Source organism: Octopus bimaculoides, chromosome 1 (genome assembly GCF_046866305.1).
Source record: "Octopus bimaculoides isolate indiv1 chromosome 1, ASM4686630v1, whole genome shotgun sequence".
Taxonomy (NCBI): domain Eukaryota; kingdom Metazoa; phylum Mollusca; class Cephalopoda; order Octopoda; family Octopodidae; genus Octopus; species Octopus bimaculoides.
Window position 1 is genome coordinate 34,079,374 of NC_142928.1, and position 72,089 is coordinate 34,151,462.

The following is a 72,089-nucleotide window of genomic DNA, read 5'->3' on the forward strand; positions in this document are numbered from 1 at the left end:
TGTGGGCAATAAAGAAATAAGAAGCGTTGGCATGCCGGGTGAAATGTGTAGTGACACCGTGCGCATGCGTAGTCTCACGCATGCGTGGAATTAAACAAGCAAGCTTTCCCGCTTAATTCTATCTCTTTCTCGATAGTCTGGAGTTCAGCGTTCCGTTATATTCATTAACTTTATATAGGAAAGTCAGGTATACATCTAATGATGTATAACCAACTTTCCTATACTGGTGACCCCCGACGTGATTCGAACACGTAGCCCGCTGAGCTGCAATAACCCACTTTCTATAAAGTGGTGACCCCGACGAAGAAAAACGCAGCATGGACTCTGGACTACCAACTTATAACTGGTGAACCCCGACTAAAAAACAAATGCGGCCATGGAGACTGAACTACTAACCAGCATCATCGTCATGACCAACACGATTCTACGATTACTACGCCACCAACATCTCCAACCATAGTCAACACGACTTACTACGTATTACCAACATCAACAAGCGCGGTTTTTTTCTCGCCTCTGTTAGAGTGGATTTTTCCACTCACGATAAACAGACAAGAATTACAGCCTGCGACTTTCCAATTATGTACTCAAAGAACTTGGTATAAAACTCTCACGTGTACTGACTTTCTAACTGCTGTGATATCTCACATACATATAGACGGTCTGTTTTTTATTATGTTCTTATATGTCGCATTCACACTCTCACATACACATACATCTTTTATGCCACACAATAACTCTTGTTATTCATTTCATACGGTTGTCTTTTCTATCGTCTCATTACTGGTATTTACGAAAACTATGTTATCGTAGTATAACATTACTTGTATATCATCTTTGATATATATTTTGGTGTGTGACACGTTTAAATAAAAGGAGTCCTCTGTTTTCCCATTCGTCACCATTTCTCCTTTTTGAGTTCGCACGGTCGTTCTTTCATCTTGGGTTAAGAAAATATTTCTTCGAGGTTTTCGCTAATGGTTGTACAGAGATTTGTCTGTCGATTGTCTGTAAATGCGCACCTCTTCAAACACTCATCACCAAACAGCCTTTTCGCCACCAGCTTCGTTCAACCAAGATTACCACCGTGACGATAACAATTACTACTACTTACCAACTACAAGCATTCTCCACGACGTCGCCAAGTTTCAACAGGACATTCTATCTCCTTGTGGGACTCTTGTACGAACTGGATTTTTTCTCTACAGACACTTTCACTTGTTCTGTGTTTTCACTCACTCACACACTTGTGCACTCATATATTTACTTTCCTTTCAGGGAAAACAAACGATCAGACTTTTACATCGCGTGATTCCAGTTTCCTGGACAGTTGTCATCACGGTTGTTTTGTCATTGTCATTTCATTTGTACATTGCATGCATGTATCACACGAGTGTACATTTCATTTCTTTCATTTTTCTTTGTGTGTGTTTTGTGCTACATCTTGTGGGTGGTTTTCAGTGGCCATCCTGCCTCAGGCGTTCTAACAGATTTCATATTGTCGTGCGTTTTCGCACTGGCAAGGGAGCCCTGTAGTGACGCCGTGCGCATGCGTAGTCTCACGCATGCGTGGAATTAAACAAGCAAGCTTTCCCGCTTAATTCTATCTCTTTCTCGGTCGGCCGGCCATGAGCATGGACGTGTCAAGCAGTGTCTCCAACATTCCAACCTGGAGACAGTCTCTTTACGTGTTTAGCTGTCTCTCTTCATCTTTCGAACTTACGCTCGACAGCTCGCTTACATCTACATAACAACGTCCCAACAACTATGCTCACACACACAGAAGCTGTAACAACAAGAGCTAAAGATGTATATATTTACCACCTGAATAAATGTTGTTTAAGTTGATAGTCTGGAGTTCAGCGTTCCGTTATATTTCTTAATTTTATATAGGAAAGTCAGGTATACATCTAATGATGTATAACCAACTTTCCTATAAATGCTTAGCAGAATTTCGTCTGTTTTTACGTTCTGAGTTCAAATTCCGCCAACGTCGACTTTGCTTTCATCCTTTCGGGGTTGGTAAATTAAGTACCAGTTGCGTACTGAGGTCGATCTAATTGACTGTTCCCCTCCCCAAAAATTTCGGGCCTTGTGCCTAGAGAAGAAAACATTCTAATATCTTCTTTGTGCGTGTGAGTGCGCGCGTGCTTGTGTTCACTTCCTTTTCACAAGGTACATTATGGTGAAACGGAAACGGGATATAAATTTCATATCTTTCAACGGTGAGCCACTTTTCATTCTTTGGAGATTAAAGCAGTTTTCTCACTCTAGATTCTTTTAAATAATTACCAGGTTGTGGAGCATCAAGCAAGTATCCGGATGTGATGAAACAACACTCGCTAGGTCATTGACTAAAGCGCTTCATTTTCACTTTCAAAGTCGTCGACCGCCAAGTCTGCTATCTGCCGCAGTATCTATAGTCTACGTTATAATTATGCGCGGATTTAAATTATCACTCCACCCGAAAAATTGATACTCCTGCCAATTCCACCTGAAGAATCATCTCCCAGCCTACTGTGAATATAACTTGTATAATTAGAACAATAATCCTCAATGCTGTGCATCTTTATTGTGAAAGTTTAAAGGCAAAAACAGCAATATCCAACGTGTTCCAAATTAAACTGAAGCTCCAATGATTATATAGATAATACAACAAAATACACATTGCTAAATACTTAGTTTAAAGGAAATAATATAAAGCGGGTTTCAAAGCTAATAGAAGCTGCAATTACCCAATGCTCCCAAAATACAGTACAGGATACATATTGCAAAGAGTTCTAACCAGCAATTTGTAGGTATAAAATTTCCAGATTATTATCAGAAAACGCATGACATTAGGAAGTTAAATTTTTTTTGTTTGCCACCACGCATGATCTTGCTGTAACTCTTGCGTTTTTACAAATACGATCCGATCGTTTGAGTGTGCACAGCTGTATTCACATCTACAAAATTGATTAAGTGGTTCTGTGCGTATATCCAAGATCCTGAATATTGTGGTATACTTCTCAATCATCACTGCGAATGAATGATTCTTGTTAAATCACTTTGAGTATTAATGAATGCAACCAATTGGAGGACTCCTCCTCGCATCGCTGTGACCGAAAACCCAGTATGGTTACGTCCAGGATCGCGTTTCGGTTTATGAGAGAAGCAAGATTCATAAAATTGTTGATTCTAGTCTTGTCAAGTTTGGTTGGATTTACCTCGAACAGCCTTCTCTTTACTCTCTTTTACTTGTTTCGAGCAAATCGACCCCAGGACTTATTCTTTGTAAGACTAGTACCTCCTTTGCCGAACCGCTAAGTTACGGGGACGTAAACGCACCACCATCGGTTGTCAAGCGATGTTAGGGGGCGGGGACAAACACATAAACATACACACACACACATATATATACATACATATATACGACGGGCTTCTTTCAGTTTCCGTCTACCAAATCCACTCACAAGGCTTTGGTCGGCCCGAGGCTATAGTAGAAGACACTTGCCCAAGGTGTTACGCAGTGGGTATGAACCCGGAACCATGTGGTTGGTAAGCAAGCTACTTATTACACAGCCACTCCAGCGCCTTTAAATTTTTTTTAAAGCTGTAAGCAATCAATCATCGTTTTCTCAGAGGGATTCACCTGAAGGACTGATGCTTCTTCTCTCGCCCCAAATACACATAACATTAACCTACTTCTTAAGTAAAACATTAGAATGGACGGACAAAAAAGACCCTATTCTTATAGAATTGGTGAGTTTAATACTTCAGGTAGACTTTTGTTTATTTTTGCGCAGAAACAAACAAAAAGACTATCTGGAATGTTTTGCTTAATTCATGCAATTGTAACAAGTATCACACTCGCTGCACGTCTTAAAAGTTTTTGTAGTCACCGAATAACTTTACAGGCACCATCATACAACAGTGGGAGGAAGGTACTGCGTGACATGGTCGACTGGTTATTATGAATAAAGATTCCTGAACCGACTTAGTTAAATGTATCATGTTCTGACACATATCTGACCCCACCTGAAAAATTATAACCCTAAGTGTTGCCACCTGAAGAATCATTTCAGGACATCTCATCTGTAGAATCGTTATACACGCATAGGTGCTCGCGCAAGAGACCATCAGATATTTATGGAGCCTCTTTAACTGTTCAAGCTCTGGACCGATGTACCATAGCTGAAAGCATCTCCTTTAGACCCTGCCTGTGACTAAACAATAACAACTACACTTATTTGAAGATCCTTGCAATGGTTTTGAACTCATTTCCTTCTTCCAAAGTTAAAGAATGGTTTTATCACATTGGCATTGGCGGGGAAAATGTAACCCATTTAACTGAATCCGAGGAAATATTGGTTTCAAATTTTGGCATCAGTTCAGCAATTTCGGGGGAAAGAGTAAGTCGATTACATCGACTCCAGTGTTCAACTGGTACTTATTTTATCGACCCAGAAAGGATGAAAGGCTATGTCGATCTCAGCGGCATTTGAACTCAGAATGTAAAATCGGACGAAATGCCGCTAAACATTTTGCCCAGAGTAGATAGATAGATAGATTTCTGCCGATTAAATAATAAATATATATGTGATAAAGTACATTTAGATTTGCTGTTTTACACGAAACTCGAGCCCCTCAGTAACTTTCAAAGTGTTTTCAGCTTCAAAAAATAATATATTTATCACAATTTCCTGTTAGAATTTCCCATGTTTTAGGAAGGTGAAGCTTAGGATTATTTTTCTGTAATATTCGTTTAATTTGCCAATCCAATTCGGTTATTCAGCTGTGTCTCGCTCACAGTGACCCGTCGCCCGTTATTGATACTTATATTAAGCAAATATTAATACCAGCTTGTGGTTTTGTTATGCTCTAGTAAATGCAGATGACTAGCTTCCGAAAATGACTTTAAAAAGGGAGTTACAATATAATGAGGTGGGAGGAAATTTATATTAATCGTTATATACTAAATTATTCCTCCCTCGTCTCTTGCTCTCTCTCTCTCTCTTTCGCTCGGGATATTTATCTACCGCTAAACAATTTTTGAAAGCAACTTACTGTGGCAACAACGCTACTTCAGCATTAACAAACACCGATAAATCGGCTAAGACATGGTATTTTCTTCGTTTATTTAGTAATTCGTTGACACTCATTTGCTTTTCAATTTCTAAAATTATCGTATCACTAGACGAAAACACTGTGCGCACTTTGTGAGGTGGTAAACAGAACAAAAATCTGCTGCTGCCCGACTAATAACAAACAATGCAGTGAGCCATCACATTTGGTGAGACTGTATTCACTTTGGATTATATCCAAAGATTTTTTAGCAAACCAGTAACTTTCAAATGTTGCCACCACTGCTGAATAACAATAACTTATAGTAATTGTCATCTCTAATAGTTCGTCAATTTAGTAAATGATTCCAAACTATGTTGATTACAGATTTCCCGCATGAGGTACTTACGTATCTATTCAAGTTTCTTCCAGGCCCACAATTGGCTCCTTTGCGACTTGTCAACAAAAAAATGTTGTATGTTGTATCTCAAGACGCAGTATGGATGGACAAATGTAATCGAGGTAAATTCTTTTTTCTTTTTCTTTAAATTCCATTACACCAAAGTGTTTATATTTTCATATTTGTCAAAAATGTTTATTTCAGTATACCATACTTTTTTTATGTAAACACTTGTTTATATACGAAGATGATATTTTCCCAGCATTTCTTTCATATATATAAAACATTCCCCAGACATGTTGCTTACAATGTGGAATTTAGTTAATTTTAGAACATTAAATAAGTTTTCCACTTTGCCATTAAGAAACAATAACCTTTCCGTTGTTATCGGTTGGCATTGTTTACTGTCAGGTCAACGCCTGACCGAGCAGAATTATATGATCAAATACCTGCTAGTCGTGAATCCTCCTGTCTTTTTTGTATATTTATGTCTGCATTGTTTTGTGTATCGCTCTTTTAAGAGGCTAGGGTGTGAGTTGAGGAATATTTGGATTTTATTTCTAGCAGATTGATCGTCCGTGGCAATATTTCAAGAATTTCATTATAAAATAAAGCGTATCAAGTGAAACTTTAAATCATAAATTTCGATGTAAACGCAAAAAAAGTTGCGAAGTATCGTTTCTCGTTTTTTTAACGAATCAATTCGATTTAATGTGTAAAGTATTAGCAAGCTAGGAGAAATGTTCTGATAGGGAAACGATTTAATTAAATAAATAGAAAAAAGAAACTACGAGACTAAAAGGAATATTTGTTATTGTTGAAGTAAAACGAATTAAGATCAACCACTACACTGCTGCTGGTTAAGTAGTCTGGATAACACGAGTACTAATTATGACTATTAAAAGCTTTTGTATTGTATATTCTGTAACTACAGTATACTATAATTGCAATATATATTGTCATTACAGTGTATTTATAAACAACAATTACACACTTAATTACAGTCTCCTATATTTAGCAAAATATCAGTACGCACCCATGCTTCTCAATCAACAAGTAGAATTGGGGACCCAAGTCAGCAAAGAAGCCCCTGCGAGATCGCTAGAAATAACAGCTAAATTTCTTCCAATCAAATCCTGCTTCTTAAAAAGAAAATAGGCAACTAATGTTATTTGGCGGATCTAAAGAATACGCACACCACCCGTTTTCGGCGTAACCTTAACCCTAAACACAGGGTGTGCGTATTCTTTACCTTCGCCATGTTATTCTAGATACACCGTACTTGTAAAAAAAAAAGATGGGTTTATCAAGGATGGGACTTCTTCGATCCTAGGGTCAGGTTAGCTTCCATCAGGACTGAGGTTAAACGTCATTCCTTCGTCAAGTGCTTCAAAGGACAACTTTGTTGACAGATATGAAGGAATGCCGGTTAAATGCTAAACGTTCTTGCTTCTTTTTGTTTTTTCTCGAAAACAAAACACTTATATCCAAGTAACGATGAGTTCCTTTCGAAAGGTGCAATACTAATATGGTCGGAAAGCAATTAGTTGATACTGTTTATCCAGTGGTAGTACTGATCTAGTAGAACTAGAGGACGAGGAAGATAGATACGTACCCTCTGGAGGATTGAATAGCTTGACTCGTAAACAATAAATAATTCACATTTAGTTAACACTTCCTTTTAAACAATACAGAATAGACCTACTCTCTTCCCTAAATCATCTCTTAATATGAGAATAAATCTGTAGTACGTGATATAAGTTCAACATGAAACGGTCAGAAAATTTCATTGTCTTAAAAATCCATCAGAGCTGTCACGAAACGCATGAAACCGGTGCTAAATATCTCTGTTCGCCTTGTAAGAGGTTCCCATGTACATTGGTACAGATGGACGTAACACTATCTGCTATGTTAAATTGGGCGGATTCGGTTCCTTCGTTATCACATTTACCTACTTTTAATCAAACTTGAGGATCATCAGTTTTACTTTCCAAAATGCATTTTGAACACGTTTAAAGCTGTTGCACTAGAAATGGAACGTGCAAGAAATGCTAAATGGAAACGTAATATAGCATTTTTTTAAAATTATTTTATTATATTATTGGTAACAAACCTCTACACTTTCGCTCTTGCTAGAAATAACAGTCAGATTTCCTCTAATCACACTAAATCATCTTCAAAATGAAATGATCACGGTTGACATGCCTTTGATCATGAGAATTTGTTCAATCAAGACTAATGTGCGGTTAAACAATAACAACTAGATTATATTTACCAAAGAAAAGGGACTTTGAATAATTCCAATCTCTTTTCGGATGGGGAATGGTTCGCACTAATAGAGCTGTAGCAACCCTCATGCAACAGGTGCCGCTTTTAATCATTCACAAGATTTGTTAGAAAAGGTTACTATTCTATCAGCCATTTTGACTATATAAGCCTGAACTTTCTTTGGTGGACATTGGAATTAGACACTGAGGGAAAATGGCTGTAACTTTTTAATTTTTTAATTTTGGCGATTTTCGTTTTCGATAATGTGTTCTATATGTCACGGTCATGCGATTCCCCATAAATTTTTTTTTACCCTAACCCTAACCCCGTTTGCCAAAGTGCATTTTTTCCTTCATATTTATTTACATATAGTCCATCTGGGCCAATGCAAGATTTGGATTGTCCCCGTTTAGCTGTTATTTCTAGCATATCAAGTTTCGTGGTGGGGACTCCACATATGACCCTTTTTCTGTTTCAATATAAATGTAAGCCTTTCATTTTCACATCTAAGTTGCGAGAAGGCTATTCGTACGACCTGAACATGTAGAACACAATGTCAAAAATGAAAATCGCCCCCCCCCCCCGTTGGGGGGAGGGGAGGGGGTCCAACATTTTTTTTAGGGGGAATCGCATGACTGTGACATATAGAACACATTATCGAAAACAAAAATCGTCAAAATTAAAAAATAAAAAAGTTACACCCATTTTCCCTCAGTGTCTAATTTCAATGTCCACCCTTTCTTTTTGTGTTGCCTCGATAGGACGGTAACAAGAAGACCATGGTGAAAGTTGCGTCATGGAGCAACTTGGTTATTTTTTCAGCCGGTCATGTGTTCAGTTAAACAAAACTATTTATTGCCTCTCTGGCATTTTGATTTTTTACAGAGCACCAAACACTCAGCTGAGGGTTTTGTGTTCAATATCCCAACATTAGGGCTATATTGTGTCCAAGGACAAGACGTCTAGCTTGAAGTGAGTTGTTGGCTTTTATTAAACCCAACTCAGCCATGATCGAGCAGAGCTATGGTGAAAGATATTCCATCTGTGACCATCTCATCTTTTTTCATATTCACATCTAACGTGTTCTTCCTTTCAAACACTGAGATATTGGTTTGAGAGAATCTAACTGTTATTTCTAGCAATTTGAATGCTATCGTGGAGGTTTCCTCTTTGTGGGTGCTTCAGAGTAGTAAGCCGCGGCAGGAATCCAAAACTAAAGCTACCAGTGTCCTATCCAAAGGAGATTTAACTTACATTCACTTAATACAGAAAGTTGAATATGAGGTTGCTTTCTTTACCTCCGAGTTGTTCGGAAAGGATAAGCTTGATTTAGTGTTGGATATTTTGCCTTATGAGCAGAGGACATTGTTACCCTTCAGCTCAATACTCGTCAGCCGCTCAAGGCTGTGGTACATCGACACTTACAGTCTACATCTTTAGTCTGGAACCCGCTTCCTGATCACAATATTGATCTACTGGAAGCTGTTTAGAGACGTGCAACCTGACAAATACCTTCTGTTTGTCACTTATCGTGAACGTATTGCTTCTCTGAGCATCGACATGCTAAAGTTTAGACGTCTAGCAGCTGACTTGGTAGAAGCTCACATGATTATCTACCGTCTTTTCAACAAAAACTTTGACCACATTTTTCTTACGTTCTGAGTTCAAATTCCGCCGAGGTCGACTTTGCCTTTCATCCTTTCGGGGTCGATTAAATAAGTACCACGTACGCACTGAATCGATGTAATCGACTTAATCTCTTTGTCTGTCCTTGTTTGTCCCCTCTGTATTTAGCCCCCTGTGGGAAATAAAGAAATAAATATCTCTAGCACTCATAGACACGCTTATAAATTCGAAAACAGCGCAGCACCCATGACTTTCTCACGGAATCAATTTCTCACTCTCAGAATTGTCGAAGTGTAGAATAAACTATTGCTGTCAGGACACTCGATACTTCAAAAATTCCATGCTTCCCGAATTCTGCCAACGCTACTCCTTTTGTGCCTATGCACCCTTTCCTCTTTATGACCCATTAACTGTTCACTTTTTTTGTATTCGGTGTACTATGCATCGACGGGATACATCGCCGAACTGATACCCATCCACTCCATGACGTTGTCACTGAGCGCCGCAGGCGATTCGCCTGCCATGTCCTCTGATTACCATCATCGCGGCATGCGAAAATCGCCATTCTGTGGAAACCACCGCATAGCAAGAGAAAACAAGGGCGACTAAAAGCGCCTTGGCGCCGCAACTTCATCGATGACTCCAAAGACATTGACATTTCATGGGATGAAGCTGAAATCGTTACGTTGGAGAAGCCTTGCCGTCCAATGCACCACTCGGAGCAGGAGGACCTAAGACTATGGATGCACTTCTAGCTTTCATGGCTGTCTTTCTTTACTGACTTATATGTCTGCTTCCTGTTCCCTCATTTAACCTTTTCCGATTAAATGTACTGCACTTGAGCACTGTATACAATAAGCTCATTAATGCGGCGAGCTGGCAGAATTGTTAGCATGCCGGGCGAAATGCTTAGCAGTATTTCGTCGACTTTGCCTTTCATCCTTTCGGGGTCGATAAATTAAGTACCAGTTACGTACTGGGGTCGATGTAATCGACTTAATCCCTTTGTCTGTCCCCTCTATGTTTAGCCCCTTGTGGGCAATAAAGAAATAAGAATTGTTCCAGCGTCAGAGAAACTGCCTGGCAGTATTTCTTCTGACTCATTACTTTCGGAGTTCAAATTCCGTTGATGTCGACCTTGCTTTTTACATCCTCCGGGGTAGATAAAATAAGTACCAGTCAAAAACTAGGGTCGGTGTAATCGACTAGCTCCTACCCACCCACCCTAAATTTCAGGCCTTGTACTTATAGTAGAAAGGGCAACGTTTCGGTATTAGTACATGTCGTCAGTCATGAGTGTTTGACTCATGTGTGTGTCAGCTCGGTCGAGCAAATGAAACACAATGTCATGCACAGTCATGATGTCATAGGCTTTTACCGAAAGATTGCTGAAAAGGTTATCATTGCTGTTATTATTAAGACAGCGAGCAGGCAGACCCGTTACCACGCCGTTCAAAATGCTTTGCATTCTGGGTTCAAATTCTGCTGAGGTCCACTTTGCCTTTTATCCTTTCGGGGTTGAGCACTGGGGTCGATGTAATCGACTTAGCCCCTTCCTCGAAATTGCTGGCCTTGTGCCAAAATTTGAAACCATTATCATTATGTGTCCTAAATTTGATATTTTCTTTCAAATAATGCATCTCGGCTTTACATTATACTCTCACCTAATCAATGTAATTGATTATTTAATTAGTATTTAATCCAGATATATTGCATTTTGAATGATAGAATTGAACTTTCTCCGAAAGAATATATGTATAGGTATAGTTGCATAGTGAAAAGGTTCACTTCGCAACCGCGTGGTTCCGGGTTCTATCGCTCTACATGTGTGTATTCTGCTATAGATTCTTATTTATCAATACAAATGACCATATGAGAGAGTCACTAGGTGGTCCTTCAACCTGTCAGAAATAGTAGTCAGATAACACCCACCTTGTACAAAGTCAAGATAGATCATCGATACTGTAGTCTTACATATCCCCAAAACGGTATGATCCTGGTTGGAAAAGCCTCAGTTCATAGGTCTGCTCGATCAGGGTTGTCACTGTATTGTTAGACCACAACTTACTACTCCGAGCCAACGAAGTAAACTGTGGCCTTGTATGCACACGCGAAAGAATGTAGAATGCTGTTTTAGGTATACAATAAGACAGGATGATCATGATGGGGACACTTGATCATGCTGCTCGAGTATTGTTTACTCAGGGTTAATGATAAAAAAAAGAACCTACACTGCGTGAAGTGGGAACCTAAAACGTTTGCATTTTGCATAAAACACATTCGTAAGCTTTAAACTACACGGGAAGTAATTTTAATATCAATGATATAACAGATTCGACTGCACATATTTGTTCAACGATAGTTTTTAATTTTCTCAGTAAATTAAAGGGTTACATTGTATTTTAATATAAAATAACCCTTCCATTCACCTGCAACGACATAGCATCTAATTACGTTTTTTTTTTTTTTTTGCAATTAACTCTCATAAAGCAATATAAACAAGGGAGACAAGTAGAATTTTACTACATGTCCCACTATAAGAATGTAAATAACGGGGTTTCACAACCCATTTTTGAAAGATCCCTTCGATGATGTCTCGCATTTGGTTTATGATTCTAAATTATGTATTCTTAATCTTCTGATACCATTGGATTTTTCATGAATTTGGTGGGGAAAGCGATAAATTTGATCATTAAGAGTCTACAGAATTCTTCCTTCCTAGTTCTCTATTAATCTGTGGTTTTCCACAACTTTACTCAACGTTGCGGAATACGGTGTTCCATAACAGTGGGATGATGCTACCAATCTATATAAGGTCCTTTTCACTCGTCCGTACTATACACACCCTTAATTTACTTTTAAATAAGGAATTTCATGTTGAAGACCAAAGTAATAAAAAAAATCTTAACTATTCCGTTTTTTTAATGGCATATTGGACAACATTGTCTTAATGTATTTAGCCCCTTTTAGGGATATTAGGGATTTGTCTGATATTTTTAGCAGAGGTCGCGGCTCCCGCGGGAGATGGGGGTTTGTGTGTGCCTTTTCGTTTTATTTTTCACTAGTTATATAGCCATAGAATTTGCATCCGTCTAAACTTATCTATATATGTGATAGGAAAAATACGGGAAAACAGCAAGTTTTATTCTACTGTCGAACGAACTACATTAATTCGTTAAAATTAAGAATTTGTATAAGCCTTAAAAAAAAAAAAATAGAGTAAAGGCAAACGTGTCAATATTTCTATGCTGATAAATAACATGTATTTTCTTCGCATGACACTAACAGGAAGCAGTTCTTGTATGTATTGTCGACATCGTGATTTGTAATTAGTGTTAATCAGAGAATTTTGCTTGTAAAGTAATCGGTTCTTATGTATCATGTTTCTTCAGATTCGTCTTCTATTATAATACCAATCACATCAAGCAGGATGCATTATAGAAATTGATTCGGCATTTAACTGGTATTTATTTTACCGAGCCTAGAAGAATGAAAAGCAAAGTTAACCTTAACGAGATTTCAATTCACAACAAATAGCTGTAGCTAAATAACGCAGGCATTTTGTCCGACTCTCTAATGTTTCTCCGCCTTCGTCTGTATAGATATTTCACCCATACTTGCATTTTTTTTTATACTTACCCAGTTTGAAGGACGGGATAATGCCCATGGCCTTTGCAGGCCCTCCTAGACTAATGAGATTGATGCTTGTAATGTTCCTCTTGCACTTTTTTAAGTCAACACTTGCTGGAAAGACAAGATGAAAGATTCTAGAGAGCTAAGATCCTGGGAAGAAAGGACTGGATGTAGTGATCAGTGCAGAGCCTAATGGTATCGAACAAAAGGGATGAAAGGAGGAGAGAGTAGTGGGTTGGAAATTTTTGAGTGGGTGACATGAGCCCAGCGTGAAGTAACCTCTAGCTTTGAAAAATAGTACCAGTTATAGGGATGCAGTTCTATGTTAAGGATGTGCAGTTGTGTTTTTGCCAAGTCCTCAGCCGATAGCAAGAAAATTTTTTAAAAAATAGAAATGTGCTGAAATAGTTTTTACAAACAATTATCTTTCCACTATAAAAAGGCTCATATAAAAATCTGTTAATATAATTTACAGTGTCACGGCGTCAAGCTAGCAGAATCATTAGCAATGCTGGACAAAATGCTTAGTAGCATTTCTTCTAGTTTTACATTTTGCATTCATATTCCAACACAATCAGCTTTGCTTTTCATCCTTTCAAGGTTGATAAAGTAAGTACCAATTGAGCACTGGAATCAATGTAATTGACTTATCTTCTCTGATAAACTTGCTAGCTTTCTGCTAAGATTATAATTTTGCAGTGTCTTTATCTCCCTGTTTCTTCATCATTGTCTGAATTTTATGGAAATACTGATTGCTTAGTTAGCTGAGCTATGATACTTGCATTATCTATTTCAAGGAAACATTAACAGGTCATTTAGTTAGCTGAATATTGAGTAGAAATATAAATTATAAGTTTCAAGTTCAATTCCTCCATAGCATCATCATCATTTCGATGTCTGCTTTTCCATGTTTGCATGGGTCAAAAAGAATTTGTTGCAGCAGATTTTACGCAGTTCTATGGCCTTCCTCAAACCCTCACTTGTTTTCAAGCAAGGTAGTATTTCACCATGACCAGACATGTTTTCACAGAAGATAGGAAATGAAAGACATAGCTTGTATGATAGTGACACTCATTTACAATAATATCTTGTCAAAAAGACAAGGAGTCATAAACACATACAAAGGTATCCAAATCATAATCATTCTATCCTTTTACATGAATGTAGAACATGATTTGAGGGATATTTGGCTGCTATTTCTCTCAGGCCTAATGATTACATGTTTTCTTTCCAATATAGTCTATCTTAGATTATATAATCTAATACATCCTTAGTTTTTAATAGGGTTTGAAGTAGGGAGTGTCTGTTGTTTATAGTTGATGAAGTAAATGCATAGAGACTCCTACTATGATTAATAAAACAAGTGACAAACATTTAGTGAAGTTAATTTGAATAATTAAACTCAACTTTTAGAGCAATGGGCAAAATGACTTGCACAATTTGTTTCAGCTGTTTATATTTTAAGTTCAAATCTTGCCTAAAGCACCTTTACTTTACATTCCTTTGAAGTCAGTAAAATAAAGTACTAGTCAAGCACTAAGATCTATATAATTGACTAATCTCCTCCTCCAAAATATTTCTGGTCTTGTGCTTAATTTAGAAACAGTTATTAAGGACATTAGTTTGGCTGAATCATTAGAGCATCGGGAAAAATACCTATTGATATTCCTTCCATCTCTTTATGTTCTGAGTTCAAATCCAACCAAAGTTAAAATTGCCTTTCATCTTTTCGAGATCAATAAAATAAAGTACCAGCCAAGTAGTAGGGTTGATGTAATCAACTAGAGCCCGTCTCTTCAAAATCACTGACTTTGTGCCTAAATTAATAAACACAAGGCAGCAAGCTAATAGACCTGTTAGAGCATTGGAAAAGATCTCTTGTAGTATATTTTCTGTCCCTTTAAGCACTAAATTCAAATCCTGCCAAGGTCAACTTTATCTTTCATTCTTTTGTGAATGAGGAAATACTAGTTAAGTACTAAGACTAATATAATTGACTAACTTCCTCCCCTCAATGTTGCTGGCCTTCTACCTAAATTAGAAACCTTTATTATTATTTTTTTAAAATATTTTATATAAGGCAGCAAGTGGAAAGAATCGTTAGCACATTGAGTGAAATGCTTAGCAGTGTTTCATCTGCTGCTAAGTTCTAAGTTCAAATTCCGCTGTGGTCAACTTTACCTTTCATCCTTTCAGGATCAATAAATTAAGTACCAGTGAAACACTGGGGTCGATGAAATTGACTAATCTCCTTCAAATTTCAGGCCTTGCACCTATTGTAGAAAGGATTATTATTATTATTATTATTATTATTATTATTTTTTTTTTTTTTTTTTTTTTTTTTTTTTTAACTCAGGTTTTGTTCAAACTCTTGGAGTCTTGCATGTGTAGTAGGCTTGATACCTGTAGCCTACGGTACCATGCTATTTGTTCTTTTCAGCTATGTCCTTTCCTGATTATTCTTAGTGTGCCAAGGATGCAAGCCTTTTGTAGCAGCTCTACGGACACTCTATTCTAATTTCCTTTATATTCTTCTTGATACCTTCTGATACTGACCCCAAAGACCCAACAATAATTGGCACTATCTTCACCTTCTTCATTTTCCATAGCCAGGCTATTTTGCATTTAAGAGGACTGTATGTGTCTATTTTTCACCTTCCTTCTTAACTATTCTGTGGGTCATATTTAGTATTTTTATTTTCATTATTATTATTATTATTATTTTTAACACCACACCTTTATTGAGAGCTGTAACAAAGTGTTGGCTGTTCACAACCAGTGAGCTAAGGTAACACTCTTCATTCAGATTCTGAGGGATTTGTGATGTTCCAAGCAATGCTATTTTCTTGCTACACTAAATTTACATTTATTCATCTCTTTTCAATCTGTTTTGTGAGCTTCGAACTTATAGTTCTCAGGGCTTCAACAACAAAAGGTATGATGCTCACCTTCTTCAATGACCAGTCTTTTTATCTCCTACTTCAAATCATCATATCTGGCCTGTTTGTCTTCTCTTTCCAATACTTTGTCATCATCAGGGCATGAAATATTTATGACTAAAGAAGTTTTTCACATTTAAACAGGTTTGTCCTTCTTTATTCACATTTCAACAGGTTTTCCCCCTCCTCTTTATTCACAATTTTTATTCACTAGTGTTGTTGTCAGGGTGGCAAGCTGGCAAAATCATTAGCACACCAGACAAAGTGCTTAGTGGCATTTCATCCATCTATACATTCTGAGTTCAAATTCCATCAAGGTTAGCTTTGCCTTTCATCCTTTTGGGGTCAATAAAATAAGTAGCAGTTGAATACTAGGGTTAATGTAATCAACTTACTCCTTCCCCTAAAATTGCTGGCCTTGTGCCAAAATTTGAAACCATTATTGTTGTTGTTGATGTTGTTCTTGCTGTAAGTGAATTTAATGACAGTAAAATTCATTTAATGAACATATTATTTGTCTAAAAATGTGTTTGTGCTGGCTAATCAAAAATTAATGATCTGCAGATTTATCAACATGTACGATATAACATACATTCAATTTACAACAACACAATTTTAGTAAAGTTACAAAAGACTGCAAAGGAATCAAATTAATAATCAATGCAGATAATGTTAACCAAATGTGGTAGATTGGTAAAATTGCTGATATTTTCATGTGGTATCATTATCATTTAATGTCTGCTTTCCATACTGGTATATGTTGGATAGTTTGACAGGAGCCGGCTGGTCAGAGTACTATGTCAAACTCCAATGTCTGTTTAATATGTTTTTTTACAGTTGGATGCCCTTCCAAATGCTAACTACATTACAGAGTGTACTGGGTGCTTTTTACATGGCACTGATAACATTAAGGTCACTAATTAACTTGCAAAACAAGACCTTTCAACTGAGTGGGATCTAGTATTAAGAGAGATGGCTTTATGTCAGGTGATGAGAGGTTAGTGTATGACAGAGGGACAGGAACAGATGCTTTGTTGTAAAGAAAGATACATGTCTACCCCTGTTTGAAAAGAGAGAAGATAGGTTTATGTTTGAAGTCAGTATATTTTATACATTATTGTATAAGCATGTGAACTTTTAATTCAAATGACAATATCACAAACGATCTGATTAACTATTAATTAACCTAATTAATAATTTCTTATTAAATAAACATGTTTTTGTAATAACTAAAATGTAAACAAAATCAATATATTCAAACAAAATTGTATTCCTTTTTTGTAATTATAACAAAATTAATATCAAATAACTCTTTTCTATTACAGAATATAATATAAAGAGCTTAACTAACTGGGGATTCAATTCCTATTATGAGCTTTATACCCAAGGTAATTAATCTTGTTAATTTAAAATAATTTAATTTAGTATTTTTCTGTGGTCAAATGGTTATCTTACAGATAACATATACTTTTCTTGTCTAGCCTTATATCACACAATTTCACCTCACATTACACAATCTTGCCTCATGTCTTGCAATCTTGCCTTACATCACATAATCTAACCTCACATTACACAATCACACTTTACATCACACAACCTTACCTTGCATTGCGCAATTTCACTTCACATCACACAGTCTGACTGTGTATCATACAATCTAGCTTCATATTACACTGTCTCACTTTACATCACACAATCTAACCTCATTCAATCTAGCCTTACATTACACAATTTCAGCTTATATCACATGATCTCGCCTCATCTCACACAATCTAGTCTCACACTACACAATCTAGCCTCACATTATACAATTAAGCTTCATATTACACAATCTCTCCTTATATCATAGTCTTATCTCACATCACAATAATCCTACCTCACTATACATAATCTCACTTTACATTGTCTAATCTAGCCTCACATTACACAATCTCGCTTCACCATCACACAACCTTACTCCAACACTATATCCCATAATTTCTTTTTGTTTTTATTATCTATTTCACCCAAAATCAATCCTCTGCTCTCTTTGTACGTCTTTACTAAGGCAGCTGCCTCTCCTGCCCACTATGATTTTCCTACAGCTGCTGCATTGGTCTCTGCTACTCAGCGATGGCTGGTTGTATACCACCTCTATCCAAGCTCACCCAACATGCCTCCTCTTCTTGTTAAGGAAACTAGACGACTAGGTGTAGTTGTTTGGACACTGATGGTTTGGCATGGCTGACTGGACATTCAGCCTGCTTTGGTGAGAGTTCCTTTTGACACTGGAGCTCAACACATGCATGTGTGCATACAGACACACACACACACACTCATACACAGAAACATGCACAAACAGATAGGAAGTGCATGGTTTAGTGGTTTGAGTGTTGGACTCATGGTTGTAAGATTGTGGTTTCGATTCCTGGACCGGGTGACACGTAGTGTTCTTGAGCAAAACTCTTCATTTCACATTGCTCCAGTCCACTCAGCTGGCAAAAATGAGTAATCCTGCGACTGACCGGCATCCCGTCCAGATGGAGAATTTATACACCATGGAAACCAGGAAACCAGCCTTTATGAGTCAGCATGACACAAGATACTTTTACTAGATACAGTTAATGAGAGAGATACAGAGGAAAAGAGAGAGACGTTACAGTTTATTAATTGAATATGATTGACATAAACACTTCCACTCTGCTCATACATATAGAGAAATATGCTCACACATAAGCAGAGAGGGGTGGGTTTGAGAGAAAAATTAAAACACCGAATAAGGACATAAGACAGATATTTTGCTTTCCAATCAATCCTTCATGAACTTCTTCAAATACCATTTAGAGAGGAATGTGAGATAGATAGGAAAGCTGCTGTTCTCCAGTGACCTCACCTTAGCCACCATCCTTGTGGCAAAATATTAAAAATATTGCTTTTCTTTTTCATGAACAATAGCCACTTCATTGGATGTATGAGGTCAGAGAGGTATCATTGTATTAATAAAAGGGTTACACAGTTATGAATTTTGGTTAACAAAAATATGAACAAACATTAGAAAATTTTCCTCGTTTAAAAATTGTTCTTCATGCAGAAGACATCTTTTAAATAGATTCTTATTGTCAGACTAGTTCTCTACTTGAATCAAACATTAAGCTTTATGTCATTATCTATCATTTCTTTGTTAGTTTCTATACTATATATTTTCTATCTTTGAAGATATATATTCTTATCTTCCAGTTCTTCACAAGTTTGGATTTTTAATTGGAATTTGGAGAGCTGTGATGTCTCCTTATGGAAGCCTGATTAAATTTGAGGTAAATAAAAAAAAATATAACTACGAGTAACATTTTTACTGGTTAACCTTTTATTCTTTAATCACCTCAAATGAAAACATTATTCATTTGTATCAGTTATTTTGCATAAATCCTAAGAGGGCTTTGAGTGGGCAGACTTGTAAGACAGGTCGCCTATAAGAGATATATATATTGGTAAACTTTGCTTTAGTATAGAACTATGTTGCTTGGAGAAACTACTGTATAGTCAATCAATATGACATCAGTGATTTTCTAGTCTTTATTTTACATTTAAGTTAAAATTACTATACTAAATTCAAAGAGGTCAAGCTAGTCTAGCTGTAAATTGTTCAAATGGGCCAAAACAACTTAAACAATTTAAATTAGTATTCATCATGATTTTTTTTTGTGATGGTCTGTGAGAACTTAAGAGAGTACTTATTTATCTTTTCATAAACAGCACACTCAAAAAGTTTGCGATCTTACACTTGATGAATTAATTGTACCTGTCACACAAATTATGTGAGAGAATTGCAATAGTTTATTTATCATGTTGAGTGGAGGCACAATGGCCCAGTGGTTGGGGCAGCGGACTCGCAGTCATAGGATCACGGTTTCGATTCCCAGACCAGGCATTGTGAGTGTTTATTGAGCAAAAACACCTAATGCTCCTGGCTGGCACCAGTAAAAGAATAACATGACATGCTTTATATTTTATATTTTAATATGAGTATAGTCTATCATTGGTGGAAGGGCTACTACCGTTGTAATTCATTTTAGTGTCCTATTTTTATCATAGTTATCTTAACTAGTTTACACCCTACCCCTTTTTAAAGGTTATAAACCATGTTTTATTACATATCCAATAACAATTTTACATAGTTAATCAGTATCAAAACACATTAGCAGTAACAGTTCTGAGTTCAGACTGAAACAGAAGGGTTGTACACAAGTCTAAATAAACTTTTGAAGTACGGTGGAGTATTATGCCAATCAAAGTATATGTAGAAACATCTAAAATCAAGATAACAGACCCGATAAACTTTCCTGAGGAAAATTTTTTATAGATGTCCATGGTCATTGCTAGTACCCTGTAAATGGCACTCATAAATTGTCATGGTCATTGCCGGTGCCATGTATATGATTCCCATGAATCATAGTCTTGGCACTGCTGGTACCATGTGAATGGCACCCATGAATTGTAATCATGGTCGTTGCCAGTGTCATCTAAATGACACCCATGCCAGTAGCACATAAAATCACCCATTACACTCTTGGAGTGGTTGGTGTTAGAAAGGGCATCCAGCTGTAGAAACCATGCCAAATCAGACTGGAACGAGTAATGACGTATTTAATGCGATACACACCTCACTATAGGAGTAATTCAAATTTAATTTTAATTTCAGAGTTGTCACCCCTTTTACTGTAATCAGATTATTCATTGGACTTGTGTTATTCTTTCCTCATTGCAAAAGTAATTTTTATTATTTGCAAACTTATACTCCCTGCATTAATTATCTTAGCACTCACTCAACTATTGTGTTTCATACAGATGGTGTCCCTTGATAATTTCTCTTAGCCATTAAGTTGAGTTGTCACTTGAACTCAAATATATTTCTGATATATCTCTGTAGCTACTCTCTATGACTACATCTGGTATGCACTTTAAAAGACTATGCTTCACTGAGGAAGCTTAATAAGACTAAAACATACCCTGAGTTACCACCATGATCAGACTTAAATTAATATTAGTCCTCAAGCTAATGTTTTCTATCTTCTCATGTGTAATTCAAACTTTAATTAATTAAAATTTCAGAGTTGTCACTCCTTTGTGTTGACCGAATTTGATTAAGATCCATCATGAAGCCTATTTTGGGTCTCCTCAAGATGCTTTTGCATAATTTTGTATATATATATATATATATATATATATATATATATATATATAAATGAAAGGAAGAGGAAAACAAAACCAAGGCTTACCAAATCATTTAAATTATTTTAATGATGAATCAAATTAAGCAAAAGTAAATTATTTACTTTTACTTACTTTGATCCACCATTAAAATAATTTAAATGATCTGATAAGCTCGTCCTGCTTTTGTTTTGTTTTCCTCTTCCTTTAATATGTACCCACTGACTTGGAAGTTGGCTACAGATCCCCAACTCCAGCTCCTGTTGTAAACTTGGATCCTAGTAGCTTATCAATTGGAGCACTCAGAGAGTGTGCCTATTTAGATCACCAGTGACCTAAACCTTTCCTATTCTGTATATATATATATATATATATATATATATATATACTTGCTCACTACATTTGTTAATAATCACTCAACCTTACTCAGCTTGTTATCTCGTATTATTTTAGCCTAAAGATGGTAAGGTTCTTGGACAAGAACTCTCAGCACCCTGTCCACCAAATATCAATTCACCATTACGCAGAAAATTACTTTTTTCAATTGAAGTAGAAGACTCCGAAGTGAAGACCCTGTGTCATATGGGACCAAACAATATTCCTCATCAGTGCAACATATTTGCTGTTGATGTGAGTACTCATCAAAGAATAAATGATTATTACAACAGATGTTCATCATCATTATCATCCCAATTTTATATCATTTTCCTTTCCTCGTTTGCATGCATCTCATCCTCCTCCTTCACAGTCATTTGTCATCTGGTATACACACACAGCAACAGAAAATTATCAAAATGTATTGCTAAGTATGACTTTTGTGTATGTGTGTGTGGTTTTTATAGTTTGGTGGCTTTTCTATCACCAGCTACTTTGCAACAACTAAGATACGTAGCGCATTGTTGTACTCAAGAAGACCCAACCACAACAGAACTGAGATCTTAAAACCAAGTTGCTGTGTTAAAAGCATTGGTGTTGGTGCTGGTACCATGTAAAAGGCACTTGTGATGGTGCTATGTAAAAAAGCACTCAGTACACTCCGTAGAGTGGTTGGTGTTAGGAAGGGCATCCAACCACAGAAACCAAACCAAAACAGACTAAGGAATCTGGTGTGGCCCCTGGTCTAGCCAGTTCCTGTCGAGCCATTCAGCTCATGCCAGTATGGAAAATGGACGTTAAATGTTGAGGATGATGATCTTGTCTACTGTATATAATCCTGTCTACTTTACATATGACAAATATATGTATTTGTCATATTTAACCTTTTAGTATTTAAACTAGCCATGTCTGGCCCAAATATTCTACCTTTTTTTATGTTCAAACCATCCAGATTCAGACTTTACAATGTCATTTTAAAAATAAACAATCTCCTCATTGAAATCTCAAAGTTATGAGACAGTGCATGATCAATCCAAAACAATATGAATAAATAAACATTACATTTGACTGAGTAATCCAGATGCTAAAGGGTTAAAATAGTGTACTTAGTGATGGTTTTCAATACTGAAGAAAGTCGTTTTACCATTGTAAAGTCCTCTTAAAACTACATTGGATATCATAATGCATATACTTCATCTCACAGTGCTCCAGTCCAGTCAGCTGGTAAAAATGAATAATCCTATGATGGAGTGGTGTCCTGTCCAGGGTGTAATATATGCGCCAGAGAAACCGGGCCTATGTTCCTTATGGAGTAATGTGGATTAATCATATACTCTCTTTTATTCTTTTACTTGTTTCAGTCATTTGACTGCAGCCATGCTGGAGCACCGCCTTTAGTCGAGCATATCGACCCCAGGACTTATTCTTTGTAAGCCTAGTACTTATTATATAAGTCTCTTTTGCCAAACCACTAAGTTACAGGGGACATAAACACACACACACACATATATATATATGACATTTATTGTGGTTTTGGAGTCAGGATTTGACTGCTATTTTTTTCAGCGTGGTGGTATCTCTTGATACCCTGTATTATAATTTTAAATAATTATTACCTTTGATGGTTTTTATTCCCATGCTGACCACTTGATAAGATCAATATTTTAAATACCGATCTTATCCTTATTTATATAAATTAGTTTTGTCAGTGTATTTACTGCGCTGATATCCTGTCCGGGATCGCATGAGAAGTTGTTTAGGCGGGCTATTTAAGCTAGTCGTGTGCATACGTGCATATATATGTATGTATACGTCCGTATATGTAAGTATACTGTTTATATACATGTATTTGTATTTATGTACTTGAGTATATTTCACTGATGAAGGCAGAGCATTTATGCAAAGCCAGAAATCCAGGATTTGAAATTATCTTATTATTTTTACTGGTTTATTTGGTCTTCGTCTTCGCTAATCGTGCCTTGCGGACATTTATTGTGGTTTTGGAGTCAGGATTTGACTGCTATTTTTTTCAGCGTGGTGGTATCTCTTGATACCCTGTATTATAATTTTAAATATATATATATATATATATATATATATATATATATATACACATATATACGACAGGCTTCTTTCAGTTTCCGTCTACCAAATCCACTCACAAGGCTTTGGTCGGCCCGTAGCTATAGCAGAAGACACTTGCCCAAGGTGCCATGCAGTGAGACTGAACCTGGAACCATGTGGTTGGTAAGCAAGCTACTCACCACGCAGCCACTCCTGCGCCTATATATATTCACACACATACACACACAGTCATATGTTTTGAGTGTTGGGCTTCACGGAGGCAATGATGAATGACCAAGACCTTTAGCATTATGCTGTGCTTGAAAAAAATGACTCATCAAGCCAAGTAAAATCACAGTCATGGCAAATATTGGCGTCACATCAATGGCACCCATGGTTGGCGTTAGGAATGACATCCAGCTGTAAAAACCATGCCAGATCATACTGGGGTCTGGTGCAGCCTACCAGCTTGCCAGCCCTGGTCAAACTGTCCAACCCATGCCAGCATGGACAACAGACGTTAAATGGTGATGATGGTGATGCTGGCTTTGATGTTGAAGCAACCACTGTAAATATTCCTATGCCAGGCATGATTGTGTGGTCAAGAAGCTGGCTTTGCAACCATGAGGTTTGGGGTTCAGTCCCACTGGATGGCACCTTGTGAACATGTGACTTCCTCTATAGCTCCAAGCTGACAAATGCCTTGTGAGTGAATTTGGAAGACAGAAACTGTCTGGAAGCCTGTTGTATAGATATGTGTGTGTGTATGCTTTTGTATTTGTTCACCACCACCACCACTTGACAACCAGTGTTGTTTTGTTTACATCCTCACAACATAACAGTTTGGTAAAAAATACTGATAGAGTCAATTTGTCCTTTGAAGGCAGTGTCCCAGCATAGCTGCAGTCCAATAACTGAACCAAGTAAAAGAAGAAGTTAAAGATGTATTTTTTTACCTCTTTTTATTCACACATCATCATCATCATCATCATCGTTTAACATCCGCTTTCCATGCTGGCATGGGTTGGACGGTTTGACTGAGGACTGGCAAGCCAGAAGGCTGCACCAGGCTCCAATCTGATCTGGCAAAAATTTCTACAGCTGGATGCCCTTCCTAATGCCAACCACTCCGAGAGTGTAGTGGGTGCTTTTTACATGACACCAGCACAAGGGCCAGTCAGGCGGTACTGGCATCGACCACACTCGAATGGTACTTTTTACGTGCCAATATATGCACACACACACACATACATATATTAATGTACAATAATCTAGTAGATTAACCCTTTAACATTCAAACCGGCCATATCTGTTTTATGTTCAAACTGGCCAGATCCAGTCTCTCCCACCTACTCTACAATGCTATTCTAAAATTAAATGATTACATCTTCAAAATCTTGAAGCTGCAAGATAATAGATGATTAATTTTTTTAAATATGGATACATAAACATTACATTTGATAAATTAATCTGAATTTTAACACTAAAATGTTAAAATCCTTACTTACCACTATATGAAATTACTTTGTATACAAAAGATAATTAGGCATGGCTATGTGATAGAAAGTTTGTTTCCCAACCACATGGCACCTTGGGCAAGTGCCTTCTACTATAGCCTCACCCTGACCAAAGCCTTGTGAGTGGATTTGGTTGACAGAAAGAGAAAGAAGCTCACTTTATGCATGTGCGTGTGTATGCGTGCACACACTTGTCTGTCTCCCACCACTGCTTGACAACTGGTGTCCATGTGTTTACATCCCCATAACTTAGTAATTCGGTAAAAGGGTCTGACAGAATAAGTACCAGGCTTATAAGAATAATAATCGTGATGGCACCTGTGCCCAGCGTCGCCTTCTTGGTACTTGTGCTGGTAGTATGTTTAAAGATATTCGAGCGAGATCGTTGCCAGTGCCGCCGGACTGGCTCCTGTGCAGGTGGCACGTAAAATACACCATTTTGAGCGTGGCTGTTGCCAGTACCGCCTGACTGGCCTTCGTGCCGGTGGCATGTAAAAGCACTCACTACACTCTCAGAGTGTCTGGCGTTAAGAAGGGCGTCCAGCTGTAGAAACTCTGCCAAATCAGATTGGAGCCTGGTGTAACCATCTGATTCACCAATCCTCAGTCAAATCGTCCAACCCATGCTAGCATGGAAAGCAGATGTTAAACGATGATGATGAGGTAAGGTCTGGGGCTGATTCAATACAAAATAAAATCATCAGTAATTATACTGCATTCTTATTACTAAATGGCAGAGACTGTAGTGCTAGACTAAAGATATTAAATTTAGTTTTATTTCTTAATTCATATCTCATCAGTATTAACTCTGCTTTTTACACCTTCTGTGACAATGAGACAAAATACCTATCATGTTCTAGCATAATTCAGTTTACAGTATTTTTCCTCCTTAGAAATTTTCAATTTTAAATTATTGTAAAAATGTGCTTATTAACTTGAAACAAAATCTATTCACTAAGGTTTGCATTTCTTTGAAAATATAATTTTATGTTTATTTCAGGGAGATAAGTCTCTGGTGAAATTTGAATGCTGTGTAGAAGCAGCTCACCGTAATCCTGGTGGCATGAGACGGGTAAATCACCTTTCTTACTATTGTCTTTACTTTGGCATAACATGACTTAACAAACGGTATGCCTTGTTAAAAACATTGTTTTCCTGGTCTTGTATTAATTTTATATAAAAGACAGCAACAACATAGCCAAAGAGCTCAATCTTTTTTAAAATAAGTATTGATACTAATGTTCAATATGTGTATGGATGCATTTTCTTTGCTTTCTTTGAAGTTCCATGTACCAGTCTCTTTGGAGGCATGGGTTCAAATCCCACAGCTGCCAATTAATTTTAATAGCAATACCCCAGCATGGCCACAGCAAGTATAATTAGATTCTCTAAAATTAAGATTGAAACTCTTTTCTTTTTTGTCTTTTTTGATCTTTTCAAGGAATTTGAACAATTTCTGATGGATGAAAGCAGTGAAATTACAGAAATAATATTTACTGGTAAAATTGAACTGCTGCAAAAGTTTTGGGTGTTAAAAAGATTTGAGTAAGAATATTTTGTTTCCTTTTTACATTGAAAAAAAACTGTTTCCATTTAGGCAGCATTAGTTTATCTTTCTCTCTTTTACTCTTTTCTCTTTTACTTGTTTCAGTCATTTGACTGTGGCCATGCTGGGGCATGGTCAAGCAAATCAACCCCAGGACTTATTCTTTGGAAGCCTAGTACTTATTCTATCGGTCTCTCTTTTGCAAAACCGCTAAGTGACGGGGACGTAAACACACAACCATCGGTTGTCAAGTGATGCTGGGGGGGACAAACACAGACACGCAAACATATACACACACATACATACATATATATATATATATATATCAATTTAAATGAGAGCCATAACACAATCCTATAATAAAACTTGTTTAATATCCTATGCACATTTCAATGCAAGATCCCAACTCACTCTTGCCTGAGATAAGAAAATGGGTCCTTGCATCTCTTCAGGGCCAAGTTACATTAATTCACAGCAGACAGCAAACAGACAACATTATTAGTTGTACTTAAATTACATGTGTATAAGAAAATTATAATCAAATTATAATATTTGGTAGAGATTTAAATATATATATACTTGGAAGGACTGGAAGAACGGTGGTAGCAGGGAATTGTACCAATGTGCCAGAAGGGAGGCTAGGCGACAGGTTTATTTAGCCAGAGGGGAAGCAGATAAGGAAAGATTTGCCAATGTTCTGCGCCGTGAGGACCAAAGACTCGAGGTATTTCGTGTTGCAAGACAGTGTAGGAGAGAGAATAGTGATGTTGTAGGAGAGAAATGTGTTCGCATGGATGATGGTACGCTTGCACTAAATGAGGATGCAAAGAAAGAGGTCTGGAGATGCCACTACGATAGATTGCTTAATAAAGAGAATGAATGGGAGAAAGAGAGCCTGCCGTATGTCGACCCAATAGAGGGACCAGCTATCCGAGTTGATAGTACCAGGGTAGATAAAGCAATTAAGAGTATGAAGACCGGGAAAGCCCCCGGCCCATCAGGAATCACTGCAGAGATGCTCAAAATATCTGGCAGTGTTGGCTATAGCCTAGTCACCCGTATTACGAACCAGGTGATACACGAAGGAGTCATACCCAATGACTGGCGTAGCAGCATCATAGTCAACTGCTACAAAGGTAAAGGTGACGCTTTAGATACAAATAATTACAGAGGCATCAAGCTGTTAGATCAGGTTAAGAAAGTTACAGAGAGGGTCATAGCCCAACTAATTAGGGAGCGAATCAATTTAGATGAGATACAGTTTGGGTTCGTGCCAGGTAAAAGCACTACTGATGCCTTATTTCTAGTGAGACAGTTGCAGGAGAAATACCTAGCTAAGGATAAACCTCTGTACCTGGCTTTCGTTGACATGGAGAAAGCCTTTGACAGGGTCCCCCGATCCCTTATCTGGTGGTCAATGAGGAAACTTGGGATAGAAGAATGGTTAGTGAGAGCTGTGCGAGCCATGTACAGAGATGCTGCCAGTAAGGTGAGGGTTGGAAATGAGTACAGCAATGAATTCCAGGTAGAGGTAGGGGTCCACCAAGGTTCCGTCCTCAGCCCCCTCTTATTTACCATAGTCCTCCAGGCAATCACAGAGGAGTTCAAGACAGGTTGCCCCTGGGAGCTCCTCTATGCTGATGACCTTGCCCTAATTGCGGAGTCACTATCAGAACTAGAGGAGAAGTTTCAGGTGTGGAAGCAAGGTCTAGAATTGAAGGGCCTTAGAGTCAACCTAGCTAAAACAAAAATCCTAATAAGTAGGAAGGTAGATAAAACACAAACCCCTTCAGGTAGATGGCCCTGCTCAGTATGTAGAAAAGGAGTAGGTAGTAACTTTATAAGATGTACCCGGTGCAAGCTATGGACACATAAGAGGTGCAGCAATATCAAAGGTAGGTTAACTAGGACGTTAGTTTTTGTATGTGGCAGATGTTCAGGTGCAATAAAGACTGTAAACAAACAGGAAACAACTCCTATCTCATTTCAGAGTGAAAAACTAGAGGTAGTCGATAGCTTCCGCTATCTGGGTGACCAAGTTAGTAGTGGGGGTGGGTGCGCTGAAAGTGTAGCTGCTAGAATAAGAATAGCCTGGGCAAAGTTTAGAGAGCTCTTACCCCTGCTGGCGACAAAGGGACTCTCACTCAGAGTAAAAGGCAGACTGTATGACGCATGCGTACGAACAACCATGCTACATGGCAGTGAAACATGGGCTGTAACTGCTGAGGACATACGTAAGCTCGCAAGGAATGAAGCCAGTATGCTCCGTTGGATGTGTAATGTCAATGTGAATACCCGTCAGAGTGTAAGTATCTTGAGAGAAAAGCTGAACATTAGAAGCATCAGTTGTGGCATGCAAGAGAGACGATTGCGCTGGTATGGACATGTGGTGAGAATGGAGGAGGATAGCTGCGTGAAAAAGTGCCACACCCTAACAGTTGAGGGAACCCGTGGAAGGGGTAGGCCCAGGAAGACCTGGGCTGAGGTGGTGAGGCAAGACCTTCGTACATTGGGCCTCACCGAGGCGATGACTACTGACCGAGACCTTTGGAAATGTGCTGTGCGTGAGAAGACCCGGCAAGCCAAGTAAGATCGTTGCCAGTGCCCCTGGACTGGTTCTTGTGCGGGTGGCACATGAGATGCACCATTTTGAGCGTGGCCGTTGCCAGTACCGCCTGACTGGCTCCTGTAGGATTTTCGAGCGAGATCGTTGCTAGTGCCCCTGGACTGGCTTGTGCAGGTGGCACATAAAAGACACCATTTCGAGCGTGGCCGTTTTCGTGCGGGTGACACGTAAAAGCACCCACTACACTCTCTGAGTGGTTGGCATTAGGAAGGGCATCCAGCTGTAGAAACTCTGCCAAATCAGACTGGAGCCTGGTGTTGCCATCCGGTTTCACCAGTCCTCAGTCAAATCGTCCAACCCATGCTAGCATGGAAAGCGGACGTTAAACGATGATGATGATGATGATGATATATGTGTGTGTGTGTGTAGCGTACTTTTCTCTCTCTCTCTCTCTGTTATATATACATGGATGCGGACGTAGCGGATAACAGCTAGCCTTCGGCCGCGTCTTTGGACCCTGTTGTGTCCACCACTCTGATTGGTTGGTGTTGGCGTATTTTTGTCTCTTGTTCTATTTCGTGCTAGGGTGCAACCTAACCAATCGCAGCCTTCAGATAAGGTCACGTGAGACAGCCTTTTCTGAACCCCAGTTGAGCCGATGGTATGGTATAAAATATAGCTTTCCATCGTCACGATTGCCAGTCCGGCTCCAGACCTTCTGAGGTCTAGCCGCTGACCACAGAGCACACAGCCAGTTCCAGCGATGACATGACTTACAAACTCATGTCCTACACACCCACAATAGTGAACTGAGTTAACCTATTATTAGAAATTTTAAATATATGTAACTCTCATTAAATATATGGAGTGCCACTTACTTTTGTTTGCCCACTCACTCATATGTGTGTGGGTGTGGGTGTATGTATATATATATATCCATTTTTTTTCTCCGTGTTTTTCTCCTTGTTTTCTCCGTATTCTTTCTGTTGAAGAGCGTAGCTCGAAACGTTAAAGACTTTCTGTATTCCCGAGCGTCAAACTAATACATCCTTTTGTTGTTTACACCACCTGTCCTCGTCTGTTGTTGTTTTTTTTCGTACATTCTCCCATATATATATCATCATCATCATCATCGTTTAACGTCCGCTTTCCATGCTAGCATGGGTTGGACGATTTGACTGAGGACTGGTGCAACCGGATGGCTACACCAGATATATATATATATATATATATATATATATATATATATATATATATATATAGGTTAATTGAATTGGAGGTTAAAATAACCGTCTAAGGGATAGAAGTATTCATTGCACTAGTGGTATATTACCTATATTTAACCATGGGCATACATATGCAAACATATTATTTTCCTAAGTTATAGGTAAAGATAAGAATAAACATGGGTTTGGAAATTGCTGTTTTTAAATCTCACAATTATTCAGTGCTGATGAAGGGAAATAACCTGGAAATCGCGATACACAAATATTGTTTTGAGCTGTGTTGGGGTGCTAGATTGCCTTGTTGGAAAATATAAGGACACAGATCGTGTCATATAGCCAGCTGGAGACGATGTCTCCTGGGGCTAAATTACAACAATATTCATCCTAAACCAGGACTGCCATGTTATGTTGGCAAACAATTTTTGAATGTGGGTTTATCAAGAATCAAAATTTAAAGAAAACAGAAAATGGAGAAGTACTGAATTAATAAATAATAATTGATGTAACTCAATTGTTGTTAATCAGTACTACTCCATTTTCTATTTTCTTTATATATATATATATATATATATATATATACATACATACATACACATTTATAGATACATATATATATATACATGTATATCATAATGAAAGGCTTGTAAAATATCTACACATATTTTACATGATACAAACATTATCAGATATAGAATTAAATACGCTTATATTTTTAAAAATTATTAGTTTACTCAAGTTTTTCTGGATAACTTGCTGATGGCTAACTGGTCATGGCTGTAACTATTATAGAAGAACTAGTAATATTTATTATATTACAATAAGGCAACCAGCTGATAGAATCATTGGCACTCCGGTCAAAATACTTTGCAACATTTTGTCCAAATTTATGTTCTGAGTTCAAATTCTCTCAAGGTTGATTTTGCCTTTCATTTTCCAGAATCAATAAAATAAGTACCAGTTGAGCATTTGAGTCAATGTAATCAATCTAAACCCTCTGCTGAACTTGTTGGTCTTGTGCCAAAATTTGAAATCAATATATAATGAATATATAGTCTTTATCTTTTATTAGTTTCAGTCATTAGATTGCCGCCATGCTGGGGCACTGCCTTGAAGAATTTTTTTTTAATCGAATCAATCAACTCTAGTACTTTTTTTTTTTTTTTTCTAAGTCTGGTACTTATGCTATTGGTCTCTTTTGCCAAACTGCTAAGTTCCTGAGATGTGAACACACCAGCACCGATTGTCAAGTGGTGGTGAGGGACAAACACAGACACTAAATACACACACACACACACTTTGATATATATACAATAGGCTTCTAAATACACTCACGAGGCTTTAGTCAGCCCAAAGTGCCATGCAGTGGGAGTGAACCTAGAACCATGTGGTTGGGAAGCAAATTTCTTACCACACAGCCATACCTACACCTTTATTATATTACAAAGACAAGAGAAGGTTCTGGTTCTGTAGTGGAGTGAACAGATAGTGATTGTTAACTGAATTTCAGAATTCAAGTGTAACCAACTGAGACTATTTATATTACCCAACCATCTCATTCTTGGTCTAAATATATTAAATTTTGCTTTTTGTTCAGTTTGTCTTTTGATAGATACATTTAGAACCTACTGGGCACACAATATATATATATATAATGCATTAAATACTACAAAAGATTTTGAAGAATTTGTCTGTAGGACAGACAAACAGGATCTTAATTCTTCATCAGTTATCAACTAAAAATACTAATGCCTAATTTCATGCCTTTAACGATAAGACTAGGAACTTCATATATCAGCGGGACCCATGAGATTTGTGAAGAATTAGGGCTCGAGCAAACAAAATAATACAAAAGTAAACAACAGTAATTTGAAACGATAGATGAAGACAATAAATAAATAAATAAAGCTTTAGGGCCAAACATGAGAATAATGGATTAACACCTGGAAGAAATCCTCAAATGGATATAAAGAACAGAACTGAGAAGAGAAGAGAAAAGAGCTGACCAGCATGTTTGGTGTCCAGTGGCGAAAAGGCAGAATATAGAAAATCAATCACCAGTCACATGTGGGTAGCAGATAGAGAAAGAACAGGGGAAACACTCCTACTGAACAAATAATAAATGAGTATATGCATATATACATACAGGTATGTGCATACCTACGTCTACCTGTATATATAGGTGCATATCTGGGTACAGGACATTGCAAACAAAATGTAGACAAAAAAATAATAATAACCAGAGTACAGAACACACACAGGCCACATAGAGAACATTTTCCTTCATCAGCTACCCCCATTCTAACACAGGCGTTTCGATGAGTAGGGCAGGACGCATCGTTAAAATGGCTCTTCCCACGGACCACAAATTAAATTTGTATACACAAATTAAACTTGTACTATGGAGGAATGTAGTGGCGGACAGAAAACAAGACAGGAAAACAAACGGAAAAGGCTATATGGCCAGACATGAAAAATTATGTGTGTATTGAACGCTGTGAAGCAACGAACTGGAAGCGGGACGAAGTAAGTTCGCGTGTTTGCTCGGCGATAGCCAAGGAAGAAAAGAATTAGTAAGTGGACACATGTGACCAGCGAGGGCTAAGGAAGAGAGAGTGGTAGAGGGAGAAAATAGGTGTGTGTATATATATATATATATATATATATATATATATATATATATAGTTACACCATGTAGTTATATTAGCCATTTTAACCCTTTAGCATTTAAACTGGCCATATCCAGCAAAAATATTTGACCCGCTTTAAGTTCAAACCAGCCTGATCTGGCCTCTCACACATACCCTACAATGTCATTTTAAATGTAAACAATCACATTGTTTGGAATGTTGAAGCTACAAGATAATGCAAGATTAATTCAAAACAATGTGAATAAATAAGCATAACATTTAATGAAGTAATCTGAATGCTAATGGGTTAAACATATGCATTTAATTAAGTCAATTTTTGTTCTGTCACTTTTAATTGTGCGTTACATAAAATCTTTCAAGACCAGCTGTGGATATATTTTACTTCATTTTCTAAATATTCTTCCCAGACTTATTATATTTTATTCTTCACACACACACACACACATTCTCTCTCTCTCTCTCTCTCTCTCATATACACATACATACACACATACATATCATCTTTCCATTTGTAGTGACCTTGTATAGCCAATTATAAAAATAACTTTTTAAACTTTATTTTAAATTTTAGATCTGGCTTTGATATGGTTAAGGTCCATATTCCAACAGCCTCTCCACTCACCATTCTTGATGCTGGTATGTACAAAGGGGATTATAATACGTTTGGTTATGAACTGGTTCTAGTTTCATTTTCTGAAGACGGTGATGCTATTCTAGCTTCAAAAGTCACGGTAAGAAATACCAACTGTTTTTTTTTTTCTTTATTATTCTGTATTGTAATATTCTTTATTTAAGAAGTTCAAATACACTTTATTAGCAAAAACTGACAATAAGGCAAGGTCTGTGTGGTTGCTCAATCTGCAAGAGATAGCAGCCAAATCACTCTCAACATCTTAAAAGGAAAGAACACATTGAATAATACAGTTCTAGATATAGCGTCTGAAAACAAAGACAGGATGGTCAAAACTGGAATGCCTTTAACCATTGGTTTGCTTGATCCTGGATGACCTGGATTTAAATAGCAACACCTACAGCACCTCATTAGTTATGGCACTACCACTTTGTCAAGCTGAGAGTTTTGATCGCCAACTTAAATTAATACAAAATGTTCGGATCCTGAGTTATAAATTAGTTTCCATCATCATCATCATCATCATTAGCAGCAGCATCCTTGTTGTTTTAATGACCACTTTTCCATGCTTGCATTGATCGGATGTAATTCACCGAGACACATTTTGTACAACTGGATGCCCTTCCTGTTGCCAACACTCACCTGTTTCCAAGTGAGGTAATATTTCTCCATATCTTCACCGAAGGCTGGAAACAAAGGAGAGGCCCAGTTGGAATTTTCTGTAAGTCAAATAGCCCATTCTGCTCAAAAGGTCCCTGAATAAGGTTCATTTAAGGATGATGAACGAAACACCCATGTTTCCGGAGATGAATTATTCAAACCCCAAAGAATTCCTCTCAACACATGGCTATGATGCTCCTCCACTACTTCTGCTCATGATCAGAGATGCACATATCGTCAGCCACTAAGGGACATGTTCAACTGGTTAAGGTCAAGCAACTGACAAGCAAATCTGTGGTATTGAGCAGAATATTTGCTGTAGCTCATGTTTTACACCAAGACAAAACATGTACATGATAACACTTCCAATCAGTTAAAATGAGAAGCCATGAGAGCCAGTACCTGGTATATTGTGAATTGTATTTCAAGTTTAGTGACTTATGTGGGTGTTCCCTGTATTTTGTGCTTCCCACCTACTTCAATTTGTTAAATTAAGCCTTAGGGAAGTGAGTCAAACAGACCATACATTAAACTAAAACTCATTACTCTTATTGGAAAAGAAGTTAACCATTTGATTCTGTTTCAAACATCATAGTTTTGTTTACTAAGAAAACAAGAGTATATATGATAGCTACTTAAGCTTGAATATAGAATAAGACAGAAAAAAGGAAACTCATCCAAAGCTTAACTGCCAAGTGTGGTGTTGATCGACACCAGATCTCTTATCCACAACACCTATAGAGATATCAAAGATAATCATCACATTGTTGCAAAAAGAAATTCTCCTGAAGAACAGTATTACTAAACAACTTAATTTTTTATTAATTTTTTTTCTTAATTACAGGGTGACCCCCATGTGTCAGGGGGTGAAAAAGCATTTGAGATAAATTTAACTGCACCAATACTTCTTCGGGAAGATCAACAAACAACAATGAGTATTGTTCAACAGCATCAATGGACAGTAGTACAAAGCTATGAGAAATTACCTGAACAAGCATTTATTATCCCTCAAGATTGTCTATATGAAGGCCCTAATTTTCCAACTACCTGCAGTGCCAGGTAATGTATTGTGGGTTTTCTTTTTCTTGGATTTGTTTGAGGTCTTTTGTAGGTGGGAAAGGTTATGTTAACACAATTATTATATGTAGGTATAGAATATTGATTTCTAATATTGCAAAAAGCCACATATCTGTGGAGAGAAGACAATCAGTTAAATTTACCCAGGTGTTTGACTAATACTTGAAATCAAGATGTAAGGACCATAACTAAAATGGATTTTACCCTAATCAGTTCTGCAAATCCACAGCCCTTAGATATATAGAACATTAACAACAAATGTTATAAGCTGGATATTTAGTGTTATCAGAGAAGTATAAAGTAAAAAAAAGTCTCTTACCTCAATTTGGCAAATGATTCCAAAATGGAAGTTCTCAACCACTGACTGGAACTTGCTGTGTGACCCAGAAACACTCTCTACTCTATCAGCTGGCTAGTAGGTAGAATGCCTGAGATTCCCATGTTTGCACACATCTGTTCTCAGTGACTGTATTTGCAAAAAAGTGGATGGTCAAATCGCTTGCTTCATCATCTGACATCACTTTGCCTCTTACTTCAAGAACATCTCCCACTATACTATAGCTAGATTAAAAATGATTCAAGGAAATTGTGTAACTGCATCATCCAGATTGGACTAAAAATCCAAAAGAATGGTACAGACCACCATTTTATAATTGAATAGATATCTAATTTATTAATATACAAAGGCTGTAGATTATATAAACAACACCATCATACATGGTTTTTCTCAAACCTTCTCATCTTGCTGTGTTATTTGACACCATCATATTATCATTCATTATTCTTTTCATTCATTTAACATGTATTACTAACGTTCTTCAGTTAAATTAACTATGTAACCAGTAATTCGTTACTTTCTCTAATAACTTCTAGAATCGTATCCCTTTACATACTCATATATTTCTATTGTTCTTTGCTTCCCTATTGCCTTTTGCCGGGCAAAATGCTTAGCGGTATTTTGTCTGCTGCTACATTCTAAGTTCTAATTCCACCAAGGTTGACTTTGCCTTTCATCCTTTCAGGGTCAATAAACACACACACATGCATGCACGCACGCACGCACACACACACATGTATACGATGGGCTTCTTCCAGTTTCTGACGACCAGCTTCGCTCACAAACCTTTTAGCAGCTCAGCACTGTAGCAGACGACACTTGTTCAAGATGCCATGCAGTGGATCTGAACCCAAAACCACAGTTGGAAAACAAACTTCTTGACTTCACAGCCCATTGAACAATTTTTATTTCTTTATGTCTCAATACACACATCAACATCAACCTTCATATTTTGTTTTGTAAAAGAAAGCTAAAAGATGAACCAGGCATTAAGGATACAAGTTGAGGTGTACGAGAGAAGCAGCTGCTGTTGGTATGGACATGCAATATGAATGGATGATGAGTTTCTAGGTGAAAAAGTATTGCTGTGGGAATGATAACAAACCAACAGCAGACTTGTACTAGCCAGTGTGGAAAGCAATGCTACTTTGTGTGTGTGTGTGAGTGTGCACATACCTTGTTAGTAATTGCACATAGCTGTCTCTGCATAGTCACTCACCTTGCTAGAAATAGCAGCTAAATCTTCCTCAAATTTCACTCTGCTGTATCCTTTATACACATATCTTTTATCTTTTACCTGTTTCAGTCATTAGACTGCAGCCATGCTGGAGCACCACCTTGAATTTTTTTTTTTTAGTCAAATAATCCTGGTACTTATTCTATCAGTCTGGTTGTCAAGTGGTGATGGAAGGATAAACACAGACACACACACACATATATATACATAGATATATACAACAGGCTTCTTTCAGTTTCCATCAACCAAATCCACTCACAATGTTTTGCTCGGCCCGAAGCTATAGTAGAAGACACTTTCCCTAGTGCGACTGAACCCAGAACCATGTGGTTGGGAAGCAAGCTTCTTCCCACAACCACTACTGCGACTATATATATATATATATATATATAGGAAATATTAAATAATGTTGTCTTAGATGTAGTACTTCCAAAAAATTGACTGGATGGTCATGAATGTGAAACCTCTAGTATATTTTTACATTTTACAATTTTTTGATATTCTCAAAATCCAGATAGAGTAAAATAACTACAAATTATCCATATTAATGGTCAATATTTTATACTCTTCCCAAGATTTAGGGTTTCATTTCTTTTATATTTTACATGTTTAGAAGGTTTTGCCACATCAAAATAGTAACAGCTAGACTTATGCCTATTTGTTTGTTTATTTTTCAGATTTCATGGCAAGTTCCAAGTGCTTTCACCAAGTCAAAACACAGCTGATTTATTTGACTGTCACCTCATTGTTTTTAACAGAAAATTGTTTACAATTCTTACTTTTGAAACAAAGCAACTTTATAGTTTTCATCATGTAGAAGAAACTTCCTTATAACAAAGATCTCAATTTTATTATATTTTTTTTACTGTGATTTTAATACTCCTTTTACAATTTCATTTAAACAAATGAGGTTGGTACACTTAACTGAGATTTTCCATTTCTACTTTTTTTTTTTTTACAAATTAAGACATTTTTATATTACTGAAGTAGATGTTTTACTGCATCATGTGCCATGCTAACCTTCAACATTGCACCATCAAGTAAAAGCAAAATTTCTTATATCCATCATAGACTCACCTCACTCATATCCAAGGCAGCAAATCAGCAGTCATTAGGATGTTGGATGAAATGCTTTGCAGTTTTATTTCTGACACCCAATTTTTATGAGTTCTAATCCTGCCTAAGTCAACTTTGCCTTTCATCCTTTCTGGGTCAATAAAGTACCAATCTAGAACAATGGATAGGCAGAACTTTAAGAATGTCAAATCAGGTACCTTGTATTTGTTCTGCTTCTTGGCATTCTGAATTCAAATTCCACCAAGACCAACTGAAGTGATAGACTTAATTCTTCACTTAGTTTGACAATGATACCTGGCACTTTGGGTATTTTTAGTGGAGTCCATTCAGTTGTGATCATTTAGGCTAGCTTTCTGGTTTGAGGATACCTTCTTCCTTCCCTCCCACTCATCTTGGGGGCTCAGTGAGGATCATGGACTCTGCCTTCCCTCTTAAAAAGATACATAAAACACACAAGTAGATTCTGTTATCATGGAGGTAGACTAGAACTTGGAAAAGTTAGTGGCAGTAGATCTATCTGCAAGAGTAAATACAATGAAAGCAATAACAAAAAAGATGTTAAGATTGCTAAAGAGAGGAAATATTTAATTTTTGGAGCAAAGCCCTTCATTAGAAAATAAGAAAATAATCAATTGGGAAACGTTAGAATAGAAAGAGGCCAACTGGAAGAATCTTCATGGGTTTTCTTAATATCTTGTTTGTCTTTATATCTATTGTAAGAGAAGCTAAAGAATTAAGATAGCTGAGTGGATAGGGTACCATAAGACAACTGAGAGCTTGGCAGTTTTACATCCTGTCACTAGCACTATGTTGTTCACGGCCAAGATGCTTAACTTTCAAATATTTTAGTCAATCTAACTGAAGAGATTTCACAAGGTATGAACAATTCACCATTGCAAGCAGTGGCGGGGCTGCAAAATTGACAAGCAGTTCATTAATTCCAATTAAAAGTTCAGTGTCTGATATCAAGTATAGTTTTTAGAAAGCTGAATTTAGTGGGGCTGATTTACAAAATAGCAGTTGTTTAATTAAGAAGCTTGCTTTCCAACCATGAAGTCTTGGATTTGAACCTACTGTACAGCACCTTGGGAAGTGTTTTCTACTACAGCCCTGGGCTGACCAAACCCTTACACGAGGATTTGGTAGATAGAAACTGAAAGAAGCTTGTTGTGTATATCCAAGTGTATATGTATGTGCATGAGTGTGTATTTGTCTTGATATTACTTGGTGATTGTAAATGAGCAACATTGTCATACAAATGAGGTTGTTCATCTCAGGTCTTTTGTGAAAAAACGTCTAGTTATGGGGGAAAAAATATTAATTTGCTTGGAAAACAGATGAGGGTTGGTGACAGCAAGTACATCTGGATATAGAAAAACTACCTCAACATATTCCATTTGACCCATGCAAGCATAGAATAGTAGATGTTAAATGATTAAGACTGATACTTCAGTATTGCCCTTTAGGCTTATGAAACACATTATTTAGAGACAAGCCTAGGAGTACAATACAACGGTTTCAATTATGGATAACATTACTGAATAACAATGAAACTGATATGCTGAGCTATTGATCACCTTGCCATGAGTTTCAATTCATGACTGTTGCTAATTGTTTAATATTTTAACTTGTTTTGTTTTTTTTATTTAAGCACAGTACAACTCTAAAAACAAAACTTTTTGTTATTGTCTGTCTCTTCGCTGTTATCTTTTATCATTTACTTGTTTCAGTCATTGGACTGTTGCCATGCTGGAGCACCACCTTGAAAGGTTTAATCAAAAAAATTGATCCCAATTCTTATTTTTTGAAGTTTGGTACTTACTCCTCAGTTTCTTTTGCCAAACCACTAAGTGACAGGGACATAAACAAACCAACACCAGTTGTTAAGCACTGGGTGGGGAACAAGCAGAAACACACACACACACACATGACAAGCTTCCAGACAGTTTCCATCTTCTAAATTCACTCACAAGGCATTGGTTGACCTGAAACTTTAGCAAAAGACACTTTTGCAAAGGCGTCACACAGTGGGACTGAACCTAAAACCACATAGTCGCAAAGCAAACTTCATAACCACACAACCACACTCACACCTGGCGCTTAAAGATCAAAGTGCTATTTGCCTACTGTGATAGGATTAGAACCTCTGACCATATAGCAAGAGGTTTTTCACACATTCTACCTCTATATATTTATTGATTATTTTTCTTCAAATAAACACTTCTCCCCTTAACCAGTTTGTCCGTCCTATAATCTGTGGAATTGTAGAAGTAACACATGAAGACAGTTTTCATGTCTTAAAGTATCTTTTATCTTTCACTTGTTTCAGTCATTGGACTGTGACCATGCTACAGCATCGCCTTGAAGGGTTTAATTGAACAAATCAACCCCAGTACTCATTTTTATGTTTGGTACTTATTGTATTGGTCACTTTTGTTGAACTGCCAAGTTATGGGGGACATTAACCAACCAATATAAATCGTCAGGTGGGTGTGGGGAAACAAACACAAAAGTTCCAGGCCAACCAATGCCTTGTGAGTGAATTTAGAAGATGGAAACTGTGTGGAAGTTTGTTGTGTGTGTGTGTTTCTGCTTGTTCCCTACCCAGTGTTTGACAACTGGTGTTGGTTTGTTTATGTACCTGTCACTTAGTGGTTTGGCAAAAGAAACTGAGGAGTAAGTACTAGACTTCAAAACACACACACACACATGTGACAGGCTTACTCATAGTTTCCATCTATGAAATTCATTCATAAGGCATTGGTTGGCCCAGGGCTATAGCAGAAGGCACTTGCCCAAGGTGCCATACAATGGCACTGAGCCCCAAACCACATGATTAAAAAGCAAGCTTCTTTATCACAATCCTTCCCTATACAATGTAAATAGTTACAAGGCAAGAAAATACTGATCAGTTATGTAGTGAAATGTACAGTTCCCAGTGGTATCTACAGGGTGTCCACAAAGTCTGGGTACATAGGGGGATTAACACATACTTTAAGAAATTATTATTTCTTATATTTAATTGTTTATGTTATGATTTTATTTACTCCATGTATCCAGACCTTGTGGACACCCTGTATTTCACCCTTTTCATTCAGATTACTCTGTCAAATGTAATGCTTATTTATTCACATTGTTTTGAATTAATCATGTATTATCTTGTAGCTTTAACATTTCAATGATCATCATCATCATCATCATCATCATTTAACGTCCGCTTTCCATGCTAGCATGGGTTGGACGATTTGACTGAGGACTGGTGAAACCGGATGGCAACACCAGGCTCCAATCTAATTTGGCAGAGTTTCTACAGCTGGATGCCCTTCCTAACGCCAACCACTCAGAGAGTGTAGTGGGTGCTTTTACGTGTCACCCGCACGAAAACGGCCACGCTCGAAATGGTGTCTTTTATGTGCCACCCGTACAAGCCAGTCCAGGGGCACTGGCAACGATCTCACTCGAAAATCCTACGGGAGCCAGTCAGGCGGTACTGGCAACGGCCACGCTCAAAATGGTGCATCTCATGTGCCACCCACACAAGAGCCAGTCCAGGGGCACTGGCAACGTGATTGTATATTTTTAAAATGACATTGTAGGTCAGTATGAGAGGCTGGATCTGAGCATAATATAGTTAAAATATTTTAATCAAATATGGTTGGTTTGAATACTAAAGGGTAAACATAGAGGTGACTTAGGCGACTTCAGAGTTAAGTCTCTTGTTCAGGATGGCTACTGCAGAGCAACAAGTGACAAAATATGTCTTCTGTACTCTTTGCTTAGCAACCGTACATTTTAAGCCTAACCCACAATAACTAAACTGAAAATATCCCTGAATATTTCATTTTCATGTAGTGTGTCATAGGAAAGTTAACAAGGCGCAGAAGTGGCTGTGTGGTAAGTAGCTTGCTTACCTACCACATGGTTCCGGGTTGAATCCCACTGCATGGCACCTTGGGAAAGTGTCTTCTACTATAGCATCGGGCCGATCAAAGCCTTGTGAGTGGATTTGGTAGACAGAAACTGAAAGAAGCCCGTCGTATATATGTATATATGTGTGTGTGTGTGTATATTTGTGTGTCTGTGTTTGTCCCTCCAACATTGCTTGACAACCGATGCTGGTGTGTTGACGTCCCCGTAACTTAGTGGTTCGGCACAAGAGACCGATAGAATAAGTACTAGGCTTACAAAGAATAAGTCCTGGGGTCGATTTGCTCGACTAAAGGCGGTGCTCCAGCATGGCCGCAGTCAAATGACTGAAACAAATAAAAGATAAAAGATACTAAGGCTTATGTCTGTCTATATTGGTAACTTTGGATAGAAATAGCAGGTTCAAAAGATAGGTAAGAAATTGGGCTTGCATTGTGAGAAATTATTATGTCTCTGTGGTGCGATTCAATAGCAAATTGTTTACATTTATTTTATTGGGATTGACATTTCTCTCAGCCTCTCCAATAATTACATATGAAAACAAGAGCACTCAGAGAGTGCAAACCTCTGCCAATGCAATACCAACATCCTCTCAATAATTAGCCAGAGATGATTTTTAAAATGAGAATATCTGAAATAAACTCAACTGCTCTCACAAACGAGAATACTAAAAATGAACTTGACCGCTCTCAAAAATTAGGTGCAAAAACAGGAAAAATAATCAAGAATCCTTGTTTGTTACCAGATCAATCCCAAAACCTAATCAGTTCGTGCCAGTCATGAGGCCAAACTTCCCTGAAAGTTTCATCTGAATCCTTCCTGTGGTTCTTGAGATATCTTGTCCACAGACAAACAAACAAACATGACTGAAAAACAATACCTCTGCTTTCGCGAAGGTGGAGGTAATAACTGCTGTCAATAACTAAGACTTTTGTATAAAGCTTTCAAAGGCTTGCATTGTTTGACAGTGTAAATAATTACCAGTACAGCCTGTAATTATTTCTTAAATACTGTTATTTTTAGTTTAGCTTTTACTGAAGGACAAAATAATTGTTAGACAATAGTAACACTGTTAAACTGTAAATAAACAGTTTTCTAATTTTTATTTTTATTCTTTTACAATGTCACACAATATTAATTATTCATTATCATATGATTTTAGAAATGCTAAATATCCTCTCAAGTATGTGTGTGTGTGTGTGTGTGTGTGTAGATGTATGATTGTATGTATATATGTGGTTAGATAGATAGATGTATGTTGTCATAAATCAATAATCATTTCTACCATTAGGCCGTATATTTTGGAGATGGTATATATTTGATTATATCAACTCCAGTACCAGCTTGATAAAGTGATACATCATTTTCTATTGTATTACATGCAATATATCATTCATGTGTTGTAGCACTGTGTTAAATGTGATACTCCACTGCAGCACAAGCAATACACTAATACATTGCATCCAATGTACCATTGTATTAGATGCAACATACCAGAGCATTACATGCAATAAACCAATGCATTAGATGTGATAAACAGTGCATCAGATGTAATAATTAATATATATATATGCAATACACTACTGCATTACATGCAATAAACTAATGCATTAGATGTGATAAAAAGTGCATCAGATGTGATAACCAATGTATTAGATGCAATAAAATAATGCACTAGATGTAATAAACTAATGCACTAAATGCAATACACTGCACTGGATGTGACTGATCAATTATATGTCCTAAGTCAGTGCATTATATGTGATAAACAAGTGCATTAGATGCAATGCACCAGTGTATTCAATTTTATAAACCAGTGCATTGCAACTGTGATTAGAAATTAAACGTATTTTTTCATAAGATACAAGATTACAAATTGATAGTTTTCTCTAGGGTATTAAGTTAGATTGACTGTGTGGATAGGATGTCTGCTTTGCAACCACCTGATACAAAATTTGACCTAGAGCAACCTAGGTAGAAACTATGCAAAAGTTATATATGCACACATATAATGTTTGTCTGTGTATGCCTTCCCCAAACATAAAAGACACAGATCAACAAAAAAAACAAACTAATAATACCTTCCTGTATTATTCTACTCAAGCTACTGACACTCCCCTGTTACACATACCATCACAAATGTGATAAACTCAACGATTGGTCACAAAATACAAGATATGAACAAGTTCGTTATTTAAATAAGTAAACTGAATTATGTTGATGCATTTGCTTTGCAAGCTTCAAGTATAAATGAAAACTAGAACACTAACGGATTTCAAAAGAGCTTGTTTCATTTTGTATATGTACTATAATAAATTTCAATATAAGTTGTATTACTGTTTTTTAGTCATAAATATATTTTACTGTGGAACTAGGATGTGTTTCTGCTTTCAACCAGCATGCCATGTTAATACAGTTTAGACTTTGAACATTGTAAAGATAAACTTAAATTTTGTTTTTTACCAACATTCTATGTAAAGTCTAAAGCAGACATATTATTTACACATATGAACTTGCAATATGGCCATAGTGAAATAGTTTAATAAAGACGAGGGAAAAAAGTAATCACAAAGTGCAAACATTTTATTTATCATGTCTTCTTTCTGATTATATCATGTCCAGATTCATATTTAAATAAATACAGGCTTAATCTGCTATTGTAATTCAATTCACATCTCGGATACTTGAAAGGAATAATAAATTAACCCAGTACATGACTGGTACTTTTTGATAGATCTCAGGAAGATAAGATGCAAATTTTAACCATGGTGAAATTTGAACTCAGTATGCAACTAAATACTGTAGGAATCTTGTCCATAATCAACCAGATTTAGCCAACCAACCACCTATGCAGTTCACTTAATAATATCTAACTTCATTACAAAGAAGTTTTTGAGGACACATATACATACTCAAAGATACACATAGTTACTCATTCACCAGAAGCATATCTACACAAACACATTAAAGCACTTACACACACACACACATGCATTCTTAGATTTGTGCACATCCTCAAACAGACACACATGCTGGGGCACACATACATACACATGATGCAATCATGCATACAATTATATACATCTCTATGCTAAGGGTTTACCAATTTTAAAACTTTGTATTCTTTTACTCTCTTTTACTTGTTTCAGTCACTTGACTGCAGCCATGCTGGAGCACCGCCTTTAATTGAGAAATTCGACCCCAGGACTTATTCTTTGTAAGCCTAGTACTTATTTTATCGGTCTCTTTTTGCAGAGCCGCTAAGTTACGGGGACGTAAACACACCAGCATCGGTCGTCAAGCGATGGTGGTGGTGGGGGGAGACAAACACACTTACATATACATATATACGACGGGCTTCTTTCAGTTTCCGTCTACCAAATCCACTCACAAGGCTTTGGTCGGCCCGAGGCTATAGTAGAAGACACTTGCCCAAGGTGCCACGCAGTGGGACTGAACCCGGAACCATGTGGTTGGTAAGCAAGCTACTTACCACACAGCCACTCCTGCGCCTATGTATATGCATTTTAATATAATTGAGTATATGTAATGAGTTCAATTCTCTGTTGAAAGTACCTCACTTTAATATCAGTTTCAAATGTTTGGCACAATGCCAGCAAATTTAGGGGAGGGAGTAAATCAATTACATCAACCCCAGTCCTCAACTGGTGCTTATTTTATCGACCCTAAAAGGATGAAAGGCAAAGTCCACCTCAGACTTCACTTTAGTATTAAAAGCTTTTCTCAATGGAATTTAATAATTTAAATTATAACTTCTTTTCCTCAACCCCTGAAAAAAACAAGCCAATATTTTTAGTAATTTTATATCATCTTCCCTTAACCGACCAACCAGGTGTTATAATTACTGAACTCCATTTGGCTTTGATGTTAGTATACAGTGAACTAAATCTGCAACTTGGCTTAAGTTCTTCATCAAAGTAATTTTAACTTCAGTTTCATTTCATAAACTTCTCTACACAAATATTTCCTTTCATTAAAAATCTCAGGTTTCAAAGTTACATAATTTTCATGAAATTGAATGTTAACAAAATGTTTGAGCATCTATATATGTATGTATGTATATATATATATATATATATATATATATGTCAACATCATCATCATTGTTGTCCACTTTCCATGCTGGCATGGGTTGGATGGTTTGACTGAGGACTAGTGAGCCAGAAGGCTGCACCAGGCTCAATCTGATCTGGCAAAGTTTCTACAGCTGGATGCCCTTCCTAACACCAACACGAGAGCCAGTCAGGCGGTTCTGGCAACAACCATGCTCAAAAGTGTTTTTTACATGCTACCTGCACGGGAGCCAGTCCGGCAGCACTGGCAACGACCACGCTCAGATGTTGTTTTTCACGTGCCACCAGCACATGTGCCAGTAAGGCGATGCTGGCAATGATCACGCTCGGATGTGCTTTTAATGTTCTACTGACACGAGTGCCAATCAGGCTGTACTGTGATCGGCCACGTCAGTGATTTTGATTATATATATATATATATATATATATATATATGGTAAATTTTGAGCGTGGCCATTGCCAGTACCGCCTGACTGGCCTTCGTGCGGGTGACACGTAAAAGCACCCACTACACTCTCTGAGTGGTTGGCGTTAGGAAGGGCATCCAGCTGTAGAAACTCTGCCAAATCAGATTGGAGCCTGGTGCAGCCATCTGGTTCACCAGTCCCCAGTCAAATCGTCCAACCCATGTTAACATGGAAAGCGGACGTTAAACAATGATGATGATGATATAATAAATAGTAGCAATGTGTTTTCAATGGCACAACAATGCACTATAATAACAACAATGGACTATAATAACTGGTGTAATTTAATCATCCACAGCCTCATATAATATTTCGGAATATAAAAATTCCTTCTCCAGATATCCCTAGGGAAATCTGAAGATGGATGATTAAATTACATCAGTTATTATAGTGCATTTTGCGCCATTCAAAACAGATTATTACTATTTATTATTATTGTTTACAAACAATACACAATGCTTCAAGCGAACTACAATACTCTCCTATATATATATACACGAGGGGTGTATGAAAAGTTTTGAGCCTTGAAGTCTTGTACCATATTTTGTTTTTTTGAGGCTCAAGACTTTTCATACACACCCTTCGTATATATATATATCATCATGAACATCGTTTAACATCCGCTTTCCATGCTAGCATGGGTTGGATGATTTGACTGAGGACTGGTGAACCAGATGGCTACACCAGGGTCCAATCTGATTTGGCAGAGTTTAGTGACCAATGGAGGAGACGTTGGCATGGGAGCTAGTTGTCGAATTTAGTTTGATTCGATTTCACTTGCCTCAACAGGTCTTCGCAATTTTGGTCTCACTTGGCTTGCCAAGTTTTCTCACGCACAGCATATGCTTTATACTTAGCACTTGGTAAGCTATAGATTCCTACATATCCCCTCTCCCTCCAGACTCAACTGACATAGTTGTAACTTGTCATATTGTCCCTACTGTGTCTTAACTCCCCAGATTCCATAATAAACGTTTTTTTTTAACCATTCTTTGAATTGCATCCCATGAGAAGCTTTTCCTGTAGTCACCAACCTACAGTTGTTCAAACTGAACATCAACCACAACAATGTCACGAATCTGGGAAGACAATATATCCTCCTCTGACTAACATATACAACAAAGAGTAGCAAGAGTGAAAACCTTGTCAAAACAGACAGTGAAGCATAGTGCAGTCTTCTACCCAGTCAAACCATCCAACCCATGCCAGCATGGAAAATGGGCATTAAATGATGATAATGATGATGATTCAACCAAATATAGAATGAGTGTTTATAAAAGCACCCCAATGCTAACTGCAGCACAATTTGAACTTCTCAGACAATCATCCATCACTTTAAAGTTCATTGCCTTCTTACTTTATACGAAATAGAACAAAAGGCCTCATAACATTCTTCTATCAAAATCCATTAAAAGACAAATGTGATATTTCCCTCCTAGCTCTTACAACATAAGTTCAAACCTTGTCCGAAGCATTGTTGCTCTGGAAAAATTTTTTTTTTTATATTTGATATCAAAAAATTGTTACCAGACTTAAAGGGATTTCTTGTGGTTAATGTCTCACTGTTCCTTGTTGTTAACTATTTTTCTTTTGATATTTCATTTATTTTAAATCAATGCTACCGATCTCATTCCAAAATTTCTTTTAACTAACATTTCTTTGCTTACATTTTCGTTGATCTTCCAATAGCCATTTTTCACTGTCAACATACAGCATTTTCATTTTTTTCTCTGAGCACTTATTCTCCATTGAATCATATTCTTACTGTTTCAGCTGCCTTCATCTACACATCAACTGATGCCATTTAATGCCCAACCATTCTCAGGTCACAAGTTTTCTGTTTTTCGTAGTATTACGGATCCAACAGATATCTCATTTCTTTCCATCTCATTCAATACTAAACCTGATAACCATACTTATCCGATACATCTTAAAATCATCTAAAGTGTCTTCACTAAACATTATTAGAATACTTCTTCAATTTCTTTATTGCCCACAAGGGGCTAAACATAGAGGGGACAAACAAAGGGGTTAAGTCGATTACATCGACCCCAGTGTGTAATTGGTACTTAATTTATCGACCCCGAAAGGATGAAAGGCAAAGTCGACCTCAGCGGGAATTTGAACTCAGAACGTAACAGCAGACGAAATACCGCTAAGCATTTTGCCCGGTGTGCTAACGTTTCTGCCAGCTCGCCACCTTAGAATACTTCTTCGATGCTGAATTTAACACATATAAGAACATGATCTGCTCATGCTTAAAATATTAAATTAATACCACATTATCTTGTTTATGCTGACTTGTTAAACTGTTGAAATAGTTGCTTTTGTTTACCTCCCACTTCTTTTAGTTATTATTTCATTGATCCCATATGATTTTGCAATCCATTGCTCCTTTAACTATGTTCTTCTTCTCCACTAAGTTACACAACCTTATAAAATTATAAACACATGAACTTTTAAAGGAGTAACGAATTTCTAACTGCTCTGTTAAACAATTCTAAGAAATCTCTTACGAGCAGAATAACCCATTTTAGACACTTTAATGCGAGAGATAAATTACTTTATGACTTTACTTCAATAAAATTACAAGCTTTAATCTTACAAAATAAGTGAAGCCATAAGTTAACTTCATCAAAAACACTACTTATTTATCTTTCATTATCACAACTATCTTTTTAATTCCATCCATGAACCTATCTGAAACTATCTTTTTTTAAGTGAATCTCATCATAAACAAATGTTTCTAGTAAATTATATCTCTAAATATCTTGCAAATGCTTAAATCTCAGGGTATTGAATTTAATTCAATGAGTCATCAGTAGTGGAGTGATAAGTGATAGCCAACTGCTGAAGGATTACTGGTGCTGTTTCCATAGATAGAATACTTAACTCTCAGTAATCAAATACACTTAACTATAGAATATATACCATACCAAGCATAGTGTCTATTCTATATAGCATAGAGTATAGTTGATTTCTTTTATTTAGTCTCAAATGGGATGACCTCCATAGGCTATTGCCTACTGAAGCCATTCTAGACTGGAGAGAGATCAATGAAGTTGATGTTCAGCAGGATGATATCTGAGTAAAATGTGAGTATGGAGTCAGTTCCATACAGTTGTGATTCTAGGGTGGAAGGGTTTGGTTAAATGTTAAATACAGAGTTTGAAGAATGGTGAGAAGTGAGTACAGGAACTGTCCTTGAGTGGGGATGTTATAGTTTATAGGTACTGGAAGTATTTGAATTATGAAAGACAATGAAGACAGCAATTACAGAAATTGACTGCACTGTGTTTTGCAATACTAAGTTCAAATAATTCTATGGTAAAACCATTTGAGTGAAATTTCTATCCACGGGGATGTTCTTCAGTTGCTCATTAACTTGAAATTTTGAATGTATTTCAATATGCAGTAAAACCTTTTGCCCATAGATAATGAAAACCAGGTATTCTACGAATATCTAAAATAAACTATTGAGAGAAAAAGAATAAGTATGGCTTAATCACACAAATACTACCGACTGTCTTTGAAATTGCTTTTTATAATTATATACTTTCATTATTAAGGTGGCAAACTAGCAGAGCATTGGGCAAAATACTTTGTAGTATTTAATTAGATGTTCTGTACCAAACTCAAATCCTACCAAGATCAACTCTGCCTTTCAATCTTTTAGGGTTAAAAAAAAAAAGAATACCAATCCTAGGCAAAGGATTTGTGGAACTGCAAGAACATCCAACTGAATGCCTTGTTCTTTGCACTCTGAGTTTGAATTTTGTCTTGGCTTACATGGGTGGTAAATTTAACCCATGATTTGGTTTAACACCACCACCTGGTACTTTAGCTGTCTTTACCAGAGCCCACTCTGCTGCAAGCAATCAGGCCAGGTTTCTGGTTCAAGAGTAATTTTATCCCTCCTGACTAAAAGATTTTTTTTAAAGTCTGTATATTTTTATTTTTTTTATTAATATTTTTTGCAATAAAGCAATGGACAATATTATTTGGAAAATATTTGTATTTCAAAATGTAATTAGAAAAAATATATTAATGAAGTTTGTAAATCAAAAAATAAACTTTTTAATTACAACTTAAGATTATATGTGTGTATATATATATATATATATATATATATATATATATATAATGAATTTTTCAAAGAAAATTTATATATATTCATAAATTTTTATAAGTTGGTATCATTTTGAAAATATGAAAAAAAAATTTTTATCAAACATTGTAACCAAAAGGAAAATAAAGTTTTGAAATATTTAAGTATTTAAAATTTTTTTATTTCATTCAATTATCAACAGTAGTCTGATGATTTATCAAGGATAAAGAAAAAATGTTGACTTACTAGCCCCCTGTCATCATCATCATCATTCAATATTTGTATTCCATGCTGGCATGGGTTGGACAGTTCAACTGAATCTGACTGGACTGAGGGATGTGTTGGGCTCTAGTGTCTTCTGTGGTAAGGTTTCTATAGCTGGATGCCCCTCCTAATGCCAACCACTTTACAGAATGTACTGGGTATTTGTTTTTTCATGGCATATGCACTAGTGCGGTTATCAAGTAACTTACAAGACAAGATCTCTGGACAGAGTGAGGGTGCAGTATTAAAGAGGTGGTTCCACACTAAGTAAAGACCAGCTAAATTAAGAAAGAGGGACAGGAACAAGTGTCTTGCCGCAGAGGAGAGAGATGGGTACTCCAAACTTAGTATTTCAGATTTTTCATGAGACATGGGATGGAAATTTCTATGATGGCTGTTGAAAATGGGAACAGTCATGACTGAGTGGTTATGAAGTTTGCCTTGTCATCTTGGATTCAATTTCTCTGTGTGGCATCTTGAGCAAACATCACCTACCAAAGGCCTTGGACAGTCTAAGGTTTTTGTGAATGGTACACCCATTCTATTTCAAACCAATTTCCTTACTAACAGTCTCTCTCATTTTCTCTTGTTCTCTCTCATCTAACACCATCACTTGGGATCCCTTTCCTCACTCTCTCTTTATTTACCAGACACAAAATGACCATTTGGTAAAAGTAAACAAAATAAACAAATAAAGACAACAAGGAATAGTGGGAGCTTTTTAGTCATAACAAAGAGAAGAAAACTTCTCTTGTGCTAATACTTAGATAAAATGCACCTAGTATATGCTGTAATTTAGTTTATATGAAAACATGACTGAAAAATAAGCCATAAAAATGTGAACAAATGGAGCAAGGATATAAACTTTCACTGTGAACTGGTTTAAAAACAGTCTCACACCAGTAGCTCCAGATTAAACAACAGAGAATTCACCAGAATTAAATGTATCCATTACAATATTACACATGGTCTCAGTTTCCGACTTTCAATAAATACCACAAACAATGTGAATCTCCATCTCTCCCTCTCTTTCATTCACTCCATTTTTACTCACTCTTCCTTTCCCTTCTCTCTCTCTACCCCCACCTCTTTCTCAGTACACACACACACACACACACACACACACACACACACACACACACACACACACATATATATATATATATATATATATATATATATATATATATATATATAAATGTATGTAATTTTTCGGACTAATGGCTATATGCTAATTAGTGCGTTAAGCAAAGCACATTCACAGTTTGGGCTACCTGGTATCATCCACAGTTGGGATATATTTCCTCTGAATCTAAGCCAGGGATTTCTCAGTGTTAGACGAGATAATACTTGATGAAGGAAACGGAAGATAGATTTAGCATTAGTCTTTATTCAGTACAACAATTGTTTTGCTCCATCCTGCAATTGTCCACTCTGGGTAAGATATTGTGCATCTAACTGTGTTGCACCAATCTGTGCCATTTGTGTTACATGAGATACATGCATAAAGAAGGAGATGTCCCATTAGATATACTGACTTGTCCTAGGCATGTTGTTCTTGCCCGCTATATTTTGATTATTAGCTGGTTATAACCAAAATAGTGGAGGTGCAATGGCCCAGTGGTTAGGGAAGCGGACTCGCAGTCAAAGGATCGCGGTTTCGATTCCCAGACTGGGCATTGTGAGTGTTTATTGAGCGAAAAACACCTAAAGCTCCACGAGGTTCCGGCAGGGGATGGTGGCGAACCCTGCTGTACTCTTTCACCACAACTTTCTCCCTGTTTCTGTTGTGCTTGTAATTCAAAGGGTCAGCCTTGTCACACTGTGTCACATTGAATATCCCTGAGAACTACGTTAAGGGTACATGTGTCTGTGGAGTGCTCAGCCACTTGCACGTTAATTTCACGAGCAGGCTGTTCCGTTGATCGGATCAACTGGAACCCTTGACGTCGTAAGCAAGGGAGCGCCATTAATAACCAAAATAATTTTAGGAATGAGGATTTCTGTACATTATTTACATTGGACGGATATACATACATATATATATGTACACACACATGCATACAAGTATACATAAATATGTATACACATGCACACATATGTATATATATCACACACATGTATGTTAATACATGTATATATATATAACTGGCACTTTGCTGGTTATGACAATGAGTGTTCCAGTTGATCCAATCAACAAAACAGCCTGCTCATGAAATTAATATGCAAATGGCTGAGCACTCCACAGACATGCATACCCTTTACGTAGTTCTCAGGAAGATTCAGCATACGACAGAGTATGACAAGGCTGGCCCTTTGAAATACAGGTACTACTCATTTTTGCCAGCTGAGTGGACTGGAGCAACATAAAACAAAGGGTCTTGCTCAGGGACACAACATGCTGCTGAGTATCGAACTCACAATCTTATGATTGTGAGCCAAATACCCTAACCACTAAGCAACATGCCTTCACACACACACATGGCTGCACACACACACATGTACATAATCAACAACCTTTTTAAGTATTGCTGATTTAAAGCTTTAAAGTATGTTTCTGTTTGGATTTATGAAGTACTGACTGATTATATGTATATGTGTGTGTGTGTGTGTGTGTGTGTGTGTATGTGCATGTGTTGAAGCATATCTAACCAGTCAAACCAATGTATTGAATTCTATAGCAGATAATGTATGTAATATGTAAAGTATATTTTTCAACTCTTGCTTTATGATATGTGCGAATTGTGAATCTGTGTACGCATGCCTGTACATTATGTATGTGCTATATTACAAACATAACTATCTTCTAGATTTATCATTTGTATTAAATTGCATACAAAAACCACTCCCTGGTAACAAAACAAAGAGAAAAATATCTATTAGTGTGACAATATAGCATGAACTAAGAGGACTGAAATAAATTTAAATATTAGAAAGCCTTGCTGCGAGAAGAATAAAGCAATGTGCTTATATTCCTTTATTTCTCTCACAGCTAAGCTTTCTAATTTTTATATCTATTAGGCACGTAAAAAACACCTTTTTGAGCATGGCCGTTGCCAGTACCTTGTGACTGGCCCTCGTGCCGGTGGCACGTAAAAGCACCCACTACACTCTCGGAGTGGTTGGCGTTAGGAAGGGCATCCAGCTGTAGAAACTCTGCCAGATCAGATTGGAGCCTGGTGCAGCCTTCTGGCTTGCCAGTCCTCAGTCAAATCGTCCAACCCATGCTAGCATGGAAAGTGGATGTTAAACGATGATGATGATGATGATGTAAATTCTTCTTAGCAGGCTTGTTTGCTTTGGGTTTCATGGAAGAAACCTAAGTGGCAGATTTAACAAAAGTTTAAGCAGGTTTCATAACTAACCCATAGCAGCCCAAAATTCAAAGCTGACAGCAATCTAACTTCTAATTAAGATCTAATATTCAGCATATTATGAAATAGCAATAATAGTCACCAAAAACACTGGATAAGTCATGCTCTTTCTTCTTTTTATCTATAGTTCTCCTAAGGCTGGTTAGCAGTTTCATTGACATATAAGTAACCAACGCCACAACATTCTCCCTGAACAGGATGTAGGTTCTAATTTTGCAGGGTTCAAGGCAGGCAATTTTTTAATGGAGGTGACAAATTGGTCACATCAACCCCAGTATTTGACTGGTACTTATTTTATTGGCCCCCTGAAGAGATGAAAGGTAAAATTGACTTCAGCAGGCTCTGAACTCAGAATGCAAAGAGCTACAAGAAACGCTGCTAAGTATTTTTGTCCAATATGCTAATGATTGTACCAGTTGGCTACCTTAGTCATACAAATACTATGTCTAAATAAAAGCCAAGGCAATCATGACTATGAAAACATCAATCATAAAGCAACTTCATAAGAGTAACCCTGATTCTCGATAACCACAGTATCATCATCATCATCATCGTTTAACGTCCGCCTTCCATGCTAGCATGGGTTGGACGATTTGACTGAAAACTGGTGAACCAGATGGCTGCACCAGGCTCCAATCTGATTTGGCAGAGTTTCTACAGTTGGATGCCCTTCCTAATGCCAACCACTCCAAGAGTGTAGTGGGTGCTTTTACGTGCCACAGGCACGAAGGCCAGTCAGGTGGTACTGGCAATGGCCACGCAACTGGCAGTGTATTTACAAAAGTAAAAAGCCTAGCAAGAACTGCAAAAGATGCATTAAATAGGGGAATGTTTTCAAACAAATTTCAAAGAAATACATGAAAAGACTACTGTCATATAAAAGACACATTTAGAAATCTGATGTTCTGTAAAATACCGACAGCAAAATGGTGTCACAGCACATGCAGTTTACTTCCTCAGAAGGCAATATTCAGAAGCAGGACAAATTGAAATAGAACTGCAATGACAAAAATATTTCCTTTCTTCAAAATACTTCATCCATCTGTGCACATTGCTTTTGTAAAGGGTGACATCTCAGTAATCAACCTGGAGCCTTCCCTGAATGTCAGACAGCCTGCTTCCCTTATATGTAAGGAACCCTATGATAGCACATTGCTTGTATTTGAAATTCATTATTTGCCTGCAATGAAAGAGAACAAGGGGAGTTATTATAGAGGAGAGTTACCCAACATGCACAATTTGAACAAGCTATGTCCATGAATAAATAAGTTATGCCCTCTTTTGCATTGCTTTCAGGACAACCCTATGTGTGTGTGAATGCGTATGTATATATACTCATGCAAACATAGAGAAAGAAAGGGTGAGAGGGTGAGAGAGAGAGAGAGAGAGAGAGAGAGAGAGAGAGAGAGAGAGAAAGACAGAGAAAGAAAGAGAGCAGACACACATTTGTTTCTCAAAAGGTGGAATAGACAGGCTGATGATGAAAATTTGAACATTTGCATATTGTTGCAACAAATAATTACTCAACCATGAATTAAGAGCAGAACCTGTTGTCAGAAAAAAATGTATGTGTGTGTGTGTGTGTGCATTTACAATATATGTGCATTAGAAAATTTCCTTTTTATTATTGTAGTAGGTTAGGTACATATGTGTGCTGCCTAATAAACAGCTATTGCTGTAATTATCTATATAAATAGTATTCTTTTAGCTTATTTGACTATTTAAGTGCTTCATGTAATTCAGTCATTTGCATTCTGAAGATCAATGTGTTTTATATTGATCTTATATACAATCAAGCCCTCTTTTCCCAGAGGAGGATTCTAATTTATTATTGCTATTCATGTTAGTAGCTTCTGTGGAATTTGAACTCTAAGTCTTCCTGATATTCAGTTTATTGATCTTAGAGGGATAAAATACAAAATTCCATCCTCTAAGGGTTTGAACTTAAACACAATAATTCATTGCTTTTAGTCTAGTGCTCCACTGGATCAGCTGTCTCCATCATACTAAAAGATGGTATGAATCAGCCGAGCTCTGCCTGCTAGAAATAGCAACCCAAATGCTTTTAAATCAGATCCCAATGCTGGATGTTCAAGAAACAAATGAAGGGCAGATTTTCAATCCTAGGGTCATCCTGATTCCAAAAAGGTATAATATGTCTATGTAGAGCAAATGTAGACCAAGATGCAGGGGTCCCAGACAGACAGAATTTCATGTTTACTATTATAGAAGGAGCAAGAAGTGTAACAAAGTGTATCAACTATACAATGGAACAGGCTCTCCTCATATGGTTACTGCTCACAGAACCATTGTTTTTAAGAAGTGGAAGAAAAAAGGATTCCGAAAAGCTGGTGGAAATTCTTCAGGCAAGAAAATGGCAGGATAGAATGAGGTCTGTGTAATGCAAGAAGACATTCTTTGTTGGTTTAGGTATCAATCATGCATGAATTGCATTGCTAGGTCACCATCAAATTTTGGAGGGTAAATGAGTTTCTTCAGGGTTTTTTTTTTTATCTGGACAGCTGTAGCACAGCTAAGAATGAGGTACTTGGAAGACTTGGGGATTTTGAATTTTTGTTGTGTGAAGGATGTGGAGGGACAGCTTAAAAGAATAATTTCAGTTGGCCAGCAGCTGTTTCTAATGAGTCAGGAATGAAGCAAACAGAGCATGTGCGCTTCCAAGAATAATTGACATAAAGAATATATACATATGCATACATACCCCTCACACACACATATATGTGTGTGTGTGTGTATATATATATATATGTAAAATTTCCAATGGCTGAGTATTAGCATCATGCTTTGAAACACGGATTACTAAGGAATTTGAATCAAACTGTTTTGATCCACACATGTAACTCTCAATAAATGTGTTGAGTGCCCTTCTTTTATTTGTCCACTCACTTGTATATACACACACTACTATATGCTGATGATCTTGTACTTATAGTGGAGTCTATAACAGAATTGGAAAAGAAATTCCTGGCATGGAAGCAAAACCTGGAATCGAAGGACCTTAAAGTTAATTAGCAAAGACCAAAGTTCCAGTGAGAAATAAATAAACATGACTCTACAGTCAATGCAGGTGAATATCCCTGGAAAGCTATAAGCAGAAATTCCTAATATGGTGTACCCAGTGCAAGCTATAGATGCACAAGAGGTGCAGTGGAATCACAGGAAGGTTAATGGAGAAAGTAGTGTTTGAGCATGGAAGATGCACAGGAGCCATAGAGACAACAAATGCATGAGAAATTGATTTTCTCAAATGTCCTGGAGGCTCTCTAGAGGTAATAAGTAATTTCTATTACCTAGGTAACCTAATTAGCAGTGGAAGAGAATGTTCCAAAAGTATAGTTGCTAGAATAAGAATTGGATGATGAAGAAAATTTTGTTGCTTCTGTTTGCAACACAAGGTCTCTCTCTCTTCAAGTGAAACGAAGATTATATATGCTTATGTATGAACAGCAATGCTACATAGTCATGAGACACAGGGCCTTAAATGCAGAGGACATGCAGAAGAAGAATGAAGTTAGTATGCTGTGTTGGATGTGCAATGTCAGTGTGTATATATGACAAAGTGTTAGTGCACTGAGAGAAAAGTAAAGCATAAGAGGAATTAGATGTAGCATGCAAGAAAGAAGATTGTGTTGGTTTGGTCATGTGATGCATATGGATGAGGAGAGTTGCGTAAAGAAGTGCCAATCGCTTAAAGTGGATGGAACTTGGGATGAAGTATTGAAGGCTGACCTCAAAATGCTGAGCTTTACGGAGGCAAAGGACTGAGATAATTGAAGTTTTGCTGTGCTCAAGAAGACCCATCTACTAAAGCAGAAATGATATCCTAAAAACTACCTTGGTAATGCTTGAATGTGCAGAGCTCTGCACCACCTCCAATTTCTCTCTCTCTCATCAAGCATTTACCTCATGTCTCATTTATCCCAACATCCATCACGTCTTTATCTATGGTACTACTTGGTTGTTGCAAACACCCAAGAGTAGAATAGGCAAATTTCCATTTCTTTTCCTTCTCTACCCATAATTTCCACCAATTATCTCCTTCCTATGCCTTCAGTCAATGATCTCTCTCCTCTGCTATACTCCATCTTTAACACCCCTCTTATTTGCTATCTCTCTCAAGGTCCTCACATATCTATCATAGCCCCGTTGAGTCACTGCTGTATCTCTCACCATCACTTTATTCCATCCCCATTCTCCCCTCACACCCTTATAAAACTTTCCCTTTTATCTTTCAGTGCTCATTAACCCAGTCCAATCCTCTGAACCACTTCACTTATATTCACGAGGAAACAAGCTTGCTCCCACTTCAAGCTCAGACCAAGCACATTCAAACACCCAAGGTTAAGTGTAGCCATTAAAAACAAGGAAAAAAAGCAAGGGTTCTACTTACCCTTAACACGTGAGGCAGCCCTTTCCTCCTCCTTCTTCTTCAAATAACCTGGAAGGTCCAGGATAATCCTGATGGTCTTTGGATGCCTGTACTTCAGTTACCTGTATAGGGTTTCCCCTATCCATCTATGTTATCTAATATATTTTTTATTTAGAAGGGTAAAATGAGATTTGAGGGAGATCTGGTTGCTACTTCTATCAGGACAAGCAATTAAATACAGAGCACTTTCCTCCTTCTGATATGTCTGCTAATATTATTATTTATATGCTTGTGCATTCAGACATTCATATAATGGTAATTTTCAACTATTTTAAAACCCGGTCATCTTCATGAAAAAAACATTTGTAATTTAAGTATCTGCAAAATTAAAGGAGAAATACCTGTTTATTTCAAACTGATCTGTTGAGGAATTAGTTGATATTTTAGCCTTTCAATAGTTCAACTACGCTTGGAAAGTGAGAATCCTACAAGTGTATCTATGTGAAACGATTTGCCTATCAAAATATTACGATCATAAAACTATGAGTCTCCTCTAAGATTAATCTAACCCCCACTTGGTTAGGCGTTTTTATCAGTAGATAGGGATTAGAAGGGGAGACACTTGCAGTTAATAACCAAAATTTAGAGAGGAACTGATAAATGTTAGTGCCAAGAATATGACATTAAAAAAAAGACCCAGTCTTCAACGATGCCATACTAATAATAATTATTATTCCTTCCGTAAATTGACAGTCTGCTTAATCAGAGTCGACTGGGCTACACAACAATAACGACAATGATAAATGTAATCGTTTGAACTTTCGTGATCATCAGTGTCTATCTGTGAATGATCAACCTTACTTTTCTTAGGATTGAAAAGGGTAAAGGAGTTAAAACAATCATATATTCGGTACTACTAAAGCAGCGCGGATCCGAACGCGCAGTCGCGCGTCCGCGCTAGCTAGTCTTGAGTGGTCGATCCTAACCCTAACCCTATCCCTAATCCTAACCCTAACCCGCGTGTGCAAATGAATGTGTTTAGGGTTAGGGTTAGGGTTAGGATCGACCACTCACGACTAGCTAGCGCGGACGCGCGACTGCGCGTTCGGGTCCGCGCTGCTTTAGTAGTACCCATGTCTTCTTTACTTAAGACATAGCGAAATGAGTGAAAACTCTTGCAGCAATCAGTATCTTATGGAGATCATTTCTTTAAAAAATTGGTATTGATAAAAGAAATGGAGCAATAATGAGCAACATGGAACATGTAACCACAAAACTGGTTGCAAGCCCGCGAAGCCACGCATGAAGATACTTACAACATTAAAACTGAAACTGAGAAAATATAGTGGGAAAATCTTTCTCTGTCAGCCAGAATACTCATTTATGTTATGTAATTATGATTATTACCTCACATGCTTTTCTTCCATGTTTTCAAGCTATTTCTTATTTGCTGGGTCTCATATGCATTTAGGGGTCGTTTAGGTAAGTGTTTCTCGTAAGGGAGAGTCAGGACAATGGGGCTTGTGAGGACTGAAGAGGGAGCAATTAAACTTTTCAAATTTGCCAGGCATCACAGCAAAGAAAGAAGAATTATAAGAATGTAAATTTTTTTGTCTTCTCATTAATAAAGAGGGAGGTGGGTAAAAAAATTTCATCAGTGTTTTGAACGGGACCTTACTGGTTTAGGCATCACTTGTCTTTATATAGTGCACCCAAAGCAAGAAAGTCTCCCTTTCCCACCACTTCTACAAGATTTCACAAGAATGCCCACAAAAAATTTGTCAGCTATGCAATATTCTTGCTGTATACAACAGAGAACCCTAAATCTACGTAGTGCCTATATGCAACTGTGTGGACCGGGCCCTGTTATAAACTCATTTGCATACAGCCAATCGGAGTTCATGAGCATAAAGTTACTTCGGAGAAATATACATCGAAACCTAACTATCGCAAGTCTAATAACTTATCGACATGACCAACTGCAAAAGAGCAATTCAAAATAAAGATTCTAAAATAAATAAATCTTCAAAAGTTACTATAAATTATGAACACAGGTGTCAATCAGATTTCAGCTAGAGAGGCTCATCTATCATAAGAACAATCGAGGGCCAACAAGAGAGCCCTTACAAGGTAGTTCGAGTTAAATGAAATAGCAACCAAATCCCCCTCAAATCAAATCCTATTGCTTTCAAAGTACGAACGATACGTTGGATATATATATATATATATATATATATATTCGCAAATACACAAAAAGACAGGATTGTAACGGCTAGAACGCCTTTAACTATAGGTCTGCTTTGTCAAAGCTGATCTGAGGAGAAACAACAAAGGGAAATTTTTTATGAGAAGTTCAACCTGTTAGAAATAGCAACCAAACTTGCTCCCAATCACACCTTATTATCTTCAAAAAAGAACATTTTGAATTATCTCGTCTTAAAAACACTATGTCTGGATAAAGATGGCATAATCGCTGCTTAAATATCTTTGATTATCGTCTATTTAATTAGGCCTAAACAACAAAAGTTTTGCAATTCGTGAATAGATTCTCCCTCTAACAGATTTATTGTAAAAGACACTTCGTAGATCTCTTCTCGAAGACAAATCTCATTATGACATTCGAATATGTATAAATTTGCATAATTCATGAATACCCAATAGTCTGCTCGATCGTACTGCTTTCTGATTTGTTATTTCGGTAATCAACCAGTGAAAGGGGATTAGAAATATATTTATATACTGACCAAAACTATATATACGAGCATCTTGAGGAATTTATCTTGAATGCAACAGGACAGAAAATGCCGTAAGTATAGTCTATATTTTATCTTTGCCTTATATATATATAAATATTCTGAACAGGGCACATTCTAAACAATAATAGCCATTTTTTTTATTTTTTTAACACTGAATGAACTGTAATCAGTAGGAAAAGTACATAAATTTGTTTCTGCAGTTTTTATTACTTGTAAATACTTGATGCAAAGAACCATGTCACTCACTTAAGTAAAACCCATTCACTTGAAATATTTTTTTAACCTGCTGAAAAAGCTAAATTCACTCCTTAGAAGAATATCGTCTTAAAGTTTGTAAAGTATTTTTCATTCGTTTTCGGAATGTTTTCTTTTCAGGTTCAATAATAAAAAGTTTCAAAGACAAGTGTCGGAAATTTTCATTCACATATCAGGGAAGGGACACCAGCAACTTAACACTGAAAAGTCGAGCTTAACTTCATGTTCTTCAGAAATTAAAGAAACAAAAATATTTGGACACTACACAAAGAATAAAATCAAGCGGGTAAACGAAAGTTTATAATTCAAATATTTCATCAAAATGTTTCTTTTGTATTTCTAATAAATTAGGGATTGAGTTATTCAATACTTCCTTCGGTATTTTTTTTTTTTTCTAAACGTTATTCGAATGAAGTTACGCTGCTATTTCTAATAATTCTAGTAATCATGTGGAGGCTTTTTTTTCAATTTTTTTTATTTAAGACGTATGATACCTGGAAGTCTATCATAGTAGTTTTGGGTCCTCTTTAACTTACAGAGCTCAGTTGTATAGTCTTCAAATGATGCAACTAAATTTCGCATACCGGCCTATCAAAAGATAACTTGAGGCCTGCTCACCCGATCGATATTAGGTCTTGAGATTTTCATTTCCCTTCATCACATCTCGGTTAGTTCTTACCTAGTGATCTAATATATTGTTAGCTAAACTAGCGAATGATGACTCACCATCTGATAAGCTTTGTTTGAAATTGGTTTTATATAGCGTTAATAGAGAATGCCTCAACTTTTGTAACCAGAAGCATCTTGTGTTATCGCAAAAAGTATCTAGTCTAGGATATATTACTTATGCTAATGCCTCACTGATAAGGTCTAACAAGACCAAAACTTCCACTTATCGAACTGCTAAATGTCAAACTTACTCAATTCCTTATTAATTTTAATTGAAATTTCGTGACTATCCTACAGCTTTCTTTTGTCGGTTATTTCTCGTAAGGAATGCAAATTTAATTAGCTTCTTATATTGAGTACGTTAGAACCTACTTAAAGTTCAGGAAATGAATAGTGCAGGGTGTTTGTTAAATTGACTGCAGTATGATACTAGCACTTCAATTCTCAATTTTGGGCTTATTTGTAACATTCGTACATCAAATGTGGTACAGTAAAACCTGCAGTTAATCTTGTCAACGTTTCTATCTGAACGGGCGCAAATTAACTGATTACTTTGACGATTAAAAACCAAGAATAATTTTGGGAGGTTATTCACCAAAGTTTACGCAAGTACTATATTAATACTTATTGACCCCGAAAGGTGCGAAAGGCAAAGTTAATTTAGGCGGGATTTGATCTCTGAACGAAAAGCGCCGCAGCTAGATAGATGCAGTACAATTAGACACTAACATTCTTGCTAACATTTCCCTCGTGAAATATTGGTAACAAAACTCTCATGCGACGTATCTTGCTTTTTATTTTATTTTTTTAGCCACGATGTCTTCTACGTCTATCGTTAGTTCCATTTAAACAAATGACCAAAGAAAATATCGAGATACGACAACTTGTTCAACGAGGATTCGTCCTAATCATGTCCATCTGTCAATTGAAATATGCTGATACATTCCAAACTGAGAGTTGGTATTTTCTGAATGGAAGTGTTCTATATTGCTCATTGTATATTTGTCTCCATAAAATTGATGCTATATTTCCAGAAACGGACGTTTTCATATTTTTGCGTCGGATTTATTATGCACTTGAATATATCCATCAAAATGGTTTTATACACGGAAATATAACATCACATGCTATTCAGGTGAGAACTGCAAATATGTTTCATTTATAATTGTACTAAATATAGCATTCGGGGAGTTTTATGTACTAAATGTTAAATAAACCCAATCCCAACTCTCAGTTCGTCGACTGACATTTTTTTACTGTTCTAGTTTCAAACAATCTTTTTGCTCAACAATTTTCCGAGTAAAACTTTCGTTTGCAGTTTTCCTTTTCAACACAGTTATGTTTTGCGCATGTATTCAGTTTGGACAACTCGTCATTCCCCACGAATATAATTCTACTCGAACTTATAGACCTTACTAGATTTCTCGGTTTTACATTTTCTTTTTTATTTCTAATTTTAAATATACTTTACTAAGAGAAAAACGCATTGTCCTTCGTTTTTAAGCCGGCGGGATTTTTTTTCTTTCTGCTGATCGACTTGCGTAGAGGATCACTAGTTGGTTCATATTTTCCTGTATGTGTAGCAGCTAAAGTTGTTGTTGGCAGTCCGTCGCTTACGACGTCGAAGGTTCCAGTTGATACAATCAACGGAACAGCCCGCTCGTGAAATTAACGTGCAAGTGGCTGAGCTCTCCACACACGTGTAGTTCTAGGGGATATGTGACACAGTGTGACAAGGCTGGCCCTTTGAATTACAGGCACAACAGAAACAGGAAAAAAGAGCGAGAGAAAGTTGTGGTGAAAGACTACAGCAGGGTTCGCCACCATCCCCAGCCGGAGCCTCGTGGAGCTTAAGGTGTTTTCGCTCAATAAACACTCACAACACCCGGTCTGGGAATCGAAACCACGATCCTATGACCGCGAGTCCTCTGCCCTAACCACCGGGCCATTGCGCATCCACTGCCTTAATATATCCCGTTTATTTTAGGATTTATAATTGAACATTTTGAACAAATCATGATTTGAAAATGTATACAAGTAATAACCACTCGTCATTTGCTTAGCTTGCCCGTCTTCCTAATTTACAAAATTTCTTTTTACGCAAGTTATACAACTAAATCCTGAATTATTTTGTTTTATCATTTTTGTTCATAGATTATGGATACTTACAGTGTGAAGCTAAGTTATTTTGAGTACGTGCACGTTAAGGAAAAGGCAGTCAAGTGGACCACTGGTGATTCGTGGAGGTGGATGTCACCAGAGACTCTACTAAGAAAGCAGTCAAGTTTAAAATCTGATGTTTTTAGTTTTTGTTGTGTGTGTTTAGAATATTTTAGTAATTGTCTTCCATGGGACAAACGTTCACAGCTTTTTGTGAAGAAACATTACATCAACGGCAATAGTTTCCCACAAGAAAAGTTTTCTGTCCCAACTGAAATTAAAGAATGCTTTAGCAACGGTCTGGCAACTAAAAAGCATCAAAGAAAATTCAATATTCATCAGTTAGAAACGGTCATGAAATCGAGAGCGAATCGTACATTTGAAGCTAATATGAACAATGTTCAAATAAAATTGAACTATCCTAATGTTTTGAAATCGAGATACTCAAACCAAGTCGAATTAACCCGGCAACAATTAAAATTAATGAAGACCCCTTCGAAAAGCATTCATACTAAGAATTTTGCAATTTTGAATAGGAAGTCATGCGATGGTAATACATCTAACAATAGTAACAAAACTGGTTTTAATCGTATTCAAACCGATTCAGTAAAATTTCTAATCAAGTATTTTGAAAATCGTTCAATTCCAAATACTAACTCCACGTATTTTAATTCGAAGAACTTGCGTCGAAGAACCCTTAGCTCGTGTAACCATTCCGCCACTATGAATTCTCCAGAAAATCTTCAAGTAAGTAAAGCGACTTTAATCATGGAAAGTCCAAGTGATAATGTATATATTAGCAACAGAACAAACCAGAAAACTCCATCACAAAACTTGACTAGTTTAGAAGAGTTGCAGACACCTAAAAATACTTTACCAGGAATCCTGAATGCCAAAATTAGTCATTCAGATATCGTAGATCAAGCGATAAGAATCAATAACCTCGTATATTTGCGCCGGCAAAGTTGTGTGTCTCAAAAATTAACTTTTAAGAATTCTTCTCCAGAAAACTCACTGTTTTCGGAATATTCTGCAACAGACTGTAACTTTGTGACAGCATCAACGGAACATTTTGATATTGAGAGAGGTTTCCTTGGAAACCAAATGTCGACTGACTCATCTATTAGACGCAAGAGTTTCCCAATTTATAGTTCTACATCTAAAACGCACTACCCCAGACTAAATCAAGATTATAATCGAAATTTGAACTTTAAATTTTCTCATTCATTTGCCAAAATCAGTCCTGAACAAAGGCCAGAAACCAGTAAAATACAGAAAACAGAAACTAACCAAAAGACTTGTGCAGTCAAAAATTATGTAAAATCACAAGTGAATAGATGGGAGAGCTCTCCTCGTGAACATTCAATTAAATCGCAAGGAATTAATTTGAAATCTAACTTTAACTATGCGAGAGATAAAGATATTCACTTAAAAATTGACGGGTGGGAAAACAAAACGAAAATCTAAGCAAATGTATTAGTGGTGAATCTTGTAAAATTTGTAAAATATTTTTTTTATCTTCCGACCCATTGTTTTGTTCAATAACATTTTATTACTATGCGGCACTCGTAAGTTCCTCATTTTGTCAATTTAGCGTCGTTGTAATAGCACAAAGCTCTTAAGTACAATCTGTTTTAGAAATAAATTAGTTTAATCTATGAAATATTTTGATACAAATGTTTATATTTGACATAAATTCATGTTTTAACTTGTAACCTGCAATAGTTACTGAGGAATTTTCTTATAGTTGAATGAAGATAAAGCAATTCTTGCAATTCATTTGTCATTGATAACGACTATATTTAATTTTAATTGAAAACTTGGCATAATTATTTATATATTTATTTTTTTTTTTTGCCGAATGTTTTTTTCTTGTACAAAAATACTGCTATGTTTTTATTGTCTTTGAAAGATCTTAACTTTTTTTTTTTCATGTTTATGAAGTTGAATTTTTATCAACAATTTTAATTTGCTATTGGAACTAAATAGTAATTGTAATGAGGTGAGCATCAAATGAAAGGGAAATGAATAGTAATTTAAGGAACTATTCCGACACCACTTCGATACAGCGAAGATTTCCTCTACATCCTTCTGTGTAAATATGTTTGAGCAAAATTGTGTGTGGATCAATAACTCCGTATTGGATGATTGGTATAATCGATCCGTTTTGATAGAATGTTATGTTATACTTGTGTTTGCTGTTTATACTAGTTAGTATATTACAGTACTCCGCAACCTTTTTCCCTTGTGGAACACTTGAACTAACATAACGAAGAGTATAAGGAAAAAAATTATATTCAGGTTACACTGCAGCACGCCTGATATGGTCTCGTGCATACCGGTTGCGGAGCACTGACTACGTTAGCTTCAGGCTAAGTTTATTGTGCATTTAGCTGCAGTCGATTGATGATCATAGATAAAACTTTAGTCAAATAAAAGATTTACGCGCAACCTACATCTTGGTGGGGTCCCAGTTCGCAGGGATTTCAAAATAATTAACGCTTGTTTACATTTTTTGTGATGCTTTCTGGAGTAATTAAATTCATGTCACAGCTGATCTAATTTTTAATTCTACACGGGATTTTAGCTTACTCCATTGTACGACTGTTTTAACCGTTTTCAGTCGACATAGACTAGGAATTTTTCACAAGCTAACAAATCTTTTGAAAGTGCCATTGAAATTCCAGATCTTATCCACAATGTCTGTGACAGCTGACAATAGGGATCCTCGACTTTTTCTCGACTTCGTTAAACAGTTACTTTGTTTGGTGGCCGACAAAGATCTCTTTCTCACTCGTCCCCACTCCCGAACTTCTAAAAATATTTTGGTTTTCATTTAAGAATTTACCTCCGCGGGGAAAATACATGCGCACACATATTTTGGAGATTTGGTTTGCCAAATATGTGGTTGATTTTTTGATTAATATAGTCTTAAAAGGGTAAGTTGATCGGAAATGACAATGCGATGTTTACAACGTGAAACTAAACACCGCCGCTTCTCATCGCTTCTTTCTAGTTATGCAGGATTGCTTTGCTCACATGTAAATATGTTCTATCATGTGTTGGCATGCAAGCCATCGAATTGCTTTCTCGGTGTTCATTGCTGAGTATAGTACATTGGAACACCTCAGCTGCTTTTTTTGAAATACTTAATATATCATTGGAAAATTAATGTACAAATAGGTGCTCGTGGATGCGACATAAAGGGAGTTCTGACTACAAAAAAAAAAAGCATTCCGCCAGTTCGCTTCATGTTTGCTTTCCGAAATGAGATGTCACTTCCAGTCAATTATTTTAATGTTCAAGTCATAAGTTGCAAGTTAACATTTTTATCACATGTGTATTAACTTCCATTCACATTAATGACTTTGTGAGTGAGCTCTGAAAAAAATGGTAGTATCATATCACTAAAAATTTATAGCTAATCGCCAGAATATAGCGATCTTTCGATGGCGGAAAATAGGTGAACCCCCATGTTCAGAAATCTGAAGTTGAATGAATCAGACAAATAATCGTTAATAATAGGCAATGACTACAAATCACAAAGTAGAACGGTTTTGTGACTTGGAGTTCAACCAAGATTTGAAAACCTTGTTCTTTCCGTTTATGATCACAAAATAACGGAAGATTATCGTAAACAATTGGCATTAATGTTTACTCGTTATCTTTGAAAACAGGAAGCCTAAGAAATGTATGAAAGAAAAGTAGTGCTCATTTGAAACGTCTCTCTAGGCATTGCTAAGTATGCATTTTCTGATCATAAAACGAAGTAACTTGAAACCTTAACGCCATTGGTCAGTTTTATGCCTCTAGTTGTGGACTTCGGTTTCTGTTATATATATATATATATATACATATATATATATATATATATATATATATGTGTATATATAATACAAACGAGATTGGGTGTGTGGTGGAACATTCTTGCATCTGTGAGCAACTACCCCGAAAAATACAGTATTCGTAATTTTTTTTTTTCTTTTTTAAATTGGATTTTGTGCATTAGTTTCAGACTTTTAGTAAACTGAAATATTAAACGGATTGCTATATTTTATGCATTGAACTTTACGAATGTATTTGACACCAGGTAGTCCTGTAAATATAATTTAAATATTAATGTACCATGCATGCTAAATTTAATATTTTGAGACTCTGCGTTCATTCTATATATATTATGTTGGATCGTTGGAGTCTACGAAATATTTAGTGTCGTGGCTTGGGAATTGTCGATAGGTTCGCCAATTATGTCAAGTAATGATATGGCGGCACAAGGACAAATCTAAGGACCTTTTTTGCATTAACTTCATTTCACTCCGAAAGTTTTTTTTAGTCGTTACTAATGACTTTTCAGTTGGCTATGCGTGTTCACAAATTGCACAAAAAATTCAAGTTTAAAAAATAATTTAAGGATCACCACTAACAAAAGCCTTTTCATTGCAAGTCAAAATAACTAAGTTCCGTCTTCAAAATAAAATACATCTTAACCGGTCATTATCTAAATTCTGTTAATTGCTTAACAAAACGTACTGAAAACAGCAAGATCCTCCTTCTCTCAGCTACATTATTGCAGTGATGACTTACTATCAAGTCCACATACAACTGTTCCCTCCTCGTAGACTTTATTTCATAACTTCTAGGAAAATGGAATTTTTTTTCTACAAATTAAATTCAGATTGCGATAATATCGGAATTTGTAATGAATTTTTTTTTTTTTTTTCGAGTGAAGTTTAGGAAGATTCACGAGTCGGCTGTTTATGTCGGTACGCCAAAAATCCACCAGCTCACCAAGAAAAACGGTAAAGAAAAATCTTCAGCTGTTGTCAAAATTACATCTTTCACTTGTTTCTGTCATTTGACTGCGACGATGCTAGGGCACCACCTAGAAGGGGTTAGTCGAACAAATCGATTCGAGTACTTATTTCATCTTCTTCATTTGCCACATCGCTAAGTTACGTGGGACTTACCAGAATAATAAATACCAGTTGTCAAACCTTGGTAAGGGCATACGCATAATGAGTTTCTTTTAGTTTTCGTCTATGAAATCCGCTGAAAACTTTCGTTGCCTGCAGACCATGTTTCGTGGTCTGCTACCACAACAGCTCCTTTATAGGATCCAGTTGGCTCAAGACATCATCAGGAGGAACCACGTCCGGTTTCGGCCCCTACTCCTCTACCGTTTTGACGTGGCGCCCCCCCCCCTCTTTCGGAGGTGTCTTCAGCTCTGGTGTTGGGTGCGTGTCTTCTTTCACTGTTTGTGACTGTTCTAATTCAACTGTGGAATGTCCCTCGCTATGGTTATTTTCCAGGAGGTTCTGGCCACACGTCTTACGGTTCATCAACCCGCGTTGTTGAATTACTTTCATCCGACATACCTTCCCTTGGTGGATTAGGATCCAGTAATCTCAAGACATCATCAGGAGGAACCACGTCCGGTTTCGGCCCCTACTCCTCTACCGTTTTTACGTGGCGCCCCCCCCCCCTTTCGGAGGTGTCTTCTTTCTTCTATTCCCTGGCCTCTTCGATGCAGCATCAACGAGTGTCAGCGTCCGACTGATTGTCATGTTAAATTCCCCTTTTTATACCTGCTGCTAGGCTCCAGCAGGCAGCCCCAGCAAGTTGTCACATGACACTGTCTAAACTTCCCGCTGGTAGCTCCAGCAAGTTGTCACATGACACTGTCTAAACTTTAACTGACAATGGAGGGCGCGAAGCCACTTCAGTGTCAGCCCGTCTCACCTAGGCATGTTATGACTTTCAAGCCATATTTGGTCTTCCCGCTTCAGCCATATACAGAAGCTGGCTTTTTCACTGAAAACTTTCGTTGCCTGCACTATAACAGAAAGCACTTGCCTAATATGCTGCGCAGTGAGAGCGAACCAAAGACCGTATGATTGGGAAGTATACTGGTTTGAACTACAGCCAAGTTGGCACTAAACTCAAGAGTCGTCAATTTACAAATATTAATTGTAGCAAGTTTAATAAGGATTGCGTTAGTCTTTATTTTCCTCCTAGTATTATATTTTAAAACTAAGTTTCGGAATGTTGAAACGAATAAGGAATTCAGCTTCAGTACTTTTAAACCAGTGGCTCTCAAACTGACATTTACACACACACACTAGTGCAATTACTGAATTGTATCCGCATCGTCTTTTAATGAGCAGACAAACTTACCAAGAGGGCGACAAAACTGAAAAGTTGTATTACTTTCATTTCATTCTCTGCAAAAATATATAGCAAAATTTTGTTCAAAAGCTAGTTTTTATATAATGCTGTAATATTGGATATGCACTATTGTAACAGTTATGATTTTTTTTTTTTGTATAAATTTAATCTTGAGCTAATATATGGATATCCTATGACGAACGGTTTTCTACTGTCACTTTTATCCATGAACCACTACTCGATCAGTTGTCCGGGACCTCACAAGTCTAGGAGTCTAAGTGCTCCGTCTGGAGGCTTATGTTCTGATGGCTCTACTTGTTGCAGAGACGAAAGTGGTAAATAAGTTTTTCTACTGCTTTCATTTATTTGCTTAAAGGTAATCTTTCTGCGTTCGCATGGCATCATGTCTTCCATTTACGGGAATTTTTTTTTTTCAAGGTGTTGCCGACATTATCTTTGAACGAAGTCATACGCACAGATACCTAAATACATCACATACGCAAACAAAAACACATACATTCACATAGCCACTCCCGCGCCTATGTAAATATGTGGTAAGCAACTTGTTTACCAACCACATGGTTCCGGGTTCGTTCCCATTGCGTGACACCTTGGACAAGTGTCTTCTATAGCCTCAGGCCGGCCAAAGCCTTGTAAACGGAAACTGAAAGAAGCCCGTCGTATATATATATATATATATATATGTTTGTGTCTGTTTGTCCCCAGCATCGCTTGACAATCGATGATGTTTACGTCCCCGTAACATAGCGGTTCGGCAAAAGAGACCGATAGAATAAGTACTAGGCTTCCAAAGAATAAGTCCTGGGGGTCGATTTGCTCGACTAAAAAGGCAGTGCTCCAGCATGTCCGCAGTCAAATGAATGAAACAAGAGTATACCGCTGACTAGCAGAGAGACAGGAGGTAAGAGGTGTGTGAAACTTTCAAGAAACGAAGGGAAATAATGGTTAAAATATACATAAATCAAATAGATATACGAATCGTAAAAAAGATACGTTTATAAGAGAATCGTAAAAACAAATGTGAATTTAGGTGTCGTACATTGAACACATATGACGTCATGTATGAATACCGAAAGATTGTCTTTTTAAACAAAACGATTACAAGAATATGGAGTCCTATTCTGAAAATCTGCTCTTAAAATTTTGTTGCATGAACACCTGTAAGTTTCATTTGAATCGAATACTAATACGAGTTATATACAGGCATGTAGTTCATCTGACTGTAGATTCTGGTCCTGTGGTTAGAACACGGTCTTTTCGTCAGCTTGGAATGAATAAGTGGTCGAACCAATTTTGTATATATTTTCTTCGGGTATCAGCGAAAAGTAAATAACAGTGAGATAGAGGGCTATTCCTAAAGTTGAACAGTAAGTGTGGTAGCC

At 36.9% G+C, this 72,089-nt stretch overlaps 2 protein-coding genes across 3 annotated transcripts; both read left to right on the top strand.

Moving 5' to 3' along the window:
• The first annotated feature begins 2,104 nt into the window (after nucleotides 1-2,104).
• Nucleotides 2,105-44,563, top strand: LOC106878032 (F-box only protein 31-A). 2 transcript variants are annotated; one of them, XM_052965969.2, is made up of 10 exons: nucleotides 2,105-2,794; nucleotides 5,431-5,565; nucleotides 17,235-17,297; nucleotides 19,126-19,202; nucleotides 21,550-21,726; nucleotides 26,053-26,124; nucleotides 26,494-26,597; nucleotides 33,610-33,769; nucleotides 35,174-35,388; nucleotides 37,658-44,563. In XM_052965969.2, exons 2-10 carry the CDS (start codon nucleotides 5,514-5,516, stop codon nucleotides 37,812-37,814), a joined length of 1,077 nt encoding a protein of 358 aa, XP_052821929.1. In that variant the 5' UTR covers nucleotides 2,105-2,794; nucleotides 5,431-5,513; the 3' UTR covers nucleotides 37,815-44,563. The 2 variants fall into 2 exon arrangements, with proteins under 2 accessions (XP_052821929.1, XP_014782603.2); XM_014927117.3 differs by lacking the exon at nucleotides 2,105-2,794 and having other exon boundaries at nucleotides 3,371-5,565.
• Nucleotides 44,564-61,361: 16,798 nt separating this feature from the next.
• On the top strand, nucleotides 61,362-67,006 carry LOC106878030 (uncharacterized). The gene is made up of 4 exons (XM_014927116.3): nucleotides 61,362-61,487; nucleotides 61,813-61,978; nucleotides 63,173-63,496; nucleotides 64,516-67,006. The coding sequence occupies exons 1-4, from the start codon at nucleotides 61,483-61,485 to the stop codon at nucleotides 65,986-65,988; spliced, it is 1,968 nt and encodes a 655-aa protein (XP_014782602.1). The 5' UTR covers nucleotides 61,362-61,482; the 3' UTR covers nucleotides 65,989-67,006.
• The last annotated feature ends 5,083 nt before the right edge of the window (nucleotides 67,007-72,089 follow it).

Coding starts and splice junctions, on each gene's coding strand:
- LOC106878032 (XM_014927117.3), top strand. CDS start 5,418: ATGTTGATTACAGATTTCCCGCATGAGGTACTTACGTATCTATTCAAG. Junction 17,298..19,125: donor TTATGAGCTTTATACCCAAG/GTAATTAATCTT, acceptor CTTATCTTCCAG/TTCTTCACAAGTTTGGATTT. Junction 19,203..21,549: donor GAAGCCTGATTAAATTTGAG/GTAAATAAAAAA, acceptor GTATTATTTTAG/CCTAAAGATGGTAAGGTTCT.
- LOC106878030 (XM_014927116.3), top strand. Junction 61,979..63,172: donor CAAAGAATAAAATCAAGCGG/GTAAACGAAAGT, acceptor TTATTTTTTTAG/CCACGATGTCTTCTACGTCT. Junction 63,497..64,515: donor TAACATCACATGCTATTCAG/GTGAGAACTGCA, acceptor TTTTGTTCATAG/ATTATGGATACTTACAGTGT.